Source organism: Mauremys mutica, chromosome 12 (genome assembly GCF_020497125.1).
Source record: "Mauremys mutica isolate MM-2020 ecotype Southern chromosome 12, ASM2049712v1, whole genome shotgun sequence".
NCBI lineage: Eukaryota > Metazoa > Chordata > Testudines > Geoemydidae > Mauremys > Mauremys mutica.
Window position 1 is genome coordinate 39,616,478 of NC_059083.1, and position 71,026 is coordinate 39,687,503.

Genomic DNA, 71,026 nt, shown 5'->3' on the forward strand with positions numbered 1-71,026 from the left:
CTGCCCCGTAGTCTGCTTTGGACTTGACTATCTTGAGCACTTTTGTATCATCTGCAAATTTTGCCAACTCAGTTTACTCCTGTTTCCAGGTCATTTATGAATGTGATTAATAGAACTGGTCCCAGTACAAACCCTTGCAGAACACCACTATTTACCTCTCTCCATTCTGAAAACTGGACATTTGTTCCTACCTTTTGTTTCCTATCTTTGAACCAGTTACTAATCCATGAGAATGTGACGAGTTGGCAGGGCCAGATTGACTCTCCTGTGGTCCTGGGGCTATTAGATTTTGTGGGGCCCCTATATACAAGTCTTTTTCCTGGGAGGGAGTTTGGTGCAGGAGGGGGATTCTGATCTGGGGCAGAGGGTTGGGGCAGGGCCGCCCAGAGGGGGGGGCAAAGGGGGCAATTTGCCCTGGGCCCCGGGCTCCGCAGGGGCCCCCAAGAGAAGAGCGGAGGCTCCCGCCTCCGCCCCTCTCCTGGAGCCTCGGCGCATGAAGCGCCGAGACTCCGGCCGAGCCCCTGAGCCCTGCCCCGAGCCGCATGGTGAGGAGGCGGGGCTGGGAGCTCCAACGGGGCCTGAGCCCCGCCCCGCTCAGAGTGGCGTGGGGAGGGGGCGGGGCAGCTGCCTCCGCTCGGCGTGGAGCTCACAGCCCCGCCCCCTCACCACGCGGCTCTGAGCGGGACGGAGCTCAGGCCCCGCGGGCGACGCACTTGGTAAGGGGCCGGGGCCGCAGGCGGGCGGGCGAAGCCGGGGCCGGGGCCGGGGCCGCGGGCGGGCGAAGCCGGGGCCGGGGCCGATGCCGGCCTGGCGGGCGGGCGAAGCCGCGGCCGGGTGGGCGGGAGAAGCCGGGGCCGGGGCTGGGGCCGCGGGCGGGCGAAGCCGGGGCCGCGGGCGGGCGAAGCCGGGGCCGGGGCCGATGCCGGCCTGGCGGGCGGGCGGGCGAAGCCGCGGCCGGGTGGGCGGGAGAAGCCGGGGCCGGGGCCGCTGCCGGCCTGGTGGGCGGGCGGCGGGCGAAGCCGCGGCCGGGTGGGCGGGAGAAGCCGGGGCCGGGGCCGTGGCCGGGGCCGGGGCCGTGGCCGGGCGGGCGAAGCCGGGGCCGGGGCCGCTGCCGGCCTGGCGGGCGGGCGGGCGAAGCCGCGGCCGGGCGGGCGGGCAAAGCCGGGGCCGGGGCCGCGGCCGGGGCCGGGGGGGAGAAGCGGGACCTGCCGCCGAAGCGCAGCCCTGTCTTCGGCGGCGGGGGGCCCCTTCTGTTCCGGGACCCGCCGCCGAAGTGCTCCGAAGACCCGCGGCGGGGGGCTCCCGCCGCGGGTCTTCGGGGCACTTTGGCGGCGGGTCCCAGAACGGAAGGGCCCCCCGCCGCCGAAGACCCCGGGCCCCCGGAATTCTCTGGGCGGCCCTGGGTTGGGGTGAAGGATGTGGTGCAAGGTGCAGGCTCTGGCCAGGAGGCATTTACCACAGGTGGCTCCCAGCCAGCAGGGCAGCAGCGCTCAGGCTGCCTGCCTGCCTTAAACCTTGGCCGCTCCCGGAAGCGGCTGGCTGCTAGAATGTCTCTGCGGCCCCTGGAGGGAGGGGGGCAGCAGGTTTCCGTGTGCTGCTATCATCCACAAGCACCGACCCCGTAGCTCCCATTGGCCAGTTAACCCCAATCCCCTGCCCCAGTCCCTTCCTGCACCAAACTCCCTCCCAGGAAAAAGACTTGTATAAACAAGAAATATATTTATTAAGTATAAAAAGTAATTTGTCAGTGATAATAAGGGATAGCAAACAGACCAAAGCAGATTACTAAATAAATAAAACAAAATACGCATCCTAAGCTTAAGGTCTTAAAGAGACTAGTTTCAAGAAGCCCAGTCTCTCAAAGGTGATGACATATTCGGCAATATCACTGGATTCATCATACTGCAGGTATAATCATTCCCATTTGTGGATTTTTGAGGAAATAGAGCCAGCTGCTGCAGGGTTTTGTCTCTTCCACTCCATTACAGCCAGTTCATGCTTCTGGGTCTCAATTTGGGCCTATATTTCTCTGTCTTTTAATTCCAGAGCTTGCTGCCTCTCTTCTTGAGAAGCTTGTTGGGCTAACCTCTGGGCTTTCATGGCTCTTTTGTGAGCAGCCTCCTTCCTGGCTGCCTCTACTTCTTGGACCCTCATTTGAAACTCACGGTCCTTTGCCTTCTCTTCCTCTTCCATTCTGTCCAGCTCCAGTTTTGTAGCTGCCTCACTGGTATTCATTTCTCCCCTTTCTTGTGCTTATTTCTCTCACCCAAAATAAACAAACAGAAAACAACAAACCAGTAACCACTTTGTCTTTTCTCCAGCCACCACACTCAGAACTCACTTAAAATCAATACCAGTGTCTCAAAGGCGTGCACAGATCCTGCTCGACTACACCACTGTGACGGGTTTGGTCACAGAGACCCCCTTGGGACTGTCACCTGATGTGCTGAAACTACATCAGAGCCAGTCTTCCCTGCCAGCTTGGGACTCCAGAACCCTGCCTTGTTGAGCCAGACACACAAGCCTGCTGCAACACAGACCCAGGGTCTTAACCACATCCCCAAAGCTGCAGACTTTAACCAAAAACTGCTCAGCAACTCACCTATCTCCAGCACCCAGACACCCAATTCCCAATGGGATCCAAACCACAAATAAATCTGTTTACCCTCTATAAGCTTTATACAGAGTAAAACTCATAAATTCTCTGCCCTCTATAACTGATAGAGAGATATGCACAGCTGTTTGCTCCCCCGGGTATTAATCACTTACTCTGGGTTAATTAATAAACAAAAGTGATTTTATTAAGTATAAAAAGTAGGATTTAAGTGGTTTCAAGTAATAACAGACAGAACAAAATAAGTTACCAAGCAAAATAAAGCAACAACACACAAGTCTAAGCCTAATACATTAAGAAACTTAATACAAGTAAATCTCACCCTCAGAGATGTTTCAATAAGCTTCTGTCACAGACTAGACTCCTTCTTCGTCTGGGCCCAATCCTTTCCCATGGTACAGTTCTTGTTAGTTCCAGCTCAGGTGGTAATTAGGGGATTTCTCATGACTGGCAGCCCCCTTTGTTCTGGTCCACCCTCTTTTATAGCATTGGCACAAGGCGGGAATCCTTTGCCTCTCTCTGGGTTCCCCTCCCCCCTTCTAAATGGAAAAGCACCAGTTTTAAGATGGATTCCAGTATCAGGTGACATGGTCACATGTCCTTTGAGACTTCATTACTCACTGGCTGGCACCCAAGTATACAGGAATGCTTACAAGTAAACAGAGCCATTTTCAACCAATTGTCCTAGTTAATGGGAGGCATCAAGATTCCAAGCCACCATTAATGGCCCACACTTTGCATAGTTACAACTGGACTTCAGAGTAATACTTCATATTTCTAGCTTCAGATACAAGAATGATACATACAAATAGGATGAACACACTCAGTAGATTATAAGCTTTGTAATGATACCTTACAAGAGACCTTTTTCCTAAAGCATATTCCAGTTACATTATATGTGCACTCATGTAACTCTTCTGCCCATCTGAGTTGGCAGCAACAAGGGGTTCTGTTTCAATAACATAATGCAAAACTGGCTCAAGCCCCCACCCAGTGACCTGGGACAAATACATACCATCCCCCCAGGCGCCTCTGAGAGGCAATACTTTCCCTCTCGCAAGCACGAAGTCTGAGTGTAGCAAAATCCTTTTAATAAAGGAGGGAAACAATGTAGCATTATGTTGGGCAAACACCACAAACAGGATTCATAACACAAACCATGAGCAAAAGACCCACCCCAAATAAGTTTGGCAGTGTCCTTTTCCCCTCAGGGTCTTAAGTCCAACAACCCAAAAGATCACTCCAAAGTCCCAAAAGGCCAACACCCTAAAAGTCTCTTGAGTCCAGCAACCCAAAAATCACCCAAAAGTCCAACAACCCAAAGTCTCTGTCCCTGGTCAGTGCAGCCCCAGAATTCAAAAGTTTATCTGCAGAGTTTTACCTCCCAGACTGGGTGGAAATGTCCCCCCCTCCCCTCCCCTCCCCGGGGTTTATGGAGCACTTTATGTGGTCCAAGGCCGACTGCCCCCCCTCTCCATGGTGTTCTGCTGTAGCCTTCACCATGAGCCACTCTGCTCCACCAGCCGCCCCATGAGCCGCTCCAGCTGTCCTGCCAACTGCACTGCTTGGCTCCACCAGCTGTCCCATAAGCTGCTCCAGCCATCCTGCCAACTGCACCTTGCTCCATCAGCTGTCCCATGAGCCACTCCACCAGCTGCTCAGCCATATATCTTCAGCCCCCCCCCCACTACTTAACACAGCACTCAGTGATTGCAGCTCTTTAGTTAAGTCAGCTTGTAGTAGGCAGAGCCCCACTGCTAGTGTACTATTGGCCCAAGATGAATTCAGCTCAGCTACCTTTAACTAGACTCCTAATAGAATCAAGATTAGCTTTACTATTCTACAGTACAGAGAGAAGATGCAATTGACATCTCAGGAGCTCATACCATGCAGTACAAACACCCAACCTCTCTCCATTCACTGGATTTTGGAACCCATGTCCCTTGCCTAGCGAATGCTACTTAGTTGATGGCGAGTCCCTCCATTATAAAATGCCAAGTAGAGTTCTACTGCCCTTGATTCACATAATCAGGGTAACACCACTTTATTCTTCCTGCCCCAATAACAGAGAAACTGGGGATCCCATAGCAGTCAAAGTGACCATTTGGGCTGCCATGGGCTCATGCTAGGCGGGGTGGGTGTGCCTATGCAAACAAGATCAGCCCCTGAAGTTCCTTTCCACAACTCACCACAATTCACCAGCAGATGTCAGGGGGTAGCTCAGTGGTTTGAGCATTGGTCTGCTAAACCTAGGGATGTAAGCTTAATCCTTGAGGGGGCCACTTAGGGATCTAGGGCAAAATCAGTACTTAGTACTGCTAGTGAAGGCAGGGGGCTGGACTCAATGACCTTTCAAGGTCCCTTCCAGTTCTAGGAGATAAGATATCTCTATTTATTTATAGATGCTGCCTCCCCTAGCCAAACCCAGCTCCCCCCAATGTATTCTGTGTTGCAATTGAAATATATTTAAAAATATAGAAAAACACCCAAAAATATTTAATACATTTCAATTGGTATTCTACTGTTTAACAGTGCAATTAAAACTGTGATTAATCATGATTAAGTTTTGTAAATTTTATTAATTTCATTTTTGAGTTAATCGAGTTAACTGTGATTAATCAACAGACCTAGTTCATAACAGTGACCACACCAGTAGAGAACAGCGTGGGATCCATCCTTTCCAACTGCTCTCACGTGGAAGTTTGTGTGGAAGGTTGGTTTTGTATTACAGTCTCCAGTTTTAAGAGCTCATTCTTGATCTTCTCCTGTCTGCTGTACAGAATGCTTATCAGGTGGTTCCTCAGTTTCTTTGAGAGTGTGTGGCACAATCACTCACCATAGTCAGTGTAGTATGTCGATTGCAATGGATTTTTTACCTTCAGTCCATGTGGTATGATGTCCATCCATTTGCACTTGGAGAAAAAGATGATGTCTGTCTGTATCTGTGAGTTTTTTGATGAGGTTGATGGATTTCCACTTCATACAGCTAAATTCAGTGCCTTGCATGGTGTCAAGTATCTGTATCCACCAAAACAACGAGAAGTCCAGTGGCACCTTAAAGACTAACAGATTTATTTGGGCATTAGCTTTTGTGGGTAAAAAACCCACTTCTTCAGATGCATGGAGTGAAAATTACAAATGCGGGTATAAATATACTGACACATGAAGAGAAGGGAGTTACATTACAAGTGGAGAACCAGTGTTGACAGGGCCAATTCAATCAAGGTGGATGTGGTCTACTCCCAATAACTGATGAGGAGGTGTCAATACCAAGAGAGGGAAAATTGCTTTTGTAGTGAGCCAGCCACTCCCAGTCCCTATTCAAGTCCCAATTAATGGTGTTAAATTTGCAAATGAATTGTAGCTCTGCAGTTTATTTTTGAAGTTTTTTTGTTGCAGGATGGTTACTTTTAAATGTGTTATAGAATGTCCAGGGAGATTTAAGTGTTCTCCTACTGGCTTTTGAATGTTACCATTCCTGATGTCTGATTTGTGTCCATTTATTCTTTTACGTAGAGACTGTTCAGTTTGGCCAATGTACATGACAGAGCAAGACAGGTACCCAGAAGTCACCTACTACAGGACAAGGAAAATAACAGAACACCATTGGCCATCACGTACAGCCCCCAGCTAAAATTTCTCCAGCACATCATCAATGATCTACAATCTAGCCTGTCTACTAATGTGATAAATGCCATCCTGTGCCAGCAATGCCCCTCTGGCTGGAGGAGGGACAGGGAGGGGAAATTCAGTCTCATTCATTCATTTCACCACAATTGGCCTCACTTCATGGAACTAGCTACAGGCAGAACAGCCAAAAGCCTTGAGCACTTTAGGGCCTGTGCACAATTTATTCTGCTTTCCCCAGGATCTCTCCTTAGACTTTCTCCTGTTGCACTGTGTGTTCCAGTGCAACTCACCAGGGGCTCTTGTTAGGGCCCCTGGCCTTGCAGAGACCTGTCACCAGCAGGGGCAGCTCCTCCTTGCGGGAGGATGGAGTGAAGTCCCAGCAGGAATGTAACTGCTGTGCAGTGCAGCTGACATACTGTCGGGAGCAGCACCACCTGCTGCCACTGGGGAATCCTGGAGGCTGCTACCGATGCCTGTGCCTCACTCAGCCTGCAGGCAGCACAGGGAGGAGGCCCAGAGCAGAGCACAGAGGAGGCTGTGGGGCTGTTTCAGCTCATATGCACTGTGAGGTCTCTGGGGGCTTGGTGATGCAGGGTTCCCAGAGGCAACATGGAATAATGGGGTGCCCAGCGCTGGCCCGGGGGGATGGTTCCAAACCCCAGAGATCTCACTGCCAGGACATTTCCTCTGAGACTCAGCCTCACTTTCCCCTTTGTTAATTTCTCCCCACCCCCCCTTGCTGCTTTTGCCCCTAAATTCTTTATGTTCAAAACCAGAACCAGAAACAACAGAACCCTCCAGATGGTGGCCACAGAAAATACTGATCCTGGGACCAGTTCTCCATCCACTTCTCACACTGCCCATGAGACCTCCTGTTCTCAGACATACCTCTGACCACAGTCCTGCAAAAGTCGTGTGCAGCAGGATTGTGTGCACACAAACAATAGACAGTGTGATAAAATTCCTCCTCTGCCTTGGTGGGTTCTGCACTTTCTAGCAGATTTGCTCGCCTCAGAGGTTCTTGGCAGTCCTCAGTTTGGCTCCTTTTGTTAGTGGCACAAACCTGCCATTCACTTGGCTGGCTAGTGATGAAGTTATCATTGGGAAAAGAAGGAGAACAATCCCTGTGGTCTCTGCTGGCTCACCTAATGGGTCAGGGGACAGGCCAGAGACCTTTCCCTCTGGTGGGACCCACAATCCAGATCAACTCCTCTTATATCAAATAGGGAGTTAAGGGGGATGGGGGAACCCAGGCCCACCCTCTACTCCAGGTTCCAGCCCAGGCCCTGTGGATCACAGCTGTCTATAGTGTCTCCTGTAACAGCTGCATGACAGCTACAACTCCCTGGGCTACTTCCCCATGGCCTCCTCCCAACACCTTCTTTGTCCTCACCACAGGACCTTCCTCCTGATGTCTGATAACACTTGTACTTCTCAGTCCTCCAGCAGGACACCAACTCACTCTCAGCTTCTCACACCCACCCTGGTTAACTGAAGTGAGATCCTTTTAAAACCAGGTGCCCTGATTGGCCTGCCTGTCCTAATTGATTCTGGTAGCTTCTTAATTGGCTCCAGATGTCCTAATTAGCCTGCCTTAATTGGTTCCAGCAACTTCCTGATTGTTCTAGAACAGCCCATTATCTTACTCAGGGAAAAGGGACCTGTTTAATCTGAGGCTACTGTCTCTCCCTTCGATCGTTCTCCTGCTGCCCTCTGGCCTGGAGGGAGGAAGGAGAGAGAGGGCTGCTCCTGCTGCTGGGCCCGGGACTCTCCCTGCTGCTGCTCCAGCTGCTCCCTTGGCTGGACCAGACACCAGACACCACCCCACTTCTCTGCTACCTGCTTGTTGTCTGGCTGATGAACCCCCCCACCCCCCCTCAGTTGCTGCTGTTGCTCCAGCTACAGCCCCTTGGGAGGGGGGGCAGCTTGCCCTCTCCCCAGAAGAGGGGAGTGAGGGACCCCAGTCCCAGCCATTGCTACTGCTGTGGACACCATCACCACCACCACCACCTGACAGCGTCCTTCCTGCTGGCCACCGGACTGTTGCCTGGATCTACTGGATCTGCTGCTGTGTTTGCTGCTGGGAAGCTGCTGGAGCCCCAAGGAGGAGAAGAAGAGGACCCTCTACCAGTGGGGGAGCGTGTAGTAGCTCTACAGACCACCATGGAGGGGGCCTTCAAGGACTGAGTAACTTTTGAACTGTGCTCTTAAAATCAATACATTGTAAACACACACACACACACACATACCCCCCCCCCCCAAGAAGTGTCCTTATTGTTGCTCAAGTCAGCCTAGTGGCCAGCCAGACCGAACAGGAGTGGGAGCTGGGCCTCCATCGGATGCGTCTGATGCTCCATTGTTGGTGCAGAACAAACCCAAAGTCTCCTGGCTTCTGCCCATCTTTATAGCAGTTGTTTCTCATGTAAGTCTATGGATGTTGTTGTGTCAGCTGGGATTCATTAATTACAAACTTGCCATTCTCACAGTCACCTTCCATCAGTGATGTTTGGATCCCATGTCTCTACACTGGCAAAGTTACAGAGCTGGCAGTTACAGCTGAGCAGTTACAGAGAGCGCTGAAGGGAAACTGTTGCCTGCACAATAGCGTGTTCACACTTGCGGCACTTGCAGTGCTATTCAGAGCGGTGCACTCTGGGCAGCTATCCCACAGAGCACCTCTTTCTCTTTTGCCGCTAAGAGTTGTGGGAAGGCAGAGGGGGTTGCGGGGCATCCTGATCCAGTCCCAATGCCCTGCGATGCATTGCTTCGCATCCCAGAAATCCCTGTGATTCTGTCCACATTTGGCACCATCTTTCAATGGTTTCTGTGCCCTGTCTCTTCAGGCTGCAGGAATGAATCCCAAACTGTTGACCAGTATACTGCTCGCTCTTACTAACACATCATGAGTGGCAGTGGAGTTATTCCTTAAACTACAAAGGCAAGTGGAGTGCAACATTGATTTTGCCACACATAGTAGCTATGACACGAGAGTGCTTGTGGCATTCACGGAGGTGATGACCACAGTGAAGCGCTGCTTCTGGGCTCGGGAAACAAGCACTGAGTGGTGGGATCACATCGTCATGCACATCTCAGATGATGAGCAGTGGCTGCAGAACTTTGGGATGAAGAAAGCCACATTCATGGCACTGTGTGATGAGCTCACTCCAGCCCTACAGTGCAAGGACACGAGAATGAGAGCTGCCCTGTGGAATCTGTGGATGCTGGCTACTCCAGACAGCTAACCAGTTCGGAGTGGAAAAGTCGACCGTTGGAACTGTGTTGATGCAAGTGTGTAGAGGCATTAATCGCATCCTGTTCAGAAGTACCATGACTCTGGGTAACGTGCATGACATTGTGGCTGGCTTTGCACAAATGGGTTTCCCTAACTGCAGAGGCGTGATAGATGGGACGCATATTCCTATTCTGGCACCAGTCAACCTAGCCTCTGATTATGTTAATCAGAAGGGGTATTTCTCTATGGTTCTCCAGGTGCTTGTGGATCACTGTGGGCATTTCATTGACATTAACACAGGCTAGCCCGGAAAGGTGCATGACGCACACATCTTTCAGAACACTGGCCTGTTCTGGAAGCTGCAAGATGGGACTTTTTTCCCAGATCAGAAGATCACTGTAGGGGAAGTCGAAATGCCCTTTGTATCCTTTGTCGCTTTTTATAGTGATCCTTGGAGACCCCACTTACCCTTTAATGCCATGGCTCATGAAACCCTACACAGGGAGTCTTGACAGCAGCAAGGAGTGGTTCAACATCAGGCTGAGCCAATGCAGAATGACTGTGGAGTGTGCTTTTGGCTGTTTAAAGGCCGGATAGTGCTCTCTATATGGGAAGCTGGACATAGCTGATGACAGCATTCCCACAGTTATATCTGCATGCTATACCCTCCATAACATTTGTGAAGGGAAAGGTGAAAGATTCACTCAGGCATGGAACTCAAAGGTTCAACACCTGGAGGCTGAATTTGAACAGCCAGAGAGCAGGGCTTTTAGAGGGGCCCAGCGTGGGGCTGCAAGGATTAGAGATGCCTTGAGGGAGCAATTTGAGGCTGAAAGCCACCAATAATGTCTGGTGCCCTGCACGGGAGTGAAGTGCAGTGGTTCCAGTGTTAGTAGGAATCTGTGTTTGCTAGGCTGACTTGCAGTGCCTGTTGCTTTCCCTGGCTAAGGTATCTTTATTATTGCATAAAGTAAAAAATAATTTTCTTTTTAATAAATGTGGGTTTTTTTGGCTTTGAAAACATTCATTTATTGAAAAGAAACACAACTGCTTGGGAAACAGAAATGGCAAGGGGATGGGGTGGGGAACGGTACAATCACAGATTTGCGTACGTTCTGTTATCATACTCAGCATTCCTGTCTGGAGGGCTGTGCAATGAGTGCTGCACTTCAGGCTGGCTATACTGCATGGTGATGGGGGCTGAGTGCAGTGGGTAAGGGTTGTAGTTTTCAAGGTTGGGTGGTGAAGCTACAGGTTTTGGAGGCAGCTGGTGGCATAAGAACCTGGATGTTGGGGAAAGTGGGTTAAAGGTGACATGGGGGCACAAGGGAAAGAGTTTTGGGACAAGGGCTGCAGAGGGTGGCGGGAGTGGCAGTGCTCTGCTTGCACGGCTACGAGCACCTGGATCGAGTCCGCTTGGAGCTCCATGATACTTATCAGCTGCTCTGCTGGTGGAGCCTCCTTTCACACTCCTGCACATTTTGATTTTCATTAAGGGACTGCTGCATGACTTCATGCAGAATGTCCTCTTTGCTACTACATGGCCTCTTCCTGATTCTTTGCAGTCTCAGCCGGGGATAACAAGGACGGATGAGATCTCAAGGTTGCATCTGTAAAGGCAAAATGCAACACTTAACAGAGGCAGCATTGTTCACACCAGATAGAGCAATGATTCCCCTGTACTTAAGGAGGGCAAGCACAGTCTACACAATAGCATAATTTCCCCATCCCAAAGCGAGCGCACATAACCCATGGGAGCCCCAAAATGGTGAGTAAGCACAGGGTCAAGGGGGACTGATTGTTTCATGGCTATACTGTCCTCTGGGTTTCTGTGCCTTGGGGAGAGCTAACAGCTGCAGGGGGCCCCTGTACTGAACACTGTCCCCACATTTTCCACAGGAGTTCGTCCTGAAAGATATCTTGCTGCTGAGGGTGATGTGGGAAGCCAGGGAGGGTCTTCTCCTACAATGCAGCTTCCGCCCAGGCCCATATGCAGCTTGCCTGTGTGCAGCAATGGTCCCCATGCCCCTCATGGCACAGTGGCGTGGAAATGTTAGCCTGACTGGGACAAGGACCACAGTGGCTCTCCCATGGAATTTGCGCAAGCGCATTGCCCAAGTTCTGGCAGAGACCTTTGAAGAGATCACTGAGGCCGATTACCGTTATGTGAGAGAGCACATCAACGTTCTATTCCGCATCTAGGCATGCATGCAGTTCTAACCCTCCTCGCCCCAAGAGCCCGCACAGAATAACTTCCTTCCCAAAATAAAAGCCACTTACCGGGAACCGCCACTGGTGTTTGTCCTTCCCCAAGCACCGGCTGCTGCGACTGGCTACCTTCCTCCTGGCTTGAAAACAGCTCCTGGCTGCATGCACCTAGGGATTCTGGGGTTTCTTCCTCCTCCTCAGAACCCTTGGTCCCCCTTTCCCCCTCCTCCTCCTGCCTTGTTGAACTGGGCGCTGAAGTGTCCATGGTGGTACTCGGAGTGGAGGTGGGGTCGCCTCCAAGTATCCAAGTATTGTAGAAACAGCAGGTCGCAGGGGCAGCACCAGAGCGGTGGTTTGCTTCGCAGGCTTTGCAGTAGGCATTCTGCAGCTTCTTCACTTTAACCCTGCACTGCAGTGTGTCCTGGTTATGGCTCCTTTCATCATGTCCCTTGATATCTGCATAAAGGTATCATAATTCCTATGGCTGGAGCACAGCTGGGACTGGACAGCTTCCTCCCCTCAAACACTGATGAGGTCCAGCATCTTGCCATTGCTCCATACTGGGGATCACCTGGTGCGTGGAGGCATGGTCACCTGGAAAGATTCGCCAAGAGCACTCCACACCTAGCTGAGCAAACAAGAAGGTATTTTTCTAAATTCCCAGATAATTTAAAGAGTGGGTCTGATGGTTGGTCACCTGAGGTCAGGGCAGTAGAGTTCAAAGTGATGATCAGAGCTGCTAGAACATTTGGTGTTATTTTTACTATATGGTCAATTACACAAGCATGGCCGTGTGACAGGGGGCTGTTAGCAGCTACAAACTGAGCCCTTTGGAAGCCAGCACCCTGGTCACTGAGAACACCCAGGGCACCGGGTGCAGTTAGAGGAGGAGGGACTGAGCAGTTTGGGTTTGGAAGGGCAGAGGGGATCACTTGCACCTGTAGGGAGCCTGATGAGGTCACTAGCTCAGCGCTGAGAAGAAAGCAGCTGTATAAGTCTGAATCAGGGAGCAGGAAGGGGCCTCCATGTAACTGCTGCTATCTTGTGATGCACAATAAATGGTAATAAAGACACTTGGTGGAGGTTCCCCGGCAGACTGCCTGCTGCTTAATTCACACAGAAGTCTGCCAGCCAAGGGTTGCAGGAACTGATGCAGGAGCCCATTCATAGTTAAAAATGTGTTGTCACAATTTACAGCATGAAGTGGCATGAAGAGATTGCAGGCAACATTCATTTTTAATTTTCTATGTCTTGTCAGATAGTACATGGGAAAATATGTTTGAAAATAAGTTAATATACAACCTGGTTTTCACTAACACAATAAGATTGTATAAAAAACACAGTAATTCCCTATTTCTCACTGAATTATGTGTAAAGGAACACAGGTAATTTTTCCCTAAAATTTTCTTCAGATATATCTATTTTTAGATTAAAATTTCCCTGTTTAAAAACTAGGAAAAACACATAACTTCAGCAGTCCATGCCACCTAGACACCAGCAGACAGGATAAAAACACCCTAAAATTATCTTTTATCTTGATTATTTGAAAATAAATACAAATGAATCCATCAAATTTAGGGCACACTGCCATGAATGGCATATTGTGAATAAATCTTCAGAACTGAATTATGACATTGAAAAATGTTCATAACGCATCACATTTAAAACAAAAATTAGTCCTAGTAATACTGTGTGATGGGGGAGGGATAGCTCAGTGGTTTGAGCATTGGCCTACTAAACTCAGGGTTATGAGTTCAATCCTTGAGGGGTCCACTTAGGGAGCTGGGGCAAAATCAGTATTTGGGTCTGCTAGTGAAGGTAGGGGGCTGGACTTGATGACATTCCAGTTCTATGAGATAAGTATATCTCCATATATTATGTGCCTCCCCTAAAACTCTGCTCAGTAGCTCTTCAAGAAATGAGGTTCAATCATTAATTTCAAGGAATTAGACCAATCAGTCACAATTTTCACAGAGCATTCCAGAAGGTTGTAGACAGAACCCAGAGGAATTGTGATAAATTTCCCAGAGCAACTTATTTTTCTTGTCATATGCAGTTTAGAGTACAAAGAAAATAATCACCCTTTTGACTGATTTGCAGCTGAGAAGAAAGGTTTCCAAATAAAGCTTCACCAGATTTCATGCTATGTGTCATTAACTTAATTGTATTGGAGATGCTGGCACTTAATTTGTGATGATTCAGTAAAGGAGTACACCCCCTTCTCTATTTCTTTACCAAACTACATTTGTTGTGACCTTATAACCAAGAACATGAAAAGCCCGTCAGTACATTGAAATCAACAGTGGACACTGACAGTACATTGCCTGCAAATAATATTTCTAAAGAAAAATAAAACTAAAAAATGGAGATTGTAGAAGAGATTTCTGTATATAGGAAAACAGCATTTGAGGTTGAGGATTGTGTTTTGTTCATTGACATGAGAAAAAGAAAGGAAGTATCATATCTTGATTACCAATTATATGTAGCTACAAACTGAACTTCTGTCAGCATTAATTCATGTGATTTTTAAAAGAATATTAATTAACCCACACAAGATTATATAAGCAATATATTTAAGTTAATTCTATCATTTTTTTCACCTATTAATTTTCAAAGATGTAGTGTAGGAGGTGGACGTATGTGCCCTGCCTTTCAGAGAGAACCAGTCAACGCAATAAAGAGAGGGGGAGAGAGAGAGACAGAGAGCAGCTGCACATATGTGTAGTTGTGATGTTTTTGACACATGTACATTGTAACTGAATGCCCCAGTCTGACAATTTAATAGTTTATTTTGTTAAGATAAATATTTTAAAATTTCACAGTTGAAATACAAATGACATTATTTAGAGAAGTTAAACTTCAATATAGATTTGAGGGAGGAATCAAAAAATAAATGTAAAAAATTACATTTCTAAAAATATGTTTACGTGCTTGTTTTTGAAATACTGTTAAAATGTAAATGAAAATATTCTAATTTATAAAATATTATTGTAACAAGATGTAAATACAAGACTAATCTTTTTTCTTTCATATTTTACATTGAGATTTCACAGGGATAGAAAATTCTGACAGGAGTGAATGACCATGATCCAACACCATCTGCTACCCCTGGGGCAGGGGATGGGGAAAGGTGAGGGCTAGGGGTTGCCAGGTGTCTGGTTTTCGACTGGAACCTCCAGTTGAAAAGGGAAACAGGCAGCATCCGGTCAGCACAGAAAGTCCAGTAGTCTGCAGTAACTGGCTCCCACCACTGTGTGTGTTGGGGGGGGGGGGCAGGAAGATCAGCAATGCTGGGAGGGGTCAGTCTGTGCCACGGGGTCACTGTCAGGTGCAGAGATTCCCTTCGGCCTGAGCTGGGGCTGGGCAGATGACCAGGGGAGCCACGTTTGTACCCCCAGCTTTGTGACCAGGATAGAAATAAGGGCGGAGAGTCCCGGAGAAGGTGCCAGTGAAAGTGAAGAGATGTGACCTGTCAGTCACATTGTAAAACGAGACCTCGCCCGCCTCATAGTCCAGGAAAATCCCCACCCGGCTGGGCTGGACGCTCACGGAGATGGGGGGAGAGGTGGAGGTGCCAGCCTTGTATTCCCCACCCCTCAGCCACATGACCCAGCATCCATTCCCAGGTGTGGGTGTGACCTTCCTGCTCATAGAGTCCCTACAAACCCCCAGAGTCCATCTAGTCTTGTCTCCTACCTCCACCTCCCAGTAACGCCTCCCGCCCGTGAACCGCTCAGTGCCCAGGACACAGGGAAAAGGATCAAATCTCTCAGGGTTGTCGGGCAGATCCTGTTGTGTGTCTCCGTATCTCACACGTTTCCGATCCTCAGACAGGACTAGCCAGGGATTTGCTGTGTCTGGATCCAGAGTCATGTCCACTGGGGAGAGAGTCACAGAGTCAGGGCCGGGGCAGGGGCTGGTCACTGGGATCAAAGGAAATTAACCTGCATCCCCATTAATTGCTGTGCTGGGGGGTCACTGCCCTTTAAGGAGACTCAGGGCCCTGTCTGCCCATGAGAGTGAACTTGAGGGGAATGACAAGAGGAAGGTGTGGGGGGATGTGTCAGTGAGGGTGGGGGAGGGGAGGGCAACAGAGTGACAGGAAGGCACCAGGCTGATGCTGGGAGCGGAAAGGGGAGGGGCAGGCACAAGAGCAATGGGGGGCAAGGGAAGGAGCAGGCACCCGTGGGTGGGGAGGGCAGGTTTTGGGAAGAGGGGAAGGGTGGGCACCAAGAAGAAGGGGGCAGGCATCCAGGGGCAAAGGGGTGTAAGGGAATGGGGGGGAGCTCCAAGGGGCAGGGGAAATGAGGAGAGGGGTGGACTCCAGAGGGGCAGATGGAGTCGAGGAGAGGGACAGGTGCCAGGGGTGGAGGGATGAGTAGTGGGGCAGGCACCAGGGGGACAAAGTGAGGCAGGAACCGGGGGAGAGGAGGTAGCTAGGGCAGGGGCGGTCACTGGAGGACAGAGCAGGAGAGGAGCAGGTGTCAAGGGGACAGAGTGGGGCGATCAGAGGGGCTGGTGCCAAGGAGCTTAGGGGGATGAGGGGGTAGAGGGGGTGAGAAGAGGGGCTGATGCCTAGGGGAAAAGAGGTGAGAGGTGGGCACCAGGGTCCAAAGGGGGGCAAGAGAAAGGGCAGGCACTGGGGCACAGAGGGGGGCAGAGGGAAGGGGGTTGCACCATCAGACAGAAGGGGTGAATGGAGGGGCAGGCACTAGGGAGGCAGAGGGGGTGGAAAAAGGAGGGGTTGGCACCGGGGGCTAGAGGGGAGCAAGGGAAGGGGCAGGCATGAGGTGGGCAAAGGAGGGGATGGGGGAAGGTGCAGGTGAACAGGGAACAAAGGCGGTGAGGGGTGGGGCAGGCACCAGAGGGGAATGGGGGGAGTGAGGGGAGGGCACCAAGAGGAAGATGGTGGGAAGGGGCAGATCCCAGAAGGGTTTCAGGGGGTCGAGCAGAGGGGCAGATGCAAGCAGGGCAGGGGGGCTGATTGGGGGGTGAGAGAACAGGTGCACACAAGGGGGCAGAGAGAGGAGTGTGGAAAAGGGCAGGCCCTACGAGGACAGAGGGGTGTGAAGGGAGGTGTAGGCACCAAGGTGAGCGTGAGGGAACACGAGGGGAGGAGCAGGACCCAGAGGGTCGGAGCAGGCACTGGAGCACAGGGGGTGAGGGAAGGAGCTTGTGCTGGGGGCGAGGGGAGGGGGTCAGTGTGGGAGAAGGAAGAGGCAGGCACTGGAGGGGGCAGAGTGCGGGAGAGGTGGACACTGGGAGGACACTGGTGGGGGGGATGGGGCAGGGACCAGGGCCAACAAGGGGCAAGGGGAGGGGAAGGCATGAGGGGGTAGAGGGGACAAGGGAAGGGGTGGCTGCCCAAGGGGGTGGGGCAGGTGCCAGGGGACAAAAGGGGAGGGAAAGGAAGGATCAGGCGAAAGGAGGGAAAGGGGGGTGGGCAGAAGTGGGTGCTGGGGCAGAGGGGAGGGGAGCCAGTGGGGCATAGGGGGGTGGGCAGCAGGCAGGAAGGGGGCAAAGGGAGGGGCAGGTCCCAGGGAGATTGAGGGGGGTTGAGCAGGGGGCAGACAAAAGGAGGCAGGGGGAAGGGGCTGGCACCCGTTGGGCAGAGGGAGGGGTGAGTAGATGGGAGGACTCCAGAGAAGATCAGAATGAGGTTAGAAGAAGGGTGGGCACAGGTGGGCGAGGGTTGGGATGGGGGTGAGGAGAAGGGCGGGAGCCAGGAGAGCAGAGGAGGATGAGGGGTGGGGTGAGAATCTGGGGTGAGGGCAGTGGTAGGCACGGGGTGACGGGAGGGTGGGAGACATGGGATCAGAGGGGGAAAAGGGAGAGGTGGATGCCAGGTGGTCAGGCCCGCTGCGGGGGGGGCAAAGGGGGCAATTGCCATGGGGGCCGGGCAATGTAAAAGGGCCCAGGGGCCCCCGGACAGCAGTGCAGTGTGGCTAAGGCAGGCTTCCTGCCCACCCTCATTGCACGCCAGACCCAGAAGTGACCGGTGGCCCCTGGGGGGGCTCTCCGTGGGCTGCCCCTGCCCCGAGAGCCGACTCCACAGCTCCCATTGGCTTGCGTTGCATTCCATATAAGCATATTTTCATAACATGAGTGTGAATATAATGTAACTGTAATATGCGCTATGCAAAAGGTCTCTTGTAAGGTATCATTACAAAGCTTATAATCTACTGAGTATGTTCATCCTATTTGTATGTATGTATCATTCTTATATCTGAAACTAGAAATATGAAGTATTACTCTGCATAGTTACAATAGGACTTCAAAGTGTGGGCCATTAATGGTGGCTTAGAATCTTGATGGCTCCCATTGACTGGAGCAATTGGTTGTAAATGGTTTATTTACTTGGAAGCCTTCCTGTATATGTGGGTGCCAGCTAGTGAGTAATGAAGTCTCAAAGGACATGTGACCATGTCACTTGATACTGGAATCCATCTTAAACCTGGTGCTCTTCCATTTAGAAGGGGAGAGGGGAACCCAGAGAGAGGCAAAGGATTCCCACCTTGTGCCAACGCTATAAAAGAGGGTGGACCAGAACAAAGGGGGCTGCCAGTCATGAAAAATCCCCAAGTTACTACCTGAGCTGGAACAAGGTCTGTACCACAGGAAAGGATTGGGCCCATACTAGGAAGGAGTTTAGTCCGTGAAAGAAGCTTATTGGAACATCTCTGAGGGTGAGATTTACCTGTATTCAGTTTCTTAATGTATTAAGCTTAGACTTGCATGTTTTGTTTTATTTTGCTTGGTAACTTACTTTGTTTTGTCTGTTATTACTTGAAACCACTTAAATCCTACTTTTTATACTTAATAAAATCACTTTTGTTTATTAATTAACCCAGAGTAAGTGATGGGGGAGCAAACAGCTGTGCATACCTCTCTATCAGTGTTATAGAGGGCAGAGAATTTATGAGTTTTACTCTGTATAAAGCTTATACAGGGTAGATGTATTTATTTGGGGTTTGGATCCCATTGGGAGCTGGGCATCTGGGTGCTGGAGACAGGAGTACCTACTGTGTGGTTTTCAGTTAAAGCCTGCAGCTTTGGGGATGTGGTTCAGACCTGGGGATGTGTTGCAGCAGGCTTGTGTGTCTGGCTCAGCAAGACAGGGTTCTGGAGTCCCAAGCTGACAGGGAAAACCGGCTCAGAGGTACTTTCAACACATCAGGTGACAGTCCCAAGGGGGTCTCTGTGACCGAACCCATCACAGCGGCCCCCCACATAGAAGCCACTGCCAGAGGGGTGTGTCGGCCACTTTTGGAAGCTATCCATGGTAAGTGCTGACCCCCTGACTCCCTCCTGCCCTAGCCTAGAACCTGCACCCAAACTCCCTCCCAGAGCCCGCACCTGTCCCGCACCCAAACTCCCTCCCAGAGTCTTCACCCCACACCTCCCCCAGCACCCCAACCCCTTGCCCCAGCCTGGTGAAAGTGAGTAAGTGTGGGGGATAGTGAGTGACGGAGGGAGGGGGGATGGAGTGAGTGAGGGCGGGGCCTTGGAGAAGGGTTGGGACAGGAGCTTGGCCTCAGGGGAGGGGCAGGGCACAGGTCATTGGGTTTGCATGATTAGACAGGTGGGCACATGGAAGCCTTGGCTGTGCGAGAAGAGCACGGCCAGCAGTGCAGCCGGCAGCTCACTAGGCACCAGCCAGCGCAGGCAGAGCACCACCCTAATGTCAAGCGGACTGTGCCCACGCTGGTGCAGCTTGTGTGTGCCTGGGGGCAGGTTCTGTCCCGGGGCCCAGAATTTCTGTCTGGAGGCCTGCAGGAAGTAGAAGTGGGTGAAGTGATGGGTGGGTGCCAGGGTTCAGAGGGTGTTTGGTGGAGAGGGCCAGGTGTCAGGAGGGCAGGGGGACAAAGGGGGAGAGTTCTAGAGGGGCAGAGATGGGTGGAGGGCAGGGGCATGTGCCACGGAGACACAGTGGGGAGACAAGGGCAGGGGCCAAGGGGAGCTGAAAGGGGTTGAAAGGAGGGGGTGGGGTGAGGGGGGGAGAATAGAGGCAGGGGCCAGGTGATCACAGGGATGCGGGAAGGGTAAGGGAGGGGCAGGTGCCATGGGTGTAGAGAGATGACATGGGGGGCAGGCCCCAGGGAATCTCTGTTAGTCTGGGGCCATGTGTGGTTGGTGTGTTACTAAGAGCAGGTCGGTGCCTTCCCCACACACAGGACAAAGACACAATAATCAGATAATCAAATCTCTCAGGATTGTCAGGCAGATCTTGACATGTGTGTTTGTGGATGTTTCTGATCCTCAGGATCCTGCCCCCTGCATCAGGGAGAAGCTGCACCGGGGGCCAATCCCAGTTCACACCCACGCAGCGCGTCTGCACTAGGGGTTTGCACTGGAGCACTGTCATGGCTGAGACACTGCTGTGCCAGGGGCCATAACCCCTCCCCTCACTAGGGTTATGGATCAATAATTACAGGGTCACTGGGACAGGGGAGCTGGACTCGGGGCTCCCAGGTGGAGGCCCAACCCACCAGGCTGCAGAATCATTCTCACTCCCACACTCTGGCCCAGTGCCCATGGCAGTGTTTAGACACAGGGAGTGTCTTCAGCAGGAGAGATTGAGGGAGCCCCACATCAGACACCTGGAGCCTAGTGGTTCCAGCCCTCATGTGAGGTGGGGAGACCCACATTCCAATTCCTGCCCCACATCACACAGAGAGATTGAACCTGGGGCTCCCAGCTGAGGGCCCAGCCACTGGGCTAAAAGCTAGAAGGGAAGCGGCGGCACCTTTTTCTGTCCATTCAAACTATTCAGAAAACTCAACATGGATTTGCAAATAGTTTGTTTGCTGAAAATTTTTATTTCAGGTCGACTAAAACTATTTGCACCCAAATTTGACCCAGCTCCACTGCAAACCTGTCTGAGCAACTTAGGAGCCCAAACCCCAGTGACTTGCAGTGGGTGACTGTCAACACCCCCAGAAATGCAGTTATGTGCAGGCCAGACTCAGGACATCAGCTATGAAACACTCCACAGCTGCTATTTAATTTGCCCTGGGTAGAAAAATTCCTCTGGGCCTCTGATCTCACCCCCACAAATCAGGCTGAAAATGGAGTCTCGGCTCTAGCCTGAACTCTCTGCCCAGAGTGATTTGTCCCCTGGACTCTGCCAGCAGCACAGACCCTCCGCAGCTGCACCTGGGCATCTCCCAGAGCAGATAATGGTCACTGAGACTGTCTCAGAGCCCCAGGGGTTCAGGTGTCTCCATCTAACGACTGCACCAGCCACCCTCCTCACTCTCATTAACCAGCCCTGGATCAGACATGCTGGGAACTTTCACACCCAGACTCTGGAGACACTTTGGAGAAAAGTGGTGGGTGCTGAGCACCCAATGGTAGCCCTGCCAATCAGCTCCTCCCTCTCCCCCCAGCACCTCCGCCCACCAGCTGCCCTGATGATCAGTGCCTCCCCCTCCCTCCTGCCATGATCAGCTGTTCAGTGGCCTGCAGGAGGCACTGGGGTGAGTGGGAGGAGCAATGGCAGAGTGCGTTCGGGGGAGGGGGCGGAACAGGGCAGGAAGAGGTGAGGTGGGGTGGGGTGGGGGTGGAGCAGGGTGGAAAGGGGCAGGGTGGGGGTGGGGCCTTGGAGGAAGGGGTGGAGTGGGAGTGGGGCCTGGGGCAGTGTGTGGGTCAAGCACCTCCTGGCACATAAGAAAGTTGGCGCCTCTGGCCCCTGGGATCAGGATCCGGGAGGTACTCTCCCCAGGAGTCACAGAAGCTCCCTAAAAGTAGAGGGCCCACCAGTGCCTGAACCATGGCCCTGCTCACCCGTGCCACCCCTTCTCCCCAAGGCCCCTCTCCCGTGCCACCCCTTCTCCCCAAGGCCCCACCCCTACGCCACCCTTTCTCCCCAAGCTCCTGCCCCCGCACCACCCCTTCTCCCTGAACCTCTGCCCTCACACTGCCCCTTCTCCTCGCGCTACCTCTTCCCCCCAAGACCCCACCCCCCCTGGTTGTTTCTCTCTTACCCTAACCCTTATGACCGGTAAAAAGGGGGAGGCCTACGCTCCCACTTTTAAAAGTGATGGGGCCATGGCCCCCTGGCACCCCGTCTTCTGGTGTGGAGAGGGGGCCTTGGGGCAGTGCCCGTGAGCTCAGTGCTGAGGGTACGAGTGGGGTTTACACTCTGGCTACTGGAGCTCTGTGTATTGAGTGTACGAGGCTGTCACAGCGGCCCTGTGAGCCTCCCATTGTCCTGGCAACATGACTCAGCCCTGACATCTGCTGGACCCTCTCCCTGGGGAAGAATTGTCCCTGCGGTGTTCAGTTCTTGGCCTCCCTGCGGAGGTGGCCGGTGGGGCTGCCGTTAATGTAAACTACGATGTGCGCGCCTGTCCTCTGGGAACTGGATTCTGAGTCTGGGCTGGGATCAGGGACTGAAGAGTGAAAGGCCCCAGCTCCCCTCACTGCCCCCAGAGCCAGCTGGTTCCCCTCTCCCCCACAGTGTGATAACAGCGATGCTCACACTTGGTGACACCCCCAGTGCCCCCAGCGGGCAGGGCGAGGGCCTGTCCAAGGAGCAATGGGCACAATCTGCAGCAAGGGAGACTGAGGCTGGAGATGAGGAAACACTTTCTAACTCTCAGGGCAGTGAAGCTCTGGACCCAGGTCTGAGGGAGGCTGTGGGATCCCCGTCACTGGGGGGGTTGTAGGAACAGGACAAACCACTGTCAGGGATGGTCTAGGCCATGCCCCAGTGTGGGGGGCTGAACTAGGTGAAATCTCAAGGTCCCTTCCAGCCCTACATTGTTATGAGTCTGTTACAGCTGTTCTGGGGCTGGGTCCTGGGGGCTCTAAGCCTGGTGTGGGGCACGTTGGAGAGTTAACACAATTAGTGACCCTGTCAACTCAGCGTCCCTGCCAGTGACCTGGCCTGGCACATGTCTGGCTGCCTGTAGCTGGCTTGGCTGGGTATTACTGTGCGGTGTGGACAGCACCTAGGGCTGGCACCTGTCCAGGTTTTCCCAGGATTGTCCCTTTGTTCAGGTCGCTGTCCTGGGAAATCTGTGAGTCTGTCCAGGACATGACAAGTCCTGGGTGTGTCAGTGACTGTAGCAGAGGAGCTGCGGGGTGGTGGTGCCTACACAGAGGGACCTCTGGGTGCAGAGTGTCTGGGAGCCCTGGGGATGGGGCAGCTTGGGTGCAGTGAGTGAGATGGGGAGGGGAGCTCGGGGCCATGCAGGTACCGGATGTGAGGGTCACCGCCTGGATGGGGGGGGGAGTAGAGTAGATCTGGTACCATGTCCTGCTTGGCGAGGTTGGGTCCCAGCTCAGCCCCAGGAACAGGAGCCCACGGGGGCTAGTGCCCTCTCCCAGGAGTGGGATAGGGACACAGTGCACGGGGGTGGGATGGGGAGACAGTGCCTGGGGTGAGGGGACAGATGGTGTATGTGGAGCAGGCAGATGTCCTGGGTTTTTTTGCACCTCCGAGGTGGCGACCCTAACAGGACCCCCAGCAGTGCTTGTGTAACTGCCCTGGGTGTCCCTCCCACCAGCTCTGTGTGGTAGGATACCCCGGAGTGCATGTTCCTCCTGGCCAGTGGTGCTGCAATGTGTGTGAATGGCCCCAGGCTCTCTGATCTCTGCTGGAACTGCCCAGACTCTCCCAGCATGCACCAGGGCGCACACACAGTCAGACAGCATGCTGGGTACAAACACACACACACAGCTCAGCCATGGCTGTGAGGCAGAAAAGCTGCCGCATGGGCTGGGCACAGTTTGTTGTAAGTGGTTCAGGGGAGTGTCACAAGCCAGTTATAAAAAGCTGTCTGCCCTTGCAGTGAGGACAGGGCCTTCCTCCCCCCAGATCCATGGAGATAATGAACAACTCTTGTCTGGTCCTGTTACGCTAGAAGGAAATTGTGGTTACAGCTTGTTCTGTGCATGGTGATGCTGCTGCTCTCCTCCCAACAGCCGCATCACCATGCTCAGACCAAGCTTTAACCACAATTTCCTTCTATTTAATTATGGACAGCTAAGAATGTGCATCCTACAGAGCCCAGGTACTACTCTGCGAAGGTGACACTAGGGGGCAGCATTTCCTCACCAATCAGCCCTTTCCCAAAGAGGCCATGTCCCTGCTCTGCAATAAACCTGGGGTGTGGCCTGCCCCTTTCCACCCACTCCCAGTGACATTGCTGTTTCCAGCCTATTGCTTTTGCTATGGAAGTGCTGGTGCACTCGGAAGTGAGGAGAGAGCTCTCAGGAGCAGGTGGGATGCCGACATGAATAAAGTGTCAGTGTTAGGTACAGTACCTGCATATAGCTGAGCTCTTCTCAACCCTGAAAGCAAACACAGAGAGAGATGAGAACTCCCCAGAGCACAGACACGCTGAACAGGACACAGTATATAACACGGATTATATTAAGGGTGTGTATGTGGGGGGCAGGAAATGGAACTTACCAAGCCCCAATTCAGTGAAGAGTTTCCCTAGAAAACAATAAATAAATAGATCTGAAACCATGCTTATAAAAAGGGTTGGGATTCAAAAACCTAAAAGGAGTCTAGCTCTTTAGACAAAAGATGCACCTAGGCATTCACAACAGTTCCAGGCACTTGCACAGCCCATAACAAGCAGTCCTGAAGGAGTGTTAAGAATGAAACTGCTGAGCTGCTAGCAAAAATATGCATCTAATTAGAATCAGCTACTGACCCAGAGGAAAAGAGGGTAGGAAATGTGGCACCTATATTTTTAAAAAAGCGCAAGAGTGATAAGGAGAATTACAGCCCAGTCAACTTAAATTCAGATCCCGGTAAATTGGCTGAAATTATAATTAAAAATAGAATCCAAAAGCATTTAGATGAACACATAGCACCAACTCCATGGGTGATCCAGGGCTGGGAAAAAAATAGTGGGTGCTGAGCACCCATTGGCAGTCAACCCCACTGCACCCCAGTGCCTCCCACCCACCAGCTGATCAGTGCCTCCTCCTCCCTCCCAGTGCCTCCCGCCTGCCGCAGATCAGCTGTTCTGTGGCATGCAGGAGGCACTGAGGGGGGAGCTGGAGGAGCAAGGGCCAGGTGCACTCAGCGGAGGGGGTGGAATGGGGTGGAAAGAGGCGGGGTGGGGCCTTGGGGGGAAGGGGTGGAGTGTGGGGCAGGGGCCTGGGGCAGAACCAGGGGATTGAGCATCCCCCTGCACATTAGAAAGTCGGTGCCTCTGCTGGTCACTCTCTCCAACACGATAGAGCAGACATTGAGGGGAGGGGTTCAGAGAAGGGAGAATGTGTTAATTAATAGTATGGAAATATTTCAGTGTGGGGAGAGATGTTATTATTAGGACTGTTCAGAGAGGACATAGCAGAGGACATGGCAGAAGTGCACATACTAATGAATAGCACGGAGATGGTAAATCGATTATCGGATGGTCCTATTCACCCTCTCTCAACATTTCCCCACCAGTTTTTTAAGTTGCTGCCTTTCAATTTCACTGAAATACTTCTCCAAGAAATACACAGTGACTCTTCACCATCAGGTATCACTCAGACCAAGAGCTGAGTAGCGTTATACATATCTAGGGAGAGTGAGGACAGTCACAGTATGTTAGAACTGCAAACTTATTGAGGATGTAAAACCTCCTGTTTCAGGGCATAAGCTGAGCCTGAACTGCCTAGAGCTAGGAAGAAAGGTCCCATCAGGGCAGGGTGTTCCATGATTGTCTTATTGGGGTTTCTGGAACCTTTCCCTGAAGCAACTGGTGCTGTGGGAGACAGAATCTTTGCCAGATTTGCCATGGCAGATCAGACTAGGGAAGAAGCTACTGTGTGATTCTGTTTACTGCATGTACAGGTCAAGAGTTACTATACAAAATCACATTACAGTACCTAGGTAATTATCCTAAATGTCAACTCTAAGTTAATGCATTTGTGAAAATCTGCCATGAAATGTTATAAAAATAAATCGCAACTTAAATGTCTGAAAGTTTAGAAATTCACAATTATACATCTAACCCCAGCTCCCACCATTGTGCAGCCAATTTCTTCCTGGCTACCACCTTCCTGATGGGGAATGTCTCTGATGGAGAAGTTAGTGATGGGGGAATGTTAAGTCATAATAATATTTCTAACTATATAGTGAATGACAAAATAATACATTCATCTGATCCCTTCTGCCAATGACAAGGAAGCAAATCCCCAGGGTATTTCAGTGGCTGGGGCTCTGGTAAATATAGCTAGTATGTGTAGATCGGAGGGGGTTATGGTGGAGCTCTACTTTGCATGCAGTATAAAGCAGACTGTGTTCCATTTGATAAGAGCCCTCAACAGCTGCTTAAGAAGTATGTTATATTCCCTCCTCGCTAACATTAACAAAGAAACCTTACCTATTTCTTCACGATGTTCTTCTACAAATAAATCATAAAGAAGAGGATTTGATTTAACACATTGCACATTTACAGGAGTATTTTCTACAATTATCTATACATACACAGGCTTACAATGTTCCCATTGACTGTATTATTGTCAGGCCCTTGTGTAATGTGATTATGCAGTCATTTGCTTAGCAACATTATTTTCACTTTTTAAAAATTGCCACATAGTTGTGCTCCGTAATTGGTGTTTCTGATTTTTGGGTTTAACTGATAAACACTAATTAAAAAAATCCCTAATAAAAAGAAATACTTTCAAAGAAAACCATCTGTAACAAAACAGCAATGTCTGCCCGAGTCTGCAGAGAGCCTGAAACCTGTGATCTGAGAGAGATGAACTGCCCCCTTTATCTCAGGTTGTAGACTCTAAAGCCTTATAGTGACAGAATTCAGAGCTATTGCATGGCTGATAATTTGATCAGAAGCACTCAGTAGTGTGCTTCTCCCTCACTGTTTGATGTAGTGACAGAAAGTGGGACAGAGTGCACTGAGGCAGCTGCTTGCCCTGAAGGCTGCTGGGTTTAGAATAATGAAATCAAGGCCTTTCCCTCCCAAATTTAAGTCACCTCTGCCTGTGGCCAAAGGGGGCAGATGTATCCCCTCCTCAGTCTGAAATGCCACCTAGAGTAGGTCTTCACTGCAGAGTTAGCCCAGGTGATCAGCATCTGGGTCAGAGCCTCTGGGTTAACCTAACCTGGGTGTGAGCAGCCCCACTGCAAAGCCCTACCCCAGTTACTGTGTCTGCACTGGTGCTGTGCACCCTGTGTGAGTCCCTAGGACTGCTGGAAACATATCCCATGGTTCTCCGTGCTGAGTCAGCTGAGCCACACTAATTTTTCCCTGTGAATTATGGAAGAACTTCTCTGTGCTTCTGGCACAGCCAGGGGACTCATGGGACGGCACTGGAGGACTGTCAGCATCAGCGGCAGCTCCAGGCACCAGTGCTCAAAGCGCATGCCTGGGGTGGCAAGCTGTGCGAGATGCCCTGCTAGTCCCTGCAATGGCGGCAGTCAGGCTGCCTTCGGCGGCATGCCTGCGGAAGGTCTGCCAGTCCCGTGGCTTCGGCAGCGGGTACGCCGAAGCCGCAGGACCAGAGGACCTCCCACAGGTGCGCCGCTGAAGCTGCGGGACTGGGGACCTCCTGCAGGCAAGCTGTGGGAAGGCAGCCTGCCTGCAGTGCTTGGGGCGGCGAAATAGCTAGAGCCGCCCCTGGTCAGCATTGTTTTAACCTGTGTCCTCAGTGCAGAATGGGCAGGTTACCAGCCCAAGTGAAAGTGTTACCCAGGCTCTAACCCTCAGCCCCAGATGGGCCAGCTCCCCTGGACTGAAAGCCCCACTAAACTCAGAGTGTGTGGGGGGGGCAGTTTGGAGGCATCACTTAAGTAAGAGCCTGGCTAACTGCAATAAAGACACAAAACCAGTTGCCCAGGGATAGCTCAGTGGTCTGAGCATTGGCTTGCTGAACCTCAGGTTAGGAGTTCAATCTTCTAAGGAGCTGGAGTAAAAATCTGTCTGGGGATTGAGCTCACTGACTCACAAAGCCCTACCTTGCTTGCACCAATTTTACTCAAGGTGCTTTTCAACTGATTCAGTTAAACTGGAGAAAGTTTGTGTGTAGACACAGCCCAAGGGAGTTTAATGGGGAATCCCCAGTGAGATTTCAGAGTCACCTCTGCTGAGAGAGGGAGCCAATCATACACTGGTTTCAACCCAGAGTCGAGCAGTGACCCTGGCACAGCAGTGAAAGGGTTACATGGGACACTGGGCTTGTGGTTTATATTCTAAACATTACTTCTGCACTGGCCCTGCTGCAGCACTCACAGCTACACTGCAGCAGCCTTAGCTGAAATTACCCATTCAACTCTCAATTAAGAAATAAGCCAGGTTTTCCATTCCTTGGATCATCCTAGTAGCCCGTCTCTGAACCTGTTCCAGTTTGAATTCATCCTTCATCCAATTACTGTATGTGACCTCCCAAACTCGGAAGGTTTTAGCAGCTTCAAAGTTATTTTGGACATTATATTTTCTTTGCTTTATAACTGTTGTAAAATTTTCAACACCTCACAATCCCCCAGCCCCTAACACAATAGCCTTTCGTGACCCCACTCCAGAGGGTCATGACCTGCCAGTTGATAAATGCTGGGTTATTTAGTACAGCAGGGATGCCTGAGGGAATCACGTTTCTGTGATAATCTCAAGATGTCAGTCATAATAACCTCCCTTTGGTGTAACTGCAAATGACCCATCTACAGAGAATCTTGATACTTGCTCATCTCTTCATTGTTTGCAAATAGCTACATAAAATGTTTAACATGCCCCATTGGCCAGACACTGACCTTTCTGTCTCGCCAGGTCAGATCGCAGCATCTCTAGGGGGAGAAAAGGGCGAGAAGTGAGATTTCACCATCATGTTTATGGGCACATCACTATTGTTAACTACAGCACAATCACATTACAGCAGGGGTTCTCAAACTGGGGGTTGGGACCCCTCAGGGGGTTGCGAGGTTATTACCTGGGCGGTCACGAGCTGTCAGCCTCCACCCCAAGCCCCGCTTTGCCTCCAGCATTTATAATGGTGTTAAATATATAAAGAAGTGTCTTTAATTTATTGGGGGGGGGGTCTCACTCAGAGGCTTGCTATATGAAAGGGGTCACCAGTACAAAAGTTTGAGAACCACTGCGCTAGGGTGAGAGGGGCAGACAGCCAACAAATGGACACGCAGACAGATCTGTCCAGGGGCCTTTGCACTCAGTGTCCCCTCTGCCTGGGACTGAGTCACAGTAGCAGATAATAGTGGGGACAGGGTGACATATCCCCTCCAGTGGCCACTTAAAGGTCTGCCCCCAAAAGTCACCCCTGCTGCCTGGGCCCCAGTCACACTCCTCTCAGATCTGGCTGGTGAGAGAGAGGTTGAGAGAAGGTCTGTCTTCGGCCAGGTGTACACACAAGGTTTCACTGGTTTAACTTTGAAGTGTGTGCAATAGCAGGATACCTCTCCCCAGCATGGAGGTGCTGCCATGCCTCAGTTTCCCCTGTCAGACAGAGGCTCCCCAGTGGGCCTGCAGTTTGCAGCTGCTGGAGGGATAACTTGTGGTCAAGTAATTCTGGGTTTAGTTCTCTGGCCAAAGCTCTATCAGGGCCCTTCCCTTTTCCTGAATCAACAAAACTCCAATGAGCAAAACAGCTGAACAATCTGCTTCTCCCCACCTGCTACTGGGTCACAGCCCTTCCCTGGGCTCAATAATCCTTTTAGACTCCAGACAGCTCATCTCTTGCCCTCTTCCATCTTTCCAACTCTGCAGTCCCTTGTCCAGGGCTCAGTCAGTCCTCCTCCCTTCACCATTGGGGTTTATGTCCATCTCCTTCAGGTGGTGCAGTGGGAGGTCCTGGGTTCCCCTTCTACTCTGGGTTCCAGCCCAGGGACCCCCCAGATATGCTGGGGCTGTTCACTGTGTTCAGTAACCGTGAGTTGCTTTTCTCTGGCCCACTTCCTACACGGCCTGTGGCTTTCTGGGCTTCTCTGAAGCCTCTCCCAGGCTGGCTGCTTCTCCGCTCTCCCCAGGGCCTCTTCTGGCTAAGCCCCTCTCTGGCTGTGTGACAAGCCTCCTGCCAGGTTGCTGTGGAGAGACCCAGACCAGGTCTTTTCCTGCACCTGGTCACCAGCCTATATTCCAGCCTGGTCACGTGACCTGCCAGGGATACCAGCTGGAGGCTCCTCCATGGAGCCGTGGGCATGGGAAATATAGCTGGCACAGGTCACAGAGTCACCTGACACTTGTCCATTCTGAAGTGAGGTCTTGTGGTCTGTCTGCTCGATGGAGAGGGTGAGCCTCTAGTTTTGGGAGGGCCTAAGTCCACCCCATCCCAGAAGTCAGCTGATCCTAGTCAAATGTCCCTCCTCACAGGGATTTAGGTGCCTAAGTCTGGAGATTAGACACCTAAATACCTTTGTGATCCAGGCCTCAGTGGCTGAGAGAGAGCAATCAAGGGAGCTGTTTCTTGGTACCAGGGTGGTGGTGTCTGAGCTGAGGTTTCTGCACAAAGAGCCTGTGTGCAGCTTTGGCCATATCTGTTCCAGGTAAAGAGGATCCTTGATTGTGGCATCAGTGTTGCCACCCTCTTGATTTTATCACAAGTCTCCTATAGTTGGTTTTTCCTTAGCACTCCAGCTCCTGGAGTCATGTGATTGTGTGAGAATCTCTGCTTTCACTTACCAGAAAAAACAAAACTAAGTTTTAGCTTTTGTGGTTAGGGAGAAAGAACTGAAAACGTGACCGCTAAAGGCTCCAAAACCAGAAGGCAAATAAAGTGAATCCCAAATTATTATTTTTAAGTCAATCTCATGATTTCAGGGGCCTGACTCATGGTTTTTGAGTCTTTGAGGTTGGCCATACTGAGGGCTGCACCTGGGGGCTCCGCAGTCCTCTGCTTCAAAGAAACCACAGATACAGGTGCAGATGAGCCCCAGCTGCCTTGAAGGGCCAGCTCTCCCTGTGTCAGTGGCAGAGATGTTATTGCAATGCAGGAGATTGGATCTTGGGTTCTCCCAAGCAGAATGGCTCCGGAGACTGGGCAGAAAGGAAACAAGATTTGTAAAGCATTTAGAAATAAATCCACAGAGGTATTTCAGAACCTAACTGGCAGGGGCTAGCTCATGAGAGACTCTAGGAGTGGTGACACTGGGCTTCACAGAGCCTGTGTTAGTCACCCAGGCTCCCTATACCTATACAATGAATGGGGAGAGAATCGAGAGATGCCTTAGAATGGGATTCACAAAAGCCAGCATGTTAGGCAGGGAGCCACCTAAGTTGGCCAATGGGAGATGCTGATCTGAGGGGTGTGTGCTAAGCCCCACCCCCTTTCAGAGTTCAGCACCTAAGTCCAGGCTGCAGGGAGGTGCCTAACCCTGCTGGCAATTCTCAGCTGGAAAACAGATTCCAAGTCAGGTGCCTAGACTGCTTCTTGTGAGAGCAAGTTAAGTGCCTGCCTAACTCCATACAAAATGGCCAGAGGAAGAGCTGCAACCGGACTTCTAGCCCAGTGGTTCTGGCCCTAATTTGGGATGTGGAAGACCGAGGTTCAATTTCCCCTCTGCCTGCAGGGAACAAAGGATTTGACAGGGGGGTCTCTCCCTCTCAGGAGAGTGCTGTAACCAGCCACTGAGCCCTGGGATATTCTGATGTGGGGCTCTTTCAATCTCTTCTGAGGAAGCTATGCCACTGCATATAAACAATTAAAGAGACTCGAGGACTGGCTCCCTGGGTTATAGAATCATGGAATATCAGCATTAGAAGGGACCTCAGGAGGTCATCTAGTCCAACCCCCTGCTCAAAGCAGGACCAATCCCCAACTCAAACATCCCAGCCAGGGCTTTGTCAAGCCTGACCTTAAAAACCTCTAAGGAAGGAGATTCCACCACCTCCCTAGGTAACCCATTCCAGTGCTTCACCACCCTACTAGTGAAAAAGTTTTTCCTAACATCCAACCTAAACCTTCCCCACTGCAACTTGAGACCATTACTCCTTGTTCTGTCATCAGGTACCACTGAGAACAGTCTAGATCCATCCTCTTTGGAACCCCCTTTCAGGTAGTTGAAAGCAGCTATCAAATCCCCCCTCATTCTTCTCTTCTGCAGACTAAACAATCCCAGTTCCCTCAGCCTCTCCTCATAAGTCATGTGCTCCAGCCCCCTCATCATTTTTGTTGCCCTCTGCTGAACTCTTTCCAATTTTTCCACATCCTTCTTGTAGTGTGGGGCCCAAAACTGGACACAGTACTCCAGATGAGGCCTCACCAATGCCGAATAGAGGGGAATGATCACATCCCTCGATCTGCTGGCAATGCTGATATTTATAGAGCCCAAAATGCCGTTAGCCTTTTTGGCAACAAGGGCACACTGTTGACTCATATCCAGCTTCTCGTCTACTGTAACCCCTAGGTCCTTTTCTGCAGAACTGCTGCCCAGCCATTCAGTCCCTAGTCTGTAGCAGTGCATGGGATTCTTCATTCCTAAGTGCAGGACTCTGCACTTGTCCTTGTTGAATCTCATCAGGTTTCTTTTGGCCCAGTCCTCTAATTTGTCTCGGTCCCTCTTTATCCTATCCCTACCCTCCAGCATATCTACCACTCCTCCCAGTTTAGTGTCATCTGCAAACTTGCTGAGGGTGCAGTCCACGCCATCCTCCAGATCATTAATGAAGATATTGAACAAAGCTGCCCCAGGACCGACCCTTGGGGCACTCTGCTTGATACCGGCTGCCAACTAGACATGGAGCCATTGATCACTACCCGTCTCTCACATCCCAGGTCTCTCACATCCCAGGTGGTGGCCCTCACTACCAGGCTTGGAGTCTCTCTGTGTCGGTCCCAATGATGAGGTGGTTATACATAGTGGAACAACCTCTTCAAGAGAGATGGAGATGGGAGCTCACAGCTCAGTGGTTAGGGCACTCTTCTGAGAGGTGGGAGACCCATATCCAAAATCTGTCACCATCAGGTGTAGGGGGGAATTAAATCCAAGTCTCCCAGGTGAGCTCTCGAACCACTGGGCTGAAGGTTATAAGGGAGATGGCACCACCAGGTCTTCCTTTGGCCAGATTTTGTATGGGTCCTGATCTGGTAGGAGTGCTCTGAGAACACCTGTCAGATCAGGCTCCGTGGGTAAGACAGGCTACCGTATTTCAGGTTCCACAAAAGAGGACACTGCTGGAGGGCGGGGGTGGGGTGGGTGGGGGGTGGGGAGATGAAGCTAGAGAGGGTAATGGGGGGAGCTGAAGCGTGGGTACTGGGAGGAGATATTTGGCGTGCTGGAGGGTGTGTGTGTACTGGGGTCTCACACCTGAGGTTGGGGGTGGTGTTGCTTCCTGTCATGATGGCTGGCGCAGGCCTGGAACACAACTCCAGCCCATCAGTCAGCACCTCCGAGCAGGCCTCTCCCCCTCCCCAGGGCTGGGTGCTGGGGCCTGGGTGGGTGGGATCCGGCAGCTGTGGCTGCAGGGAAGGGACCAATCGGAGCATAGAGATGGCTTTTTCTGAGCTGCCATGTCTGCCCTGCAAAAATCTCAGACATTGCCTCTTATTTGAAAAATCTGCCCGGACGGAGGGTGGAAGATCAAAAAAGAGGCAATGTCTGGGAAAACCCAGACATAACCCTAGATAGGCATCTGGGTGTGTAGACTGAGGCAGAAGTGCACATGCCCAGAGGCAGAAACAGGTGCCTGGGGAACTTTTACTGCAAAAGACGTAGGCATTGGGTGAGTTTAAGCACCTACAAGGTTAGCTGGCAGCCAAGAAAGGGTTTTGTGGATTGCAGCAGTGCCTAAAACAGACTTGGTACCTAAATCAGGAGTTTAGGTAACTATGTCCCTTTGTGGAGCTGGGCTTTACTGACTAGGCGGGAGCACTCAAGGGAGCTGCTCCTCGGTAGCAGGGCAGTGCCCAAGCTGAGGTTTCTGTGCAAAGGGCAATTGCCTGATGGCAGTTTTGGCCACATCTGTTCCAGACAAAGAGGACCTGTGCACATTCTGATAATAAATTATACGAGGAGATACCCTTCCTCCTCGTCACTGAATTCTCTACCAGTAGGGGAAAGACCTGCTGCAAGGCCCCCAGATCTGCTGCCATGCCGTTCATTTAACGTCACATTTGTGTTTCCAGGTGAGACAGGATGGATCCCTGCTGACTAGTGAACAACAATGCCATGGTTGGATTGTTTGGTGAGAGCTATAGGGGTGAATGCACTTGATATTTTCTTCAGGTTGAATGATTTGTTCTCCCTCAGCCTCACTCCATCTCTCAGTGTCAAAATCTCTCTTCAGAACATTGACTCCCAGTCCCTGTGCCAACCCCTCTCTTTAAAAGGAAGAAAAAACCCCAAAACAGAAAATCACCCTCATTCTCTCCACATTCTGTCCCTTTCTAACTTTACCTTTCATTCCATGTTGCCTCCAGAAGCAGTAACTGGCCAGGGCAATGAGAATAGCCAGGATCACACCCAGAGCAACTATCCAGGGATTGACCCTTGGGAAAAACAGCTCTGCAAAAGAAAGCGCCATTGTGACAATGTGGAAACTGTCTGTAATGTTTTTATGATTTTCTACCTCTCACCTTGGTATTGCTACCCAGTGGGGGCAGAAGGGTTAAAATGCTGCCATTGGAACAAAGCATAAGACAGGAGATGTTTGTCTGGGGTGATCTGAATGGGTCGCTCAGGACTGGCTGGGACCAGTCCAAATCAATGGAAGCCTTGACAGAGACAGGAGACGTCTGAAGGACTAAACAACTGACACTTATCAATGGGAGTGAACGTGTGAACTCAGCACGGCTCTGCAGCAGGCCAACGATGGGCAGAGGTGACAGGAGGCAGTGGTAAGAACTGGGCTCACAGAGAAACAGGGCTCTCACCTGGAACTAAGACAAAGGATCAGAGACAAAGGAAGGACACCAAGATGGTTCCTACAGCTGCCTGTCTCATAGGATGTCAGCAACCAGGTCATGGCCTAATGGTTGGAGCAAGAGTTCAGCATACCAGTTAGAGCTAGATCCAGATGGGGTGGGCCTGGGATCAAAGCCAAGAGTCAGAGCTGGGAGTGAGAAGCCTAAGCCCAAGGTTAATCAGAGTCACAGTCAGAAGGCGCAGTGGAGGGTCAGAGCCAGAAAGTAGCTGAGGGGTGGAGCAGGAGTGATTACAGACAGGTACAAAATGCACTGTGTAGCCACTGGATTGCTGACTGTTGCTACAAAGCTTAACCATCAGCCTGCTGACTCCTGCAACCCATCAGGAAGCACAGTCAATCAGACAGCTTGTACGAGGGCCACCTGCGCTCATTAGATTGCCAAGAGACTTTCTGTGCTGGAGACTGGCCCCTGACAAGGGAGCCTTGGGGCCTGTATGGGCTGTGTTTTAACCTTGGCCTCTCTATGCTAACCTAAGGGCTTCCTAATACTGTATTCCAGCTGACTATTAAAAGGAAAAGGTTGCTGGGTATCACTGCAGATTCTTACTTGCTGAAGTCTGTTGGCCCCTGAAGGGAGCAAAAGTCTCTGAAAGGGCGTCTGCCTCACAGGGGCTTGCTGGGCAGACCTCACTGTGAGAAGGAGGAGTGCTGGAGCCTGGAGGCTCAGTGGAGGCTCTGTTGCCTATTCTTGTGGCAAAATCTGACCCCTTGGTCGTATACATCCATGACAGTCGGTGGCGGCTGGTGGGATACGGAATGCACCTGCAGTATTTTGCAGTGGCAATTCTGCAAACCCTGACAGACTAAATGTGGTCGTATTGTGAGCAAAGATGACTCTGTGTGTCTGACAGGAATAGTCATTGGGGGCTACCTCTGGATTTCATGGTGAGCTATGGCCCTCCATGCTTTGCTTCTAAACCAGTGGAAGTCCAAGCCTTAACCTGCTTATGGAATATGGAGAAGGTTCCGTCCACACTGCAGATCTGACCTGTGTTGAAGTGCTGCTGGAGACACCCTGACGCGTCCAGAGTTGCAGCGTCACTGGGCCTTACATGGGCAGAAAATACATGGTCAAGTTTTTTAAAGGGTAACATAGGAACTAGTGAAACCAGCATGGTCTCTGAATCCTTGGGCTTGGTCTGAGGGGCAGAGGCAGACCCCCCTTCCTGCAACAGACCAGTGACATCCTTATGGGGAAGAAACAGGGAGCCCAGCTTGTTAAATATTAATCCTTCTGTGATGTTGGCAGACGAGATGCCAGCTCATGCCAAGGCCCCAGGCCTCACTGAACACTTACAAATGCATAGTTGAAAACCAGTCTTGCTTATGTGTGTGTTAGCATCACCAAATAAATAATAGAGGTTAAGTTGATAGGGATGTGTTTAGTGTTTTACAAAATACTTGTAGGATGCTGCATGCATTGTTCTCACTCAGCTCTACCCCATGGTATAAAGTGATAGCAAGCATTTGCATTGTAAACCTCTGTGACTATGTAACTCACCAAAAAGGGAAAAAGGCTTGTTGTATAGTGCAAATAAGGGTCTCTAACAAGAGGTTAAATCCTGTTCATTACAGGCAAATGAGCCATTGTGTGAGACCAGGGATCAAAGACTTCGTTAAGTGCATTCCTTCCCCGCCCCGCGAAGAAGGGATCTTCATGGGAAGGGTTGCTGTGAGCTTGGCTCCTGTGAGAAGAAGTTAGAAGTATGGACACAAGGAAAAATTCTTCACCTCTGGACAGTTTGGATTCTAAGAGGGCAGAATAACTGAACAAAGCGGTGGTGGTGATCCCCTGAGTTATTCTGGGTAGCCCTGAAAGAGTTTTTGGAAATTCACAGATTACTACATCTCTGCTACCTTTTGAAATTATAGACTGTGATTCACCTGTACTTATATTTTTACCTATTTTAACTTCTCAGTAACTCTCATGCCTTTTTCCTAGCTGATAAACCTTTAGTAGGTTTACTATAGAACTGGCTGCCAGCGCAGTCTTCTTTAGAGTGAGATCTGGGATTCAAATCGATCTGGGTGAGAGACTGGTCTCTTGGGACTGGGTGTAACTTGAATATTTTGTGATTTTCACTGACCTGCTATGAAAACTGTTGATATTTTATCTTGGTTGACGAGTGGGTTCCTGACAGAACAGGACAAATTCTGATTGGAATCTTCTGTTACAACAATAGAAATCTGAGTTTGAAACAGGCCATTGTCCGCCTTGGATATTTTTTCAGAGGCAGATGCTAGCAGCTGCCCATGGCGATCTCTCCACTGAGCCTCAGGTTCTGGGTGCCATCCAGCTGATTGACACACAACCCGGATTCCTCCATCCTGGTGACCATCAACAGAGATGTGGGGGTCCGAGCCCATAGCTGGAGGAGAATGGAATGAACCTGTGTTAATTCCACACTTTCAGCAAAGCAGACAGGAGCTTAACCTTCAGGAGAAGTAGAAAATTAACTCTTTTCTCTGTCCCCAGAACCCACTGTTGGTGCAAGCTATGTGGAAAACTCACTGCAGGTGTGGGTCATTGAGTCACTATGGCTCAGCTAGATACCAGAATCTCACTAGTGAACACACCCTTGAAAGCTGAACGCTTAGTGTGGACAGTGCGTGTTAGAGGACAGGGCCTGGCCCAAAGCCCACTGAAGTCACTGGAAAAGGCCCTTGGTGATCTCTGGTCTGAAGCACCTAGCAGAGCAGTAACTAAGCATTTTAGCACCAGGAGCGAGCAAGCATATTTGAAGTCCCTACCATTTTTTTCATCTTTTTTCTGCACAGCAGCAACATGTAAGGGGGGGGGAAGCACGTGGGGTCTCATGCCCCCACCGATTTTATAGTTGCGTCTCCCCCAACCCAGACAGGATGGGTAGCCTGCTGAGAGAGCCCCTCCTGAACCCAAGCTGTGTGGGACTGGTCCAACCAAGCTCCGCCATGTGGGGCTGGCCCAACTGAGCCCTGCCAAGCAGGGCTTTACTAGTCACCTCTGTTTCCATCCCTGCAGCTTTGTGCCCTGGGTGACTGCCCCACTTGCTCTGCCCTGCTTATGGCCCTGGCACCTGGACTCCTAAAATTGCATGTTCAATCCCATCACACTGGACTCAGCCCTTCACTAGAAGATAGATTAAGTTCTGGCCAGTTTACTTTATTGGTATCTCAGCAATGAAATAGTCAATTATGTTTCAGAGTCAATATCCCAATGAGATGATTGGGACATTCACATCTCTTCAGCAATGATTTCAGGATGTTGCTGGGTTCAGGAAGACAAAAGTGCTTCAGCGACACTTGTTTCATGTTTGAAAAGTTTCAAAACCACAAAAGTTTGCCATATAATTATGAGGAAATTCCACGGAGTTGAAACTATTCTAACTGTCTTTGATTATTGTTTCAACCAATTTACTCAGTTCTGAAGTAAATCCAAGGGTCACCTCTAGCACCACATTTACTGATAGTTAAAACACTGGCTACCTTCCATTCCTCCAGTTGAGCAGTGATTTTAACGGTTGCATGATTTTGTTTGCAGCTCAGCCACTGAACTCTTAAATTCATATAACTGTTCTGAAGGAACTCTTGGTGATGCCTTGCTATTTAACTCATTAGTTTGTTCCAGCTTTTCTTCTTTTGATACATCATTCTCTGACAATGCCTCATCTTTATTAGCTGAGAAGAGCAGATATCTCCTCTGTGCTGACGACTGGCACAAAGAAAACATTTAGCTTCTCTGTAATGTCCTTATCCTCTTTGATTGCTCCCTTTCTTCTGTATTGATACACCTTACCCACCAACTCTCTGGCAGACTACCAACCCCTGATAAACACTGAAACAATTTCTTGATATTTGTTTTTGGCTTTGGCTTTTATTCTCCCCCTCCTAATTTATATCTTATGCCTTACATTGCAGTTTCCTTCTATTGGTTTCATCTGGGCTGGGTTTCCTTTTTTATGGGGAAATTAATATTATAGAGTAAGTCTGAGAGTAAATTCATTCTATTTTCATATATTTCTTCAGGTGACATGTCACTTTATTTCTTTATCTAAAATTGATTATTTCATAATTCAATTTGTCATTTATATTGAGTTTTGAGCTATCTGTAGATAAAGATACTGAGATACTCCGACAGCATCCTGAGATACTCTGACAATGTTCTTGATCTTAGTTCCTGAGCAGAGCTAGACAGTTTTCCTGCCCTGTGAAAATTTTCAAGATATATACAAAACATTTCTCCTAGCAAACTGAGACAAAACATCAAAATCTCCAAAAACTTTCACGAATCAAAAATCCCGCAAAATTTTTGAGTCAAGTTAGTTGAAACATTTCATTTCAATTTTGACTACTTTTACTTATTTACTATAATTAGCTTACATTTTAAAACAAACAGTTGCTTTTAACTGGAAAATGGGTTTTCTCATGTTATAAATGTCAAAACAAAAACATTTTGACAATTTTGAAACTTTTTGGGTCAAAAAATCAGCTGTGGAAAGTTTCAGTTTCAACAAATCAGCAATTTTTGATGAAAGAAAAGCTTCGTCAAAAAATTCCCGACCAGCTCTATTCCAGAGGGGTATGGGACTATGAAAATAACAAGGCAATTCCAAAAGAAGTTGATCCTATTGTACAACTCGAAAAAAATCAATTAACAGATCCAGATCCAGATTGGCTCTGAGTAACTGCAGTTTCAGTGGCAGTCATCAGTGATCAGCCCTTCTTGAGGTTTGGGCCATAATGTGGAAGGGAAAGAAAAAAAAACCTGCTGGAAAGGTTTCAGATGAAGTGTTCTATGTTTAAATAGGCAAATGACAGACACCCGATATAAGCAGAACCCAAGGAAAAAGAGTGAGGGGGTGTCACAACTTTGTCAAGCACCCCCTCTTGGCCACTCACCAGACTGAATCCCACGTGTTTTAAACCTCTAGAGTCTGAGCAGAGTCCAGGCACAGACAAGGCCTGAGGTCTCTCAGCCCACTCTTGGGGTGCATATCCTCCATCTTACACCCCTTCAAGCAGTGAGTCCTCACGGTCCAACGGCCCAGCCCCTGCTGGGACCAGTGCTGTTCCCATAGGCAGCCCCCACAGCTTAAACACACCCTCGGTGTCCCAGAACTCCAGCTGTGTGGGCATTCTGTGTCCACAAGTTACGTGGTAGGGTAATACACAGAGAGACTTTGCATAGGATTCGAACACCATTGCTCTTTTCTTGAAAACACATTTCTATAGAAAAATAATAGACCTACATTCATTCCCTCCCACAATTTCCTTACCACTCCAGAATATTCTCTGGGCTGGGTCAAAATCCTCTGGAGGTGTCTAAGGCCTGGTCTACACTGGGGGGGTGGTTCGAACTAAGGTACGCAACTTCAGCTTACCTTAGTTCGAAGTACTTACCCGTCCTCACGCCGTGGGATCGAAGTCCGCGGCTCCCCCGTCGACTCCGCCACCGCCGTTCACGGTGGTGGAGTTCCGGAGTCGACGGGAGCGCGTTCGGAGTTCGATATATCGCATCTAGATGAGACGCGATATATCGAACTCCGAGAAGTCGATTGCTACCCGCCGAACCGGCAGGTAGTGTAGACGTACCCTAAGATTCTAAGGCACTTTTGCTGCAGCACATGGCTTGTCTTCTCTACCAAGGAGCCTCCCTCTCCCAGACAGTCTTCTCTGGCCTTGGCTGGTCTGCGTCCTTCCTCTCTCTTTCCCAAAGTTTCTTGTTCCTGTCCCACTGATTGTCTCCAGTTTCTATGTCCCATCACTAACACCTGGTTCCTTTGTTCTGCTTCTCGTAATTTTCAACTCACCAAACTCCAGTCCTCCTACAGACCAGCAGGAGGAAGTGGCTTCTTCCCAGCTACCATCCTTAGCATACTTATCAGCAGGTCAGAGCAGTTAAAGCTAACTCCCCATTGTAAATAGTCTGGTGTGTATGTCCTACGACTTGGTCAGTAATAGTAGATACATGTAGACATAGAGACATTCTATGATACAGCAATTCATAAAAACAACTTCATAGTATCAAACAGAATTCATAAGTCCTCAAATCATCACAGTGGGTTTGTTTATTGCCAGAGAAATATTTGAACTCTATACTACTCTGTTTAAAATAAAATTTAGAAACTGCCCCAAGTACAGAGCACACAAGCAAAATTCTTCCATTTTTCCTCAGGGATTGACCCTGCTATGCAATAATTGGGAGCTAAAAGAGAATTCTGGATATTCATGTGTGAATGAGAGCGATCGAGGGCTAAATCTCAATGAGCGATCTCCATTTATTATACTGCTGGCAAATCAAAACAATAAAACACAATAACTTACCTGATACCATCAGCTCCAAAATGGCTTCTTCATAAAAGATATTGTATTGAAAAAAGCATGTATACTGCCCATGATCAGAGAGCTTGACCTGGTGTATTCTCAGGGAAACACTCCCATTAGTGATGCCATCTTTCAGCAGTTCTGTCCTCCCATGATATTCCAGCATCTGCTCTTCATACTTATCCTGTCCCTCCTGATACAGGTGGACAACTGAATGATATTGGAATCGGAACCATCGCACCTCCATGTTCTCAGCACTCATCCTGGGGGAGAGGTGGCAGGGCAGGATGGCCTCCCCACCTATGGAGGTGGTGATTGGATGGTCAGGTCCAGTCACTGTGAACTTTCCTGTGAAATGTACCAGTAGAAAAAGGTGATTAAGTCAGAGAGAAACTGAATGAACATTAATTTAGGCTCAACAGTGTGGCCGGGCACAAAAGTGGGCAGGGTGCAAACAGAAAGAGTGTGGATACAATGCAGCACTGGTGCTTACACTAGAGCAGCCCTCCTGTTCAATGAGCAATGGTTCAATTCTCTAACACAGCCAGAGGGTATGAGACTAGTACCCACAAGGGCGAAGAGGCAGTGCCTGAGGCAAAATGCACTGAGGAAATGCCAGTTTATCATCATTAGTAAAGCATCTTCGTCACAATTTGTATAAAACCTTAATTGCGCCCACTTGTGTGTGTTCATTATACTACAGTCTTTAATTACTTGAAAACATGGTATTTTTTCCATGGGAGCCCTGACTCATTCAGTGCACAGGGTGGATCGTGCTCACTGAATTAGCAGCTATTCAATGCTTTTTATCCTAATCATTCAGTGAGGGCTCCAGGCCATATTTACTGCCACCCTCCAAATCCTGCACTAGATATAGAATTATATTATCTACTCAAGAGCTTTTCTGTGGTGCTCATCCCTATCTGAGTGTCAACTCATACTAATGACTTTAACTTCACAACATTCTTTTGAGGTAGGGAGTTTTCGTTATCTCCATTTTCCAGACGGGAAACTGAGGCACAGAGACATTGAGGCCAAAACTGTCCACTACCCTGAGACACCTAGGGCCTGATTTGCATTCTTATGGCATGTTACACATTCACACCACACTCCCCTGGAATTCATTGGCAGTGGTGAGTGTTTTTCACTTTTGCAAATCAGGCCCCAAGCACTCACAGGATACTCTTGTGCCAGGGGCTGCAGGGAGCAATGCTGGGCTGTTAAACCAGCCACGTGTCCCTCAGGGAAATGCCAACCCCAAGAGGGGAAAATTCTTAACTGGGAGGACCTGGCAACTTTCTGAAGTCATGGCACTAGAATGCCGACAAAAACCTGGAACCAAGAGACCAGTTTGTGACTTGCATGATCTTCCAGGGTGAAAAGGCATGGTGAATGACATGAGGCTATAATGTGAGAGAACTGGTACTTTTAGAAGGAGAAGGTATATGAGCAGGCAGAAATCTCATGGATAAACAGGAATTCCCACCTGATGCAAAACTGTGAATGTGCAGAGCAATGAAGAAAACGACATATCCAGGCAGAAAGGAGCTCACAGTGAAGCCATGAAAGAATGAGAAAATCGTCCTCTTCATTATAACTTGTTCTGAACAAAGAGGGAAACAAACAAAATCAAACCCATGTTAGCAAACTGCTGGGATTTCTCTACAAGTGCAGCGAATAAGCTGCAGGACACAGAGTGTTGCAGTAGGAAGGCCAGAAGCTTACAAACATGCCATATGAAAACAAGACTAAATGTATCATTAAACCTTAGATTCTTGTATAAATTGTTGCATGAAGCTGGCCAGATCTTCGATGTTACCCTGGACCCTTTGTGTCTTCCCAGCAGTGCAGAGGGGACGGAAAGCCAGTGTTGGCAGCCAGCTGGGAATTCTGTCAGCGTAGGGGAATCCTCAGATGGTGTAAAGCCACCAGCTCTAGGTCACCCCCTTGCAGCCCCTCCATCTCTCCAGGGTTGTTGGGGTGTGGTGAGATGGAAAGGGTGTGACTGGGGTGCTGCCGAACTCCACTGATCCCCAGCAGATGTGAGGGCCCTTGGGGGCTGCTGCCTGCTGAGGCAAGATGGAGAAACCCTGAGGCTGCTTTTCATAATGCCTGGATCTGAATTGGCTCCTGGCAGCCCCAGGTACTGGGGCAAGTGGAAAAATGGTGAAAAGCTACTTTTGTCCTTCCTTCCCCCATGTAGGTCCAGCACTCAGAGCACAGTACAGCCGTCAGACTATCAGCATGAGTCTGTATCTATTGGGTTTCCGGGAAACGGGGCGGGTGGAAGCCCACCCCATGCTAACAGATTCCCCCCCCCCCAGCCTAAGGGGAGGATCCACAGGACCGCAGAAACCCACTAATTGCGGGGGACAACTAATAAAAGAACAGGGACAGGAGTGCGGTCAAAGCATGAGTATGTAGCGGGGTGGTTACCCCACTCCTACCCTGAAGGGCTTGAAACAGCCCTGGGGGAGGGCTGTGGCAGGGGGAAAGCTGGGTGGATTGGGGAAGTGGCTGCAGCTGCCCTGCCCCAATCAGGCCCCAGCTGGCCTGTATAAAAAGGCTGTGAGCTATAGGCCCAGAAGCCCAGTCAGTCTCTCTCTCTGCATTCAGAGGGAGAAGAGCCCGGCTGCAGGGAGCTTAGGCAAGTGCCTAGAGTGGAGCAGGGCTGGGGAAAGGCCAAGGGAGCTGGGGAGCTCTGGCCTAGGAAAGCTGCAGGCCTAGGGTAAGGCTAAAGAGGCACTTGGGTTGCAGGTGGCAGCCCACAGGTAGGCAAGGCAGAGGCAGCAGGTCCAGACCCCCCTTGCCTGTGATGAGTGACTGATACACTGCTGTCTGCCCCAATGAATGGGGGCTAAGTGGTGACTGGCAGTAGCCAAGAATGAGGTGGGAATAGGGGGTTCCCAGGGAGGGGAGACCCTAAGACCCCTGGCCATGCATCCCCAGATAACAGGGCACTGGGTCTGGGAAGGACATGACAGCTAAGCAGCAGGGGGGGACACTGGCCTGCAGAGGGCGCTCTGGAGGCATGGAACTAACTAAAACTGAGCCAAGTTAACTCTGCCATGAAGACAGACCCTGTTGAAAACAGGCGCTAACTTTTGTTTTTCCCAGTGGATGCTCTGGCCCTGCTCTGCCCCGAGGCCCTGCTCCCGTGGGACATCGTCCCCCAGGTCCTGCCCTCACTCTGTCTCTTTTCACCCCTACTCTGCCCCCTCCCCGGAGGCCCCGCTGCCTACTTGCAACTTGGTCCTCTCCATCCCCTACATGAGCCTTCCTGCCCACCCATCAGCCTCTCGCTCCTCTTCGCCCCATCCTGCAGGTGCCTCCCACAGCTGCTCGCTGATCAGCAGCCAGCCCCAGGACCTGCACAACAGCTGATTGGCAGCCAGCACCAAACAGCTGTGGCTGGTGGGTGCTGGGCACCTCCTATTTTTTCCATGGGTGCTTGGGCCCCAGAGCATTCACGGAGACACTGCCTGTGCTGCTAGCGCAGAACACAGCCCCCAGATTAGATACAGCAGGATGAGGAAATAAAACTTCTTTTCCAACTACCAGAAAACCCAAAGCAAAGAGGTGACTCCTCTGAGTGTTTCTCTGCAGACCATGAATCAGGAAGCTGCTGCATGTCTCTTCAGATACCTGCTTAAAGCAACCTGACTGTAAACAACAAGCCATTGTCCATGTCTGACTCAGAGCCCAGGGAACCGGTCTGAGTGGTTTGCAAAGAATTGTACAGAGGTGAGGAGAAGTTCATACAAATAAATGTTTCTGCTAAGACTCTAAGCTCCAAAGTGCTTCACTAGTAAATATTTTGCATGATTGCCATATCTGGAGCAGTCAATCAATTAACGACACAGAAATTTTGTTTTTAAAAACTTTCTCTATACATGGACACCCCCATAGACCTCAAGCACACAGAGAGCAAACAGACACAAATACAAACAGAACGTTACACACAGCTGTGTCCTCTTCCTGATGCTCAGGGAAGTCATTCCAAAGGTCACTCCTCACCCACCGGCTCTATGTGTCCTGCCTCGGTCACCACAATTCCTTGGTAACACTGCCAGTTTCACATTCCAAAGTCACGGGGACATTCTGCAGAAAGGCGCCAAGGCCTGAGGAATCCTCTGATTCCACAACCAACAAATTCGCCCCGGCCATGCCACCGGCATCCAGAATCTGAGCTTTTGGCCCAGCCCACTATGGCACTGTAGGGGGGCCATTAAAACTTGTCTCTGGCGGGGAAGACTTTCACCCATACAGATGCTGTGTGACACAGCCGCAGGCTCTGCATCAAAGGGCCCCATGCTGGGAGTGAAGCTTGGAGTTAGCAGGCTGGTAGGGAACGTGCTGCAGGCAGAAGGAGGTGGGTCCATACTGTTAGCACGATGGACATTTTTGACAGTGCTGCCGCCCATAGGCGGCCCACACTGGGCTCCTGTGACTTAGGGTAGCTCCCCTGGCTACCTTAAATTACAGTGGGGGATGTCTTATCCCCCTCCCTCACCACAGAGCAGCCTGGAATACCAAGGATGCAAAAGTGGTGTGAAGCGACCTTTGCCATCTTCCCCAGAGCTGTGAGTTCTGTGGTGCACGTCCCAGAGGCCCGGCACAGTATCGCACCCTCTGTTTCTAGACCTTGTGGTTGCAGAGAGAACCCTGAAAAGGAACTGAGTGTAGGTGATGCAATGACGCCTGCCTGAGTCTGCAGACAGCCTGAAACAATAGCGCTAAGAAATGGGAACTTCTCCATTCCTCACAGCTCAGTGGACTCATGATGCCACAGAATTCAGCGTGTCTGCCACAGAATTCACAGGTTGCCGAGTTTTATCTTCTGTGTCCCTGCCCTGCTGCAGACAGGAGTAGGGGGAGCTATAAACGAGTGGCATTCCCACCCCACTCCAGAGTCTGCACATGCTGTGTGGGGTCAAACTCACCCCTGCCCTGGGACTTCCCTTTATTCACAAAGTAACTCACAATAACACAACGGGAACTCCAGCCCCAGCTTTCCTCCCAGTCTGGCTTTTCCTAGGGCTCCTCCTGTGGTGCCAGTAGAGAATGGGTGCAGCAAGTCCTGGGGTGGCTGACAATGGGACATGCTCACTAAGATAGAGCACTCACAGCGGGCGAGGGCCATAGCTGGCCCCTGGCTGCCCAGAGGGAAGGGCCTGTGAGCTTACAGAGCTGGGCACAGGAAGCACAGAGGGGTCCAGGTCTAACAGAGGCACATCCTAATCAGTCCTGCTCATGGAATTTCACTACGGGCCAGAGTTAGGAAGGTACGGCGGTGCTTACAGAGGCAGACAGATGCCTAGTGAGGTTCTCAAAAGAATCTAAGCAAGTAATAGGCCCAAGGGAAATCAATAGGAGTTAGGTACCTAAGGGTTATTGAAACCAATGAGAGTTAGGTGCCTACAAACTATTGAAATCAATGGGAGTTAGGTGCCTAAACTGAGTAAGCACTTTTGAAAACCCTACAAGCTACCTATCTGCTTCTTTAGGTTCCTAAATATCTCTGAAAGTCTGGCCTTACAGCCCTCCCTGCTTACCTAGAGGAAGAATTATACAAACCAACCCAAACACAAAACCAGAAATCGCATCCAGAAATCCTCCTCTGACATTCCACCCAGAGATCTGTCACAGGCCAACTTTCCACAATGGAAACTAATCCAAACCCAGCTCCAGGAAGGAGGACTGAGGACTCCTGACTTGAGGACAGTGAGGAGCTGGAGTGAGAGCTGGAGGCTGGAGCAGAGTGAAGGAAAAGATTTTATTTTGGGGTTTACTTGGACTCAGAGCGGACCCCAGCAGGGAACTTTTCTCTCAGATCTTTTAGACTGGGAGGTGTAATTTTAGGAGTGCTGAAGAGGGTAAACTGAGGCAAGATGCTTGCCAAGACACCCTGAAATGGCTGAGGGTGGTACCTGAGGGCACTACCTCATGATAAGTCTACAAAACTGGAACCCATTTAACAGAACTGCTGCTCCTTCCCCATGCAGACAGAGCCTCACTCTCTTCAGTCTGTCTGCGAGGGCTCCTCACCGCAGCATCTGACCCCAACAGAGCCTGCAGCACACAGTGGGAACCTGGAGCAAACAAAGCACAGGGTTTTGGGCACCCACCTGGCTTCCAGTGTCCATGTCCCAGTTCCCTGGCTGCTCTCGATCCCCCACAGCCTCCAGCTCCCACTGTCATCAGGGGGTGACCCAGGGCCCAGCATGGAGCCATCAGGGTCACTACAATCCTGTCTACCACACCCAGAAGACAGGCACAGGATGGGCTCAGGGAGTGGCTGGCCCCACAATAGGACCCTCATGCCCCCTCCTCCAATGTTTGCTGCTGCCCTTCCTGGGCCTTGTCTGCACTCAGACCAGGAGCCTTGTGCGGCCAGCAGCCCCTTGTTCTGTCTCTGCAGGGTCTGGCTCACTCGTGGGCACTATATCAATAACAACACTCACTGCCCAGCCCCTAAGGGCTGCATGACAGCGCGGGACCTTCCCCATTGCACACGGGGACCCTGGGGCACAGGAAGCCCTGGTTACTCTGCCCCACACATTCACCCTGAGACTCCCCCAAGCTGCCGGACCAGGGTCACTGGGTCAGAGCGAAGGCAGTTGAGTGGCACTGACTGGCCGGGGCGGGTTAAAGGAAATGAAAAGAATATGCTGAGCCTGCGAGTGCAGCAGCAGAGGCAGCGGCAGAGAGAGGGGCTCAGCCATGGAGAACAGCAGGGTCTCCACCTGCAGGGGAGGGGTCAGTGCTAGGACAACAGGCCAGGCTCAGTCAGTGGGGCTGGGGATGAGGGGTTTGGGGTGCAGGAGGGGGCTCAGGGCTGGGACAGAGGGTTGAGGTGTGGGGGGAGGGATATCTCAGTGGTTTGAGCATTGGCCTACTAAACCCAGGGTTGTGAGTTCAATCCTTGAGGGGGGCCATTTAGGGAACTGGGGTAAAAATCTGTCTGGGGATTGGTCCTGCTTTGAGCAGGGGGTTGGACTAGATGACCTTCTGAGGTCCCTTCCAACTCTAATCTTCTATGATTCTACGACAGGGTGTGAGGTCCTGGCAGTACTTATCATGGCTCTTGGAAGCAGCTGCCAGGTCCCTGAAGCACCTAGTTGCATGGGTGGCCAGGGAGGCTCTGTGTGTTGCCCTCGCAGCTGCAGGCGCTGCCTCTGCAACTCCCAATAGTCACAATTCCTGGCCAATGGGAGCTGCGGAGCCGGCACTCAGGGTGGGGGCAGCGCACGGAGCTTCCCTGGCTGTCTATGCCCCTATGGGCTGCAGAGACCTAGCGACTGCTTCCAGGAACCTGCCTTAGCCCCCGGTTCCCCGCTGCGCTGCTGACCAGACTTTTAACGGCCCGGTCGGCGGTGCTGACCAGGGCTGCCAGGGTCCCTTTTTGACTGGGTGTTCTGGACGAAAAACAGGTGCTTGGCAACCTAAACCTGTCCTGCCCCAGCTGTTACATTTACTTGTTATACACCTCAGATACTGCACAGATCAAATGGCCCAGAGAGCAGGGCTTCCTGGCTCCACATCACGACTCTCTGTCCCTCCCACCCTGATCCCTGCAACCCTCCCACCCACCTATCCCTCTTCATCCCCCATCCTCTGCACAGAGACACACCTTTAAGCCCCATCCCCTGCCATAAATCCATATCCCAGGGACAGTCTCCTGCCCTACTGCACATTGTTATTTGCATTCCAGTAGCATCTAGAGGTCACACTCAGAGCTGGGCCCCACGGCGCTAGGTCCTGTATACACACACTCTGAGCTGGGCCCCACAGTGCTAGGTCCTGTACGCACACTCTCAGAGCTGGGCCCCACAGCACTAGGTCCTGTACACAGACACTCAGGGCTGGGCCCCACGGTGCTAGGTCCTGTACACGAAAGTGACACAGGGCAGTGGGGAGGAGGTAACAAGCCTCACTGTTGCCTAACATGCACCAGAAGAGAAGGGATTTCCCCCACAGTCCTCGTCTGCCCTGGCTCTGAGCAGGGTTAGATGTTGCTGTGATTAAAACCCAGAACTGCCAGAAGCTGAGACCTGTGGAGCTTTCTGCTTCTATTTAGATTGTGTGAGGACTTGGGGAGCAGTGCGGAAAATAGGCACTGCAGGAAGAACCGCCCACTAGACCCAGAGTGACAGTACCCTGCAAGCCTCTGATTGGCCAAGTGCCCCTACTTAACCCCAGGGCTTGCTCCACGAAGGTGTCTGGAAAACCACCCAGACCTTTGTCTACTATGCTGGACTTTGCCTTGTCTCCTAATCGCTGACTCTGAATCCAGCCTCTTGATTCTAACCTGGTAGTACCTCTGGTATCTGACTCTGACCCTGACTCTTGTTTATGGACCCTCGCCTTGTGATTCCTCTAACTCTGGCCCAATGACTCCCATCGCAGGTGGGCAGACCTCAGCTCAGCTGTGATCACTAGGCAAGACTGCCTGTGGCCTGGTCCCTTAAACCTGGGCAGAGATGGTCTCTCACTATTGGTGTGTCCAGCTCCCAGCACAGTGGGGCCCCATCTGGCTGGGGCATTTAGGTGCTACCATGGGACATATTAAGGAAAACAAGCCAGTGCAGGCAAAGCCGTTGAGAGGGGTATGAATGGCCACTGATCGCTGTAGGGGAAAGTGGCCCCATCTCCCAGCCACACTTGTCCTAGGTGAGGGGTCTCTGGGGATCTATGAGCAGATCAGTCCCTGACCCCAGTGATTTTGTGTGTCAGTGACCCACCCTTGTTGCCTCCAGCACTGGTGCAAATGTCAAAGAAATTCTGATCAGGGTCACCACATCTCTGTGCCCCCTGAGATCTGCACCATTTAAACCACTCTCAGGGTTCATCTACACTGCAGCTGGGAGTGAGCTTCCCAGCGCTGGTAGACAGTCGTGCTAGCTCTCCTTGAGCTAGGATGCTAAAAATAGCAGAGTAATGGGGTAGCCCAGGCGACAGTTCAGGCTTCCTGCCTGAGAACAAACCTGCCGGGACTCCTGGGGTATGTACCCGGGTGGCTAGCTTGAGCTGCCACCTGTGCTACCCCTGGCTACACTGCTAGTGTTAGTGTACTAACTCGAGCACAGCTAGGATGTGTCTATCTAACCACACTGGGAAGCTCAGTCCCAGCTGCAGTGTAGACATACCCTTAGAATCAAAGAGCTTTAGATAAATGTTAAAGTCACTCATGGCTCATGCTCCACCCAGCCACGTGGCCCCTGCCAGGCTGTGCAGTGATGTCTAGTCCTCCCAGGAACCCAGGCTGTGTCTGTAACTTCCCCTAGACTGGGACGGCCACCATGTTACCCACAGAGAGGCCAGCACTGGCCAGGAAGGGAGCCTGACCAGGGCTCCAGGACACAGACTCATGGCCTCCCCATGTGATTCCCACTGACAGAGATATGGAAGGAGGTGATGCACCCCTGCTCTGGCAGAAACCTGTAGGATGGTTGGCAATGCTAACAGCACCTGCCCTCTCTCAGGGCAATGGCCCTGCATGTGGGGATGGGAGGAATTCACTGAATCTGGACCAAGGTTTTTTTTTTCTTGTCTTTCAACCGCGCACTCTGGAATGTCAGTTTAGTGACAATAACAAACGGGAGGAGGGGGAAGAGAAACACAAATACACAAAAACAAACACACACACACACCTGTCACAAAGGAAGCCCAGCTCTGTGCCAGCATCCCAGTCCGTGTTGAGATGCAGAGAAATCTCTGAATTTGCAGGGACATTCCCACAGCCAGGTTTACTTTCAGGGTCAGGAGGTGCCGGTTTCTCCTTGAGAATCCCTTCAGTGAGGCCCATTGGTGCTAACAGCCCAACTGAAGGACCTCAGTGCTGTGTGTCCAGAAATCTCAGCCAGAGCCGTGCAGCTGGGGATCCAGAGCCCGGAGCTCCCCTCCCTGCTGAACCCTGGAAAGAAGCTTTGAATCAGAAAGTCTGGAAGGTTCCACAAAATTCTACAAAGGTCTAGAACATTCTAGAAGGTTAGTAAAAAATTTGCACACATAAGGAAAACCCAAAACAGTTTACTTCAAGCATTCAATGTTTCCTTTTATCGCTAACAACAAACACAGCCCCCCAAGCCTAGGACCCCCCAAGCCTGGCACCCCAGGCAGTCATCCAGGTTACGTGCCCCTAAATCCGGCCCTGGTCCCCATGTCACTTACTGAGGCTGCAGCACCAGTTCCACACACATGAAGCAGGATAGCTCAGTGGTTTGAGCATTGGCCTGCTAAACCCAGGGTTGTGAGTTCAATCCTTGAGGGGACCATTTGGGGATTGGTCCTGCTTTGAGCAGGGGGTTGGACTAGATGATCTTCTGAGGTCCCTTCCAACTCTAATAATCTATGATTCTATGATTCTATGACTGGGAGCTCCCTCTGGGCCTTCCACTCACTTCAAAACTGAAAGTACAAAAGTAGCAGGAAGTTGAAGTAATGGTTTGTGTCCCTGGCTGTTTGGGGCAGAGCAAATTCCTCTTAAAGAAACAGCCCCAGCCACAGGGCACAGAGCTGGCGGGGGTGGCCCTGGTAGAGGCAGTTTGCTGGGTGTGCCAGTGTAGGGGTGTCAATGCCACCCCCCCACCCCCCGAAGTTGTTATTCCTGCTCTCTAGGGATTGTTGGGTTCTCAGTAATTCAGATCATAGAATCATAGAATTCAAGATCAGAAGGGACCATTATGATCATCTAGTCTGACCTCCTGCAAGATGCAGGCCACATAAGCTGATCCACCCACTCCTGAAATAATTCTCTCCCTTGACTCTGCTGCTGAATGCTCTAAATCATGATTTAAAGACTTCTAGTATCAGATAATCCACCAGCAAGCGACCCCTGACCCATGCTTCGGAGGAAGGCGAAAAACCTCCAGGGCCACTGCCAATCTACCCTGGAGGAAAATTCCTTCCCGACCCCAAATATAGCGATCAGCTGAACCCCGAGCATGCGGGCAAGACTCTCCAGCCAGACCCTCTGGAAAAAGGCTAACAATATCCTATCATTGACCCTTTGTACTAATTACCATTGTGGCATGTTATTGACCTATTGACTAAACCCGTTATCCTATCATACCATCCCCTCCATAAACTTATCTAGCTTAATCTTAAAGTCATGGAGGTCCTTTGCCCCCACTGTTTCCCTCGGTAGGCTGTTCCAGAATTGCACTCCTCTGATGGTTAGAAACCTTCGTCTAATTTCAAGCCTAAATTTCCTGACTGACAATTTATATCCGTTTGTCCTCGTGTCCACATTAGCACTGAGCTGAAATAATTCCTCTCCTTCCCTGGTATTTATCCCTCTGATATATTTAAAGAGTGCAATCATATCTCCTCTTATCCTTCTTTTTGTTAAGGAAAACAAACCGAGCTCCTCAAGTCTCCTTTCATACGACAGGCTTTCCATTCCTCGGATCATTCTAGTGGCCCTTCTTTGTACCCGTTCCAGTTTGAGTTCATCCTTCTTAAACATGGGAGACCAAAACTGCACACAATACTCCAAATGAGGTCTCACCAACGCCTTATATAACGGGACTAGCACCTCCTTATCTCTACTAGAAATACCTCGCCTAATGCATCCCAAGACCGCATTAGCTTTTTCAGCGGCCACATCACATTGCCTACTCATAGTCATCCTACGATCAACCAGGACTCCTAGGTCCTTCTCCTCCTCCGTTACTTCCAACTGGTGCGTCCCCAGCTTATAACTAAAATTCTTGTTAGTCATCCCTAAATGCATAACCTTACACTTTTCACTATTGTATTTCATCCTGTTACTAATACTCCAGTTTACAAGGTCATCCAAATCTCCCTGGAGGATATCCCGATCCTTTTCTGAATTGGCAATACCTCCCAACTTTGTGTCATCCGCAAACTTTATCAGTCCACTCCTACTTTTGGTTCCGAGGTCAGCGATAAATAGATTGAATAAAATCGGACCCAAAACCGAACCTTGAGGAACTCCACTGGTAACCCCCCTCCAACCCGACAGATCACCCTTCAATACGACCCTCTGCAGTCTCCCCTTTAACCAGCTCCTTATCCACCTCTGGATTTTCATTTCGATCCCCATCTTTTCCAATTTAACCAGTAAATTCCTCATGTGGTACCGTATCAAACACCTTACTGAAATCAAGATATATTAGATCCACCGCATTTCCCTTGTCTAAAAAATCTGTTACTTTCTCAAAGAAGGAGATCAGGTTGGTTTGGCACGATCTACCTTTCGTAAAACCATGCTGTAATTTGTCCCAGTTGCCATCGGCCTCAAGGTCCGTAACCACTCTCTCCTTTAAAATTTTTTCCATGCTTTTGCATACTACAGATGTTAAACTAACAGGCCTGTAGTTACCCGGGTCACTTTTTTTCCCCTTCTTGAATATAGGAACTATATTAGCTAATCTCCAGTCAAACGGTACAACCCCCGAGTTTAGAGATTTATTAAAAATCATCGCTAACGGGCTTGCAATTTCACTCGCCAATTTCCTTAATATTCTAGGATGAAGATTATCCGGGCCCCCCGATTTACTTCCGTTAAGCTGTTCAAGTTTGGCTTCCACCTCAGATACAGTAATGTCTACCCCCATATCTTCATTCCCATCAGTCCCTCTATCACTATTCCTTAGCCCTTCATTAGCCTCATTAAAGACCGAGGCAAAATATTCGTTCAGATATTGTGCCATGCCAAGATTATCCCTAATCTCCACTCCGTTTAAAGTTTTAAGCGGCCCCACTTCTTCCTTCTTGGTTTTCTTCCTATTTATATGGCTAAAAAACCTTTTGCTATTGGTTTTAATCCCCTTTGCTAGGTCCATCTCCACCCGGCTCTTTGCCTTTCTCACTGCTTCCCTACACCCTCTGACCTCAATAAGGTAGGTTTCTTTGCTGATCCCTCCCATTTTCCACTCCTTGTACGCTTTCTGTTTTTTCTTAATCACCCCTCTAAGACGCTTGCTCATCCAGCTCGGTCTAAAACTGCTACCTACGAACCGTTTTCCCTTTCTCGGGATACATGCCTCTGACAGCTCCTGCAACTTCAACCTGAAATAACCCCAGGTGTCTTCCGCCTTTAGATCCCTAAATATGTTAGTCCAATCCACTTCCCGACATAGTTGCCTCAATTTAGTAAAGTTAGCCCTTTTGAAATCGTAAACCTTAGTCTCAGATGCAATTTTGTTTATCCTTCCATTTATTTTGAAACGAATTAGCTCATGATCACTCGAGCCAAGGTTGTCCCCTACAACTATTTCCTCAACAAGGTCCTCATTACTTACCAAAATCAGATCTAAAATGGCATCCCCCCCTCGTCGGTTCAGCAACTACTTGATGAAGGAATTCATCAGCTATCGCGTCTAGGAAAAGCTGAGCCCTATTATTGTTACTAGCATTTGTTTCCCAATCTATATCCGGGAAGTTAAAATCTCCCATGATCATACAGTTCCTATTAGTATTTACCTCCTTAAAAACATTAAAGAGCTCTCTATTCATATCCAGGCTAGATCCCGGCGGTCTATAGCACACCCCAATCACTATCCCAGGGGACGCTCTAGTAGTTTTCTTCCCCAGTGTGACCATTGCCCAAACAGACTCCGTATTATCCATTGCATTGCTAGTTATTTCGTTACTTTTCACCTCATTATTGACATACAATGCTACTCCCCCACCTTTACCTTTGTATCAGTCTTTCCTAAACAGCACATACCCTTCCATACCTGTACTCCAGTCATGGCTACCGTTCCACCATGTTTCGGTTATTTCTACGATATCCGGTTTCAATTCTCGGACCAGGAGCTCTAGTTCCTCCATTTTGTTACCTAAGCTTCTCGCATTGGTGAACAAACATCCTAATTTTTGCTGTTTGGCTCCTCTCACCCTTTTCACCCAACTTGGTAGGGACACAGTACTACCAGTATGACCTGTCGGTCTAGTATCCGTCCCCCCGCCCTTCCTTATACCTAACCGTCCCCCTCTGGCTATATCTGTTGTTATACTGTTGTTCTCACTCTCAACGTATAAATTTGGCGTGGAGAGTACCTGGACCTCTCCCAACTGTCTCCCCCCAATGTCTAGTTTAAAGCTCTTTTAATCAGATGAGCCAGCCTCCCTCCTAGAATTCTACTTCCTTCCCTACTTAGGTGGAGCCCATCCCGTGAGAACAGTTCTCTGTCCCCAAAAGCCTCCCAGTGCCCATACATCCCAAAGCCCTCCTTGTAACACCACTCTCTCAGCCAACTATTTATCGCCACGATCCTGTCACCTCTTTGGCGCCCTTCCCTAGGGACAGGTAGAATCCCACTGAAGATCACCTGAGCCTCAATTTCCTTGAGCGTCTTACCCAACCTGGCATAGTCTCCCTTGATTCTCTCTAGTGAGAATCTAGCCGTGTCATTCGTTCCTACATGAAGGATGATCAAAGGGTTCTTACCTGCTCCTCTTAGGATCCTTTTCAACTGCAGGTCCACATCCCGTATTTTAGCGCCCGGTAGACAGCACACCCTTCTGTTCTGCGGATCGGCCCTGGTCACAGGCCTGTCCAACCTTCTCAGTATGGAATCCCCAATCAGATAGACCTGCCTTTGCCTGGGGACAGTGCGGTCCTCTAACCTATCCTCCGTCCCCCCTGGTTTCAAGCTCCTTCCATTCCAATTATCCCTTGTGGTTCCCCTTAAGCCATCCTGCATCCTCCCTGCGCCCAAACCTGGTGTTGCCTCCATGGACGCCTCCCCTCTTTCTATTGGACTAGCCGCTCTTCTCTTTTTCCTTGCCCTCCCACCGTCAGCTACCACCTGCTGTACCCCTTCCTCATTCTCCAAATCTTCAAACCTGTTCCTTAGCTCTATTTCTCCTTCACTGGCTCTCCTTTTCCCCTCCCTGCTTCTCACGGTCACATGCTTCCACCGCCCATATTCCTCGTCTGGCAGTCCCCCCTCACTGGCCTTAGCCCCTGCTTCCCCCTGTACCTCTGGGCATTCCCCTTCAGTCACTGCTTGCCATTGCTCCATCAGCTGCTCGAACCCCCTTCTATGCTCTACCAGGGTTTCTACCTGCAACTCTAGACCCTGGATCTTTTCCTCCAGCAGCTCTATTAGGCGGCACTTCATGCATACATAGTACTGTTCTGGCTCCCCCGCTAGAACCGTGTACATACCGCAGCTGCTGCATGCTATCATCCTCAGTGTATCCTCTGCTGCTTGGCTCATGGCTGCTGCTGTCTCGGCCTCGCTCGACGTTCTTACCTGGGGAACACGGGAAGCACGGTGCCGCCCCCTTCCGCCTCCCCCTGTAAACTCCCACTCAAACTCCCCTGTTAGCAGCCCTGTGGGCTGGCTCCTGGGCCGCTGCGATCAGCTGTGCCACTGCCTGGCTGGGCGGCCGCTTTTATAGGCCCCCTCCTCCGCCTAGCTCTGCCCCCTAATCAGGGCTCAGCAGTCTGCCCCGACAGAGAGACACAAGCACCACCAAGACAGACGCAAACACAAATACCTGGCTCCTCCAATGGGAACTCCCACTCAAACTCCCCTGTTAGCAGCTCTGTTGGCCGGCTCCTGGGCCGCTGCGATCAGCTGTGCCGCTGCCTGGCTGGGCGGCCACTTTTATAGGCCCCCTCCTCCGCCTAGCTCCGCCCCCTAATCAGGGCTCAGCAATCTGCCCCGACAGAGAGACACAAGCACCATCCCGACACAAGTGTCCGATCCCTTGGGATTGGTAGAACCTTTTCTTTTATATGACGAAATAAGATTTACAGAAATTTTCATCATATCTGATGTGGGTACCTGGATGGGGGCCTGAGGCTGGATCACTTTAAGGGAATTGTGTTGTTTAGACTTCTGAGTAACCAGTAAGGTAATAAAGAAGCTGTTTTGGGGTTTGTCTGCCCCATTCTTTGCAGTTCACCCCAATTGAGTGACCATAGCTGGCCCACACTGGGACCTCAGTCACAGCTTATAAAAAAATCATGGAATCCTTTTCAGGGGACAAGGCAATACCCCACATTTACTTAAAATGCTAAACAAGTATTAAAATCAGTATATGCGCGCACACACCCACCCACACACCAACTAAAAAGGTTCTTCAGCTGTTATAGTTACCAGTCCTTATCGTTGCTCTAGTCAGCTTAGTGGCCAGCTAAACCAAACATGAGTGGGAGCTGGGCCTCCATCGGACGCGACTGATGCTCCATTGCTGGTGCAGAATGAACCCAAAGTCTCCTGGCTCTGGCCCATCTTTATAGCAAATGTCTCTCATGTAAGTCTATGGATTTTGCTGCATCAGCTGGGATTTGTTAATTACAAATTTGCTGTTCTGACAGTCACATTCCATCAGTGATGTTTAGATCCTTAAGCACAAACTGGGTACTGGATGTTTACACAGCTGCTCCTTATTTTATACTTTGTTCTTAGTTTGGGACGGATGCCTTTGCACTTCAGGGTCAAGTTGCACTCCTTGGATCATCAAGGCAAGGGTGATACTGGTGTCTCTGTTTCCTTCACTCTTTCTTCTGTAATTAGGCCCATCTGCTACTAACATCCTATCTCTTATTTGCTACACACACACACACCTCATTCACACAAAGAACAGCTATCCATTCTTTTACCAAGCAATGAGAGGAAACAGCACAGGGGCTGTTAAACAATTTTCTAACAAGCAGGCTTGTAACAGAACATCATGATTTTGAAGCAGATCCATTTCATATCACTACTTTAGCTTCTAAAACAAATACTAACCTAATGAATCCAAAACAGCTTAATAGCTGAGGGGAATTTGTCAGGACTTGGGTACTTTGGTTAACACTCCCACTGGTATGTCCGAGGTCATACTGGCAGGAGCAGGGTGGAAAGCTCTGAAAAATGGCATCCTCCATTATAATACCAGACAGGACTATGTCTGGTACTGGACAGGGACAAAACTTTCCAAAACCAGCACTGTCTGATTCAAAACTGGACAAATGGCCTGCCTAGAGATCATAGAAATCATAGAATCCTAGAACTGGAAGGGACCTCGAGAGGTCATATTGTCCAGTCCCCTGCACTCAAGGCAGGACTAAGCATTATCTAGACCATCCCTGACAGGTGTTTGTCCAACCTGCTCCTAAAAATCCCATGATGGAGATTCCACAACCTCTGTAAGCAATTTATTCCAGTGCTTAAACACTCTGACAGTTAGGAAGTTTTTTCCTAATGTCCAAAATAAACATTCGTTGCTGCAATTTAAGCCCATTGCTTCTTTTCCTATCATCAGAGGTTAAGAACAACAATTTTTCTCACTCCTCCTTGTAACAACCTTTTATGTACTTGAAAACCGTTGTCATGTCCCCTCTCACTCTTCTCTTCTCCAGACTAAACAAACCCAATTTTTTCAATCTTCCCTCATAGGTCATGTTTTCTAGACTGCTAAGCATGTTTGTTGCTCTTCTCTGGACTGTCTCCAATTTGTTCTCATCTTTCCTGAAATGTGGTGTCCAGAACTGGACACAATACTCCAGTTGAGGCCTAATCAGCGCTGAGTAGAGTGGAAGAATTACTTCTCGTGTCTTGCTCACAACACTCCTGCTAATACATCCAAGAATGATGTTTGCTTTTTTTGAAACAGCGTTACACTGTTGACTCATATTTAGCTTGTAATCCACTATGACCCCCAGATCCCTTTCTGCAGTTCTCCTTCCTAGGCAGTCATTTCCTATTTTGTATGTGTGCAACTGATTGTTCCTTCCTAAATAGAGTACTTTGCATTTCTCCTTATTGAATTTCATCCTATTTACTTCAGACCATTTCTCCAGTTCGTCCAGATCATTTTGAATTTTAATCCTATCCTCCAAAGCACTTGCAACCCCTCCCAGCTTGGTAGGACAACTCCCACCTTTTCATGCTCTCTGTATGTGTATATATATCTCCTCACTATATGTTCCATTCTATGCATCCAAAGAAGTGAGCTGTAGCCCACAAAAGCTTATGCTCAAATACATTTGTTAGTCTCTAAGGTGCCACAAGTACTCCTGTTCTTTTTGCAAAAAACAGTAATAAAGACACTTGGTGGAGGTTCCCTGGCAGACTGCCTGCTGCTTAATTCATGCAGAGGTCTGCCAGCCAGGGGTTGCAGGAACTGATGGGGGAGCCCATTCATAGTTAAGACATTTTAAAATGAACATCGCCTGCAATCTCTTCATGACACTTCATGGTGTAAATTATGAGTGACAACACATTTTTATGTCTTGTCAGTTGCAAACATATTTTCTCATGTAATGACACAATAACGTTGGATAAGAAACCACAGTAATTGCACATAATTCAGTGAGAAATAGGGAAAGGAACGCAAATATTTCTGAAGGAAATTTTAGGGAAAAATTGTCTACTTTTAGATTAAAATTTATCTGTGTTAAAAACTAGGAAAAACACATAGCTTTAGCAGCCATGCCACCTAGATACCAGCAGACTGGATAAAAACACAAATCACTCCATCAAAAGATAATTTTAGGGTATTTATTTTCAAATAATCAAGATTAGTTTAGGGCATACTGCCATGAATGGCATATTGTGAATAAATCTTCAAAACTGAATTATTACTTTGAAAATGTTCATAATGCATTACATTTAAAACAAAAAGTAGTCCTAGCAATGCCATGTGATGTGCCTCCCCTCATACTCTGCTCAGCTAGCTCTTCAAGAATTAGGTTCAATGGTTAATTTGAAGGAATTAGACTAATCAGTCACTATTTTTACAGAGCATTCCAGAAAGTGGTGGACAGAACCCAGAGGAATTGTGATGAATTTCCTGGAGCAACTTTATTTTCTTTGTACTCTAAACCTCACATGAAAACAAAAATATCACCCTTTCAACTGATTTATGGCCAAAACAAAAGGTTTCCCAATAAAGCTTCACCCACTTTCATGTTATGTGTCATTAAGTGCCAGCGTCTTTAATACAATTAAGTTAATTTGTGATGATTCAGTAAAGGAATACAACCCCATCTCTGTTTCTTTACCAAAATATATTTTTTGTGTCCTTATAATCAAGAACATGAAGAGCCCAGCAGTACATTGAAATCAACAGTGGACACTGACAGTCCATTGCCTGCAAATAATATTTCTAAAGAAAAAAAACCTAAAAAATGGAGATTGTAGAAGGGATTCCTGTCTATAGGAAGACAGCATTTGAGGTTGGGGATCTTGTTTTGTTAACTGATGTGAGCAAAAGAAAGGAAGAGTCATAACTTGATTACTGATTATATGTAGCTAGACAGTTAAAAATAACATAAATTAATGCTGACATAAGCTCAAAGAATATTATATAATCATGTGTGAGTTAACTTAAATATATTGCTTAATTAATTCTATCATTTTTTCACCTATTAATTTTCAAAGGTGTAGTGCAGGAGGTGGGTGTACATGCCCTGCCTGCCAGAGAGAAACAGTCAAGACAATAAAGGGGGGGAGGGGGGCGCGAGAGAGACAGCAGCTGCACATGTACACTGTAACGGAACAATCCAGTCTGACAATTTAAGTTTATTTTGTTCAGATAAATATTTTGGATTTCTTGAAATTCCACAGTTGAAATACAAATGACATTATTTAGAGAAAATAAACTTCAATATAGATTTGAGGGAAGAATAAAAAAATGTAAATAATTCCATTTCTAAAAATATGTTTAAATGCTTGTTTTTGAAATGCTGTTGAAATGTAAATGAAAAGATTCTTGTATTTACACCTTGTTACAATAATATTTTCTAAATTAAAATAATCTTTTTTCTTTCATAGTTTACATTGTGATTTCACAGGAGTAGAAAATTCTGACAGGATTGAATGACCTCATCCACCACCACCTGCTACCCCTGGGGCAGGGGATGGGGAAAGGTGAGGGCTAGGGGTTGCCAGGTGTCTGGTTTTTGACTGGAACCTCCAGTTGAAAAGGGAAATTGGCAGCGTCTGGTCAGCACGAAAAGTCCAGTTGCCAGCAGTAACTGCCCCCCACTGGGGGCGGGAAGAGCAGCAGGGCTGGGAGGGGTGTCACCGTAATGGACAGAGACTCCCTCCGGCCTGAGCTGAGACCGGGCCGATTATCAGGGGAGCCGTGTTTTTACTCCCAAGATTGTAACCAGGATAGAAATAAGGGCGAAGCGTCCCGGAGAAGGTGCCAGTGAAAGTGAAGAGATGGGACCTGTCAGTCACATTGTAAAATGAGACCTCGCCCGCCTCATAGTCCAGGAAAATCCCCACCTGGCTGGGCCTGACGCTCACGGAGAGGGGGGTTGAGGGGGAGGTGCGAGCCTTGTATTCCCCACCCCTGAGCCACACGACCCAGTATCCATCCTCAGGTGTGAGTGTGATCCATCCCTTCCTGCTCACAGATTCCCTACAAACCCCCAGGTCCCACTCAGTCTTGTCTCCCACCTCCACCTCCCAGTAATGCCTCCCACCCGCAAACCCCTCAGCGCCCAGGACACAGGGATAATAATAAAATCTCTCAGGGTTGTTGGGCAGATCCTGTCGTTTGTCTCCATGTCTCACACATTTCCGATCCCCAGACAGGACGAGGTTGGGATGAGCCGTATCTGGATCCAGAGTCACGTCCACTGGGGAGAGAGTCACAGAGTCAGGGCCGGGGCAGGGGCTGGTCACTGGCATCAAAGGGATATTAACCTGCATCCCCGTTAATCACTCCAGGGGAGAGGGAGTTGCTTGAGGGGAGTCAGGACCCATCTGTCAGGATGGTGTGTGTGTGGGGGGGTGTCAGTGGGGATCAGGGACGAGAGGGCAGCAGAGGGACGGGAAGATGCAGAGACGAGTGAGAGGAGGGGCAGGCACAAGAGCAATGGGGGGCAAGGGAACAAGCAGGCACCAGGAATATGGGGGGAGGGAGGGAAGGGCAGGTTCCCGGGGGGGGAGGGGAGGAGTGGGCACCAAGAAGAAAGGGACAGACCCAAGGGGGCACAGGGAAGCAAAGGAAGGGGCAGGCATCCAGGGGCAAAGGGGTGTAAGGGAATGGGGGGGAGCTCCAAGGGGCAGGGGAAATGAGGAGAGGGGTGGACTCCAGAGGGGCAGATGGAGTCGAGGAGAGGGACAGGTGCCAGGGGTGGGGGGATGAGTAGTGGTGCAGGCACCAAGGGGACAAAGTGAGGCAGGAACCTGGAGAGAGGAGGTAGCTAGAGCAGAGGCAGTTACTGGAGATCAGAACAGGGTGAGGAGAGGAGCAGGTGTCAAGGGGACAGAGTGGGGTGATCAGAGGGGCTGGTGCCAGGGAGCTTAGGGGGAAGAGGGGGGACGGGCACCAGGTGGTAGAGGGTTGGTGAGGGGAGGGGCTGGTGCCTAGGGGGAGAGAGGGGAGAGGTTGGCACCAGGGGGCCAAAGGGGAGCAGGAGAAGAGGCAGGCACTGGGGCACAGAGGCGGGCAGAGGGAAGGGGGTTGCACCAGTGGACACAAGGGGTGAATGGAGGGGCAGGCACTAGGGAGGCAGAGGGGTTGAAAAAGGAGGGGTTGGCACCGGGGGCTAGAGGGGAGCAAGGGAAGGGGCATGAGGTGGGCAAAGGAGGGGATGGGGGAAGGCGCAGGTGACCAGGGGACAAAGGCGGTGAGGGGTGGGGCAGGCACTAGAGGGAAATGGGGGGAGTGAGGGGAGGGGTGGGAACCAAGAGGGAGATGGTGGGCAGGGGCAGACCCCAGGAGGGTTGGGGGTAGTTGAGCAGAGGGGCAGATGGAAGGAGGGCAGGGGGGCAAGAGTGGGGGATGAAGGAACAGGTGAGCACAAGGGGACAGAGAGAGGAGTGTGGAAAAGGGCAGGCCCTGGAAGGACAGAGGGGTGTGAAGGCAGATGTGGGCACCGGGGGGGGAGGGGCGAGGGAACATGAGGGGAGGAGCAGGACCCAGAGGGTAGAAGGAGCGAGGGAAGCGGCAGGCACCAGAGGCAGGGGGTGAGGGAAGGAGATTGTGCCAGGGGGCAAGTGGATGGGAGGGAGTCGGTGTAGGAGCAGGAAGAGGCGGGTACTGGGGGGGACACTGGTGAGGTGTGGGATGGGGCAGGCACCAGGGCCAAAAAGGGGCAAGGGGAGAGGAAGCCATGACGGGGTAGAGAGGACAAGGGAAGGGGTGGGTGTCAAAGAGGCAGGAGGTGGGGCAGGTGCCAGGGGAACAAAAGAGGAGGGAAAGGAAGGGGCAGGAAAAAGGAGGGAAAGGAGGGAGGGAAGGAGTGAATGCCAGGGCAGAGGAGAGGGGGTCCAGTGGAGCAGAGGGGGGTGGGCACCAGGCAGGAAGGGGGCAAAGGGAGGGGCAGGTGCCGGGGGGTTGAAGGGGGTTGAGCAGGGGGCAGACAAAAGGAGGGCAGGGGGAAGGGGCTGGCACCAGTGGGGCAGAGGGAGGGGTGAGTAGACGAGAGGACTCCAGAGGGGCAAAGGGGATCAGAATGGGTCTAGAAGAGAGGTGGGCATAGGAAGGTGAGGGGTGGAGTGGGAATTGGGGGCAAGGGCAGTGGCAGGACAAGGGGGTAGATGGTGGCAACGGGAGGGTGGGAGACATGGGATCAAATGGGGAAAAGGGAGAGGTGGATGCCAGGTGGTCAGGCCTGCTAATGGGGGTTGGGGCCAAAGGGGGCAATTGCCCAGGGGTCCTGGGGGGGTTACCTGGACAATTGCCCCCTTTGCCTGGAGGGAAGGTGCCAGGAGGTCAGGGGGACAAAGGGAGGGGGAGTTCTAGATGGGCAGAGGTGGATGGAGGGCAGGGGCATGTGCCAGGGAGATAAAGCGGGGGGAGAGGGGCAGGGGACAAGGGGAGCAGAAAGGGGTTGAAAGGAGGGGGTGGAGGATAGAGGCAGGGGCCAGGTGATCACAGGGGTGAGGGAAGGGTAAGGGAGGGGCAGTGCCATGGGTGTAGAGAGATGACATGGGGGGCAGGCCCCCGGGAATGTCTGTTGATCTGGGGCCATGTGTGGTTGGTTTGTTACTAAGAGCAGGTCGTTGCCATCCCCACACATAGGACAAAGACACAATAATCAGATAATCAAATCTCTCAGGATTGTCAGGCAGATCTTGACATGTGTGTTTGTGGATGTTTCTGATCCTCAGGATCCTGCCCCCTGCATCAGGGAGAAGCTGCACCGGGGGCCAGTCCCAGCTCACACCCACGCAGCGCGTCTGCACTAGGGGTTTGCACTGGAGCACTGTCATGGCTGAGACACTGCTGTGCCAGGGGCCATAACCCCTCCCCTCACTGGGGTTATGGATCAATAATTACAGGGTCACTGGGACAGGGGAGCTGGACTCTGGGCTCCCAGGTGGAGGCCCAACCCACCAGGCTGCAGAATCATTCTCACTCCCATACTCTGGCCCAGTGCCCATGGCAGTGTTTAGACACAGGGAGTGTCTTCAGCAGGAGAGATTGAGGGAGCCCCACATCAGACACCTGGAGCCTAGTGGTTCCAGCCCTCATGTGAGGTGGGGAGACCTTCCAATTCCTGCCCCACATCACACAGAGAGATTGAACCTGGGGCTCCCAGCTGAGGGCCCAGCCACTGGGCTAAAGGCTAGAAGGGAAGTGGTGGCACCTTTTTCTGTTCATTGAAACTAGTCAGCAAATTCAACATAGATTCGCAAATAGTTTCAGTCGACCTGAAATACAATTTTTCAGCAAACAAACTATTTGCACCCAAATTTCACCCAGCTCCACTGCAAACCTGTCTGAGCAACTCAGGAGCCCAAATCCCAGTAACTTGCAATGAGTGACTGTCAACATCCCAGCAATGCTGAGTTACGGGCAGGCCAGACTAAGGACATCAGCTATGAAACACTCCAGAATTATTTAATTTACCCTAGATAGAAAAATTCCACCTGGGCTCCTGATCTCACCCCACAAATCAGGCTGAAAATGGAGACTCGGCTCCACCCTGAATTCTCTGCCCAAAGTGATTTGTCCAATGGACTCTGCCAGCGGCACAGACCCTCTGCAGCTGCACCTGGGCATATCTCAGAGCAGATAATGGTCACAGAGACTGTCTCAGAGCCCCAGGGGCTCAGGAGTCTCCATCTAATGACTGCGCCAGCCACCCCCCTCGATCTCATTAACCGGTCCTGGGAACTTTCACACCCAGACTCTGGAGACACTTTGGGTTCATCTACACAGACCTGCGGCAGCCAGGGCCGCCCAGAGGATTCAGGAGGCCTGGGGCAAAGCAATTTCAGGGGCCCCTTCCGTAAAAAAAATTGCAATATTATACAATGCTATATTCTCATGGGGGCCCCTGTGGGGCCCAGTCCAAATTGCCCCACTTGCTCCGCACCCATGGGTGGCCCTGGGAAAAATAAGACTTCTGCATCTTGGCACAAACCCAGTTTTGAGAAAAATTCTTTTCAAGGTATCACTGGTTCTCAGCATCAGCTAGTGCTAAAAGGCACTAAAGCTCATTAAAAGGGTTGGACAAATATTTTTCGTCAAAACTTTTTCTGGATCGAAAACTAGGGGGTTTTAAAAAGCAGAAAAAAATCACGGACAATGTCTGCTTTCCTTCAAAATTTGTTGTAGTTTTTTTAATTGAAAAGCTGAAATTAGTCTGCCAAAACCTGAATATAGTTTGGGGTTTCAGAAGTGTGTGGCCAAATATTTGCTGCTTGCAGTGTTTGATTGTTTAAACTCCACGAACTCAGCATTTGAGCTTGTTCCAGAATCTGGGATGAGCCTATGTTGTGAAAACTGAAATGCTCAAAATAGCACATGCATGTGAATGAACACAGGGTGCTAAAATTAAATTAACCCGGGTGTCTCAAATTGGGGGTCAGGACCCCTCAGGGCGTCACAAGGTTATTACTGGGGGTCGTGAGCTGTCAGCCTCCACCTCAAACCCTGCTTTGCCTCCAGCATTTATAATAGTGTTAAATATATAAAGAAATGTTTTTAATTTATAAGGGGGTCGCACTCAGAGGTTTGCTATGTGAAAGCGGTCACCAGTATAAGAGTTTGAGAACCACTGAATTAACCCCTCTGAAGCCTCAGTGAATGCAGGGGAGGGTGGTCTCCCTTGGTAGGGTTGGGAAGGAGCTAGGTCGTGTAGGATATTGCTCTTCTCATGTGATCCCTCCTCCAGCGGGTAATTTTAAATGAAGCTACCCTTCCCTGACAGGAATCTCCCTATGGCACTGAAATTAAATATAGACTATAATTTGGCATTTGAGAAGTGAAAGGGATGGCAGCCCTAATGGAAAAGCTAACAGCTTGGCTCTTCTGCAAGCCTCAAACTGCTGAATGAGCTTTAGGGTAGGGAAGGCTGTGCCTCCCAAACAGCCTGGCCCTGCCCCCATCCCACCCCCACCCACTTCCTGCCCCCCAACTGCCTGCTCCCCTCAGAATCCCCAACCCATCCTGCTCCTTGTCCCCTCACTGTCCCTCAGAGACCCCACTCCCAACCACCACGCGGGGACCCCACCCCTGCACCCTGTCCCCTGACTGTCCCGACCCCTATCCACCCCCCTGCTGAGTCCTGACAGACCCCACGAACACCCACAATCCACCCCCCTGCCGATTCACTGTCCCGACTGCCCCACCCTCTGCCCCCTCCCTGTGCCCTGACAGTCCCTGGGACTTCCTGCCCTTTAGCCAACCACCCCGGCCCCAGCCCCAGCTCCTTACCCCCAGCTCCCCCTCACCCGGAGCCTCAGCGCATCCAGCAGCGACCCTCGACAGCTGCAGCGTGTCTCCGGCAGGGCCCCTTAGCTCCGCCCCGCTCAGAGCCGCATGGTCAGGGGGCAGGGCTGCGAGCTCACAGCCCTGCCCCCTGACCACGCGGCTCTGAGCGGGGTGGGAGCCACGGTGCCCCGTTCTGCAGGGATGCTCCTGGATGGGCTGTGGCTCCGGGAGAGAGGTGGAGACGGGATCTGGCTCAGGCCGCGGAGGGAGCCTCGGCCGTTCTTGTGGGGGCCACTGCGGAGCCCGGGGCCTGGGGCAAATTGCCCCACTTCCACCCTCCCTGGCCGGCCCTGGCAGCAGCGAGTCTCAGAACTGGGTGGACAGATTCAGGCTTGCGGGGATCCCTCTCTGGCACTAAAAATAGCCGTGTAGACATTCAGGCTCCGGCTGGAGCTCAGGCTCTGAAGCCCAGGGTGGAGCCAGGTTTGCCCCTCACAGCGCACATGGGAACATTGTCTGTGTCCACATCCCCTTTACCCCCATTCCTGGGATGGGGAACAGCACCCCTAGGGCCCCTCCCTTCACCCCCAGGGCAGGGGAGTGAGAGCCCTCAGCCTCCTGTGCAGTGGGGCCTCCCAGCACCAATTCCTGAGTCAGTGTGAAAGTGTCTTCATCCAGAGAGCTCTGCACACCCAGCAAATACACAGATGTGCATAGGCGCTGGAGCACCCACAGGAAAAAAATGTTGGGTGCTGAGCACCCACTAGTAGCCCCACCAATCAGCTCCTCCCACTCCCTCCAAGCACTGCCCGCCGGCCGCGATCAGCTGTTCAATGGCCTGCAGGAGGCACTGGGGTGATGGGGAGGAGTAACAGCAGGATGCACTTGGGGGAGGGGGTGGAACAGGGTGGGAAGAGGCAGGGTGGGGGTGGGGCCTTGGAGGAAGGGATGGAGTAGGGCTGGGGCCTGGGCCAGTGCGGGGGCCGGGCACCCCCTTGCATATTAGAAAGTTGGTGCCTCTGGGATCAGGAACTGGGATGGTCTCTCCCCAGGAGTGACCGAAGATCCCTAAAAGTAGAAGGGCCACCGGAACCTGAACTGTGGCTGTGCCCACCCGTGCCGCCCCTTCCTCCCAAGTTCCTGCCCCTGCACCACCCCTTCTCCCCAAGCACTCGCTCTCCTACCACCCCTTTCCCCTGTGCTGCCCCTTCCCCCCAAGGCCCCACCCCCACTCCAATCTTTTGCCCCAAGATCCTGCCTCCGCACTGTCCTCACACCACCCCTTCTCCCTGCTCTGCCTCTTCTCCCCAAGACCCTGCCTCCCCAGTCTCTTCTTTCTAACTCTAACCCTTACAGATGGTAAAAAGTGAGAGACCAAGCCCTCTCACTTTTAAAAGTGATGGGGCCATGGCCCCCTGTCACCCCCTCTTCTGGTACCCCTTACTCACCCTCTCCCACCTCAGGAGGAGAAGGGGCCTTGAGGCAGTGGTCAGTGAGCTCAGTGCTGGGGGTATGAGTGGAATTTTACACCCCAGCTGCTCGAGCTCTGTGGTGAGGGGGAGGAGCAAAGGTGTGAGGACGTCAGCGTGACATGTGAGCCCCCCACTGTCCTGCCAACATGACTCAGCCCTGACACCTGCTGGAACCTCTCCCTGGAGAGGAATCATACCTGTGGCCCATTCTTGCCTTGGCCTCCCTGTGGAGGTGGCTGCTGAGGCTGCCGTTAAGGTGAGTTATGATGTGAGCTCCTGGCCGCTGAGAACTGGACTCTCAGCCTGGGCTGAGATCGGTGACTAGGGAGTGAAAGACCCCAGCTGCCTTCACTGCCCCCCTGAACCAGCTGGTTCCCCCCTCCCCCCCGCAGTGCGATAGCGATGCTCACACTTGATGACACCCACAGTGCCCCAGCAAGCAGGGTGAGGGCCTGTCCAAGGAGCAATGGACACAATCTGCAGCAAGGAAGACTTAGGCTGGACCTGAATTAATTTCTGGCCCCACTCCAGAGCCTGCACCCCCAGCCAGAACCCTCACCCCCTACTGCATCCCAACCCCCAATTTTGTGAGCATCTGTGGCCCACGATACAATTTCCATGCCCAGATATGACCCTTGGGCCAAAATGTTTGCCCACCCCTGATCTAGGCCCTGCCCCAGGAATAGGCAACCTCATGAGGTCCCTTCCAGCCCTGCATTGCTATGATTCTAGGTTACAGCTGTTCTGGGACTGGGCCCAGGGGGCTCTAAGCGTGGCATGTGGCACGTGGGGGAGTTAACAGAGTTAGTGACCATGGTAGCTCAGTGTCCCTGCCAGGGACCTGGGCTGGCACGTGTCTGGCTGCCTGTACCCGGCTCGGCTGGGTGTTACTGTACAGGATGTGGGTTGGCACCTGTCCAGGTTTTCCCAGGATTGTCGCTTTGTTCAGGTCACTGTCCTGGGAAATCTGTGAGTCTGTCCAGGATATTACAAGTCCTGGGTGTGTCAGTGGCTGTAGCGGAGGAGCTGCAGGGTGTCAGTGCCTGCACAGAGGGAGCTCTGGCCATGGGCGACAGGTTTGTAGAAATTTTGGTGGTGCCCAGAACCCACCCCCGCCCAAACTCTGCCCTGCCCAAACTCTGCCCCCTACCTGCCCAAGGCTCTGGGAGGGAGTTTGGGTGGAGGAGGAGGTCTGGGGTGCAGGCACTGGGAGGGAGTTTGGGGATGGGAGAGGGTGCAGGGGTGGGGCTGGGTTTGGGGTGGGGCTGGGGCTGGGGATGAGAGGTTTGGAGTGTGGGACGGGGCTCAGGGCTATGGCAGAGGGGTGAGGTGTGGGGTGAGGGCTGTGGGATAAGGCTGGGGATGAGGGGTTCATGATGCAGGAGGGGGCTCAGGGCAGACGGTTAGGGTGTGGGAGGGATGAGGGCTCTGGCTCTGGCTGGGGATGAGGGGTTTGGGGTGTGGGAGGGGCTCAGGGCGAGAGCAGGTGTGTGGGGGGTGAGGGCTCTGGCTCTGGCTGGGGCTGGGGATGAGGGGTTTCGGGTGCTGGAGGAGCTCAGGGCTAAGGCAGAGGGTTGGAGTGCTGGGGGATGAGGGCTCTGGGTGAGACTGAGGATAAGGCGTTTGGGGTGTTGGAGGGGCTCAGGACTAGGGTAGAGGGTTGAGGGTGCGGTGGGGGGGTGAAAGCTCTGACTGGGGGTGTGGGCTCTGGGTTGGTGCAGGGCTGGGGATGAGTTTGGGGTGCAGGCAGGCTGCTCCATGACAGGAGCCAGAGAGGAGGACTCCCCCAGCCTTTTCCCTGCTGGCAGCAGCAAGCTCTGGGGGAGGAGCCCCCCTTTCCCACCCCCCCAGCAGCACACTCACCCGCACCACTGTCACTGCATGTACTCCTAGGAACCCTGTCAGGTCCAGGAATCTCCCTTGCCTCCCCTGTGGTGGGTGCCGGGGGGGCTGCCAGCACATGTGTACCTCCTCCCTTGCTGTTGCCCCTGACTGTAGCCTCACTGGGGGTGGGGGATGGGGCTGCCTCCTTGCCCAGCATGGGGCAGGAGCAGTGACTTGGGGGTGGGGGGGCTGTGCTGGTGGAGGGTCCTGCCGGAAAAGGGAAGGGTCTGAGGTGGAAGTGCAGACTCAGTCAGTCTGCCCTGGCAGTTAATGTGGGGGGCACTAGGACCCTGTGGCAGCAGTTCTGCAGGGAGGCAGCATGGAGCTGCACAGAAGAGGCAGGGACGCTCGACTACCTCTGGGGCCGGGGACATTCACGGGGCCAGCAAGAGGGGGCCGGGGGACACTCGGGGGAGGTGCAGGGGGGCGGCAGGTGGGGCCGGGGGGGAGACCTGTCCTCAAACATTGGTGGAGCTGGGCCCCTGGGCTCTGAATATTGCTGGTGCCCGGGCACCACGTGGGTATATAACTCACCGCCCAGGTCCAGAGTGTCTGGGAGCCATGGGGATGGGGAAGCTTGGGAACAGTGAGTGAGATGGGGAGCTTGGGGCCAGCAGAGGCCATTTACACCACACAGGTACCGGCTCTGGGGGTCACCGCCAGAGGGCAGTGGGGTAGATTTAGTGCCATGTCCTACTTGGTGAGGTTGGTGCCTGGGGCAGCCAAAGGAACAAGAGCCTGCAGGGGCTGGTACTCTCTCCCAGGGATGGGATGGGGACATAGTGCTCTGGGTGAGGGGACAGGTGGTGTATGTGGAGCAGAGGTGGTGACCCTAACAGGACCCCTAATGATGTTTGTGTAACTGTCCTGGACTCCCTCCTCCCTCCCAGCTCTGTGTGGTAGGACACCCTGGGGTGCATGGACCCCTGGGCCAGTGCTGCTGTAATGTGTGCACCAAGCCCCTGGAGCTGGGGATGCCAGGGAGCTGCCCAGACTCTCCCAGCATGCACCATGGTGCACACACAGTCAGGCAGCAAGCTGGGAGCAAACACACACAGCACAGCCATGGCTGTCAGGCAGAAAAGCTGCCGTGTGGGCACAATTTGTTGTAACTGGGTCAGGGGTCTGTCACAAGCTGGTTATAAAAACCTGCCTGCCTTTCCAGTGGGGACAGGGCCTTCCTCCCCCAAAATCCAGGGGGACATTGAACAGCTCCTGTCTGGGCATGTTACACTAGAAGGAAATT

General features: G+C 51.1%; 1 protein-coding gene across 1 annotated transcript; it reads right to left on the reverse strand.

Annotated features, from left to right (window-relative positions):
- Positions 1-14,504: 14,504 nt before the first annotated feature.
- Positions 14,505-51,024, reverse strand: LOC123345198 (butyrophilin subfamily 1 member A1-like). Its single transcript, XM_044981902.1, has 11 exons — positions 51,002-51,024; positions 50,482-50,744; positions 42,315-42,431; positions 40,829-41,176; positions 36,613-36,894; positions 33,997-34,104; positions 28,405-28,437; positions 26,024-26,044; positions 24,106-24,132; positions 23,958-23,984; positions 14,505-15,562 (listed from the first exon to the last, which is right to left on the reverse strand). Exons 2-11 carry the CDS (start codon positions 50,561-50,563, stop codon positions 15,009-15,011), a joined length of 1,599 nt encoding a protein of 532 aa, XP_044837837.1. The 5' UTR covers positions 50,564-50,744; positions 51,002-51,024; the 3' UTR covers positions 14,505-15,008.
- Between the last annotated feature and the right edge of the window lie 20,002 nt (positions 51,025-71,026).

What these genes read in the sequence shown, in the direction of transcription:
- LOC123345198 (XM_044981902.1), bottom strand. Translation starts at nt 50,563, where the DNA reads ATGTCCCTGCAAATTCAGAGATTTCTCTGCATCTCAACACGGACTGGG. An exon ending in TTTGGAGCTGATGGTATCAG is followed by an intron (nt 36,895 to 40,828) that starts GTAAGTTATTGT and finishes ATTCTCCTCCAG; the next exon opens with CTATGGGCTCGGACCCCCAC. An exon ending in GAGGCAACATGGAATGAAAG is followed by an intron (nt 28,438 to 33,996) that starts GTAAAGTTAGAA and finishes TTCTCCCCCTAG; the next exon opens with AGATGCTGCGATCTGACCTG.